Source organism: Neoarius graeffei, chromosome 17 (genome assembly GCF_027579695.1).
Source record: "Neoarius graeffei isolate fNeoGra1 chromosome 17, fNeoGra1.pri, whole genome shotgun sequence".
In the NCBI taxonomy this organism is placed as follows: Eukaryota; Metazoa; Chordata; class Actinopteri; order Siluriformes; family Ariidae; genus Neoarius; species Neoarius graeffei.
Window position 1 is genome coordinate 44,058,270 of NC_083585.1, and position 72,089 is coordinate 44,130,358.

A 72,089-nucleotide genomic window follows, 5' to 3' on the forward strand; every position below is an offset into this window, starting at 1 on the left:
AATTCAAAACAAAGCTGCGTAGTTTTGAAGCCACAGAGAAGCTAACTGCAACAGAGTTCAGCGATAATGTGATGAAGACTGTGGCGAGAGCTGGGCGGGAGCCCGCCAAGTCAAGAGCACAGTACAGGAGCAATGAGGATGCTGACATTGTATGTTTCAAGTGTGGCATGAAGGGTCACCAAGTGAAAGCATGTCGGCGAAAGGCATGGTGCAGTTATTGTAAAAGTGACACCCACAACGATGCTACTTGTAGACGTAAAGATAACATAAAGCTTTGACCACTTTTTCAGGAGTTGCTCCCAGCCACTGGTTCAGATATGTGGATGACACCTGGGTTAAAATCAAAACCCATGAAGTGGAAGCCTTCTCTAAGCACATCAATGCAGTGGATATCAACATCAATTTCACTCGGGAGGATGTCAGTGGGAATAATCTAGCCTTCTTGGATTGTGATGTACACATTAGACAAGACAGAAGCCTTAGCACCGAGGTCTACCGGCAACCCACACACACAGACCAGTACCTACTCTTCGACTCTCACCACCCACTGGAACACAAATTGGGGGTCATTAGGACCTTGCAACACAGGGCTCAGAACATCCCTACAACAGTTGAGGGAAAAGAGAAGGAGCAGAATCACATCAAGAAAGTACTTCAGAACTGCAGGTATCCCAACTGGTCTTTCTTCAAGAGCAGAAAAAGGAACATAATGGACAAGGAGGATAACAGGAACAAACACAAGAACATTGTCATTCCCTACATTTCTGGTCTATCTGAGAAACTCAGGAGGATCTTCTACAAACACAACATTCCAGTACATTTCAGACCCAGTAACACCCTGAAGCAGAAACTGGTCCACCCTAAGGACAGAATAGCCAGACACAAACAGGACAACGTAGTGTATGCAATTCAGTGCAGTGAGGAATGCACAGACTCATGTATTGTGGAAACAAAACAACCGCTTCACAGGTGTATGGCTCAACACAGGAGAGCCAGTTACTCAGTCCAGGACTCTGCTGTCTGCCTTCATCTTAACAACAAAGAACACTCATTTCAGGATTGCAATGTACGCATTTTAGTCAGAGAGGATCGTTGGTATGAGCGAGGAGTTAAAGAAGCCATTTTTGTCAACCTGGACTGTCCATCACTGAACAGAGGTGGGGGTCTAAGACATAATTTATCAGCCACCTACAATGCAGTCCTTGGCACACTTCCCAGACAACTGAATGCACACCAAAACCCAGTTGTTTTCAGTGACTCACAGGAGGACAGAGAGAATCAGCATTCCATTGATCACCTTAACGGGCAATCCATTGATCACCCTAAGGACTCTTGAGGCCGTTCACATCCAGCCCCCAGTGACCCACCCCAACAGGATGACTCAACGACACCTTAGATGAGCTTTTCATCCATGAGAGGATAAATACCTAATACTCCCTACCAGTCAGACAGAACTGAAGAAGCCTTTCGGATGAGAGGTGAAACGTCTTCAGGAATCTTCAAGCAAGTCCAGTTGCTCTCTTTTACCACCCACAGTTACTATGACCTGGATGACTGAGAATCTTCACAGACAAATCACATATCACATATTGTAACAACTGAGTACATTAAATAAAAGAATATCTCTTTACATGTTGGTGGGTTTCCTCACATGAACTGCTCGCTTCACGTCCTTCCACAACATTTTGATTGGATTAAGGTCAGGATTTTGACTTGGCCATTCCAAAACATTAACTTTATTCTTCTTTAACCATTCTTTGGTAGAACGACTTGTGTGCTTAGGGTTGTCGTCTTGCTGCATGACCCACTTTCTCTTGAGATTCAGTTCATGAACAGATGTCCTGACATTTTTCTTTAGAATTCACTGGTATAATTCAGAATTCATTGTTCCATCAATGATGGCAAGCCGTCTTGGCCCAGATGCAGCAAAACAGGCCCAAACCATGATACTACCACCACCATGTTTCACAGATGGGATAAGGTTCTTATGCTGGAATGCAGTGTTTTCCTTTCTCCAAACATAACGCTTATCATTTAAACCACAAAGTTCTGTTTTGGTCTCATCCATGTACAGAATTATTCCAATAGCCTTCTGGCTTGTCCATGTTATCTTTAGCAAACTGCATCCGAGCAGCAACGTTCTTTTTGGAGATCAGAGGCTTTCTCCTTGCAACCTTGCCATGCATACCATTGTTGTTCAGTGTTCTCCTGATGGTGGACTCATGAACATTAACATTAGCTAATGTGAGAGAGGCCTTCAGTTGCTTAGAAGTTACTCTGGGGTCCTTTGTGACCTCGCTGACTATTACATGCCTTGCTCTTGGAGTGATCTTTGTTGGTCGACCACTCCTGGGGAGGGTAACAATGGTCTTGAATTTCCTCCATTTGTACACAATCTGTCTGACTGTGGATTGGTAGAGTCCAAACTCTTTAGAGATGGTTTTGTAACCTTTTCCAGCCTGATGAGCATCAACAACGCTTTTTCTGAGGTCCTCAGAAATCTCCTTTGTTCATGCCATGATACACTTACACAAACATGTGTTGTGAAGCTCAGACTTTGATAGATCCCTGTTCTTTAAATAAAACAGGGTGCCCACTCACACCTGATTGTCATCCCATTGATTAAAACCACCTGACTCTAATTTCACCTTCAAATTAACTGCTAATCCTAGAGGTTCACATACTTTTGCCACTCACAGATACACTATATTGTCAAAAGTATTTGCTCACCTGCCTTGACTCACATATGAGCTTAAGTGACATCCCATTCCTAATCCATCGGGTTCAATATGACTTCGGTCCACCCTTTGCAGCTAGAACAGCTTCAACTCTTCTGGGAAGGCTGTCCACAAGGTTTAGGAGTGTGTTTATGGGAATTTTTAACCATTCTTCCAGAAGCGCATTTGTGAGGTCACACACTGATGTTGGACGAGAAGGCCTGGCTCTCAGTCTCCGCTCTAATTCATCCCAAAGGTGTTCTGTCGGGTTGGGGTCAGGACTCTGTGCAGGCCAGTCAAGTTCATCCACACCAGACTCTGTCATCCATGTCTTTATGGACCTTGCTTCGTGCACTGGTGCGCAGTCATGTTGGAAGAGGAAGGAGCCAGCTCCAAACTGTAAAAACAGTCTGCATGCCTAGGTGCTTGATTTTATACACCTGTGGCCATGGAAGTGATTGGAACACCTGATTCCGGTAATTTGGATGGGTGAGCAAATACTTTTGGCAATATAGTGTACATAATATTGGATCATTTTCCTCAATAAATAAATGACCAAGTATAATATTTTTGTATCATTTGTTTAACTGGGTTCTCTTTATCTACTTTTAGGACTTGTGTGAAAATCTGATGATGTTTTAGGTCATATTTATGCAGAAATATAGAAAATTCTAAAGGGTTCACAAACTTTCAAGCACCACTGTACACTTAAGCACAGTGAAATTCCTCTCTGCATTTAACCCATCTGAAGTAGTGAACACACACATGTGAGCAATGAGCACACACACATACCCAGAGCAGTGGGCAGCTACGCTACAGCGGTTGGGGGTGAGGTGCCATGCTCAAGGGCACTTTAGCCCAAGGCTGCCCCCATGTTAACCTAACCGCATGTCTTTGAACTGTGGGGAAACCCACGCAGACATAGGGAGAACATACAAACTACACACAGAAAGGCCCCCGTTGGCCACTGGGCTCGAACCCAGAACACTGGGACAGCGCTAACCATTACACCACCATGCCACCCATTGGAGGGTTGCAGCAGGAAGGGCATCTGGTATAAAACTATGTTCCAATTAATATGACATGTGGATCAGTAGGGTCCACATGGACCCCAACCTGGCAATAGTGCTGGGTAAGGAAGAAGAAGAAGATGCTATCTGTTATCACCTAAACGAAGATGGATTCCCTTTTGAGTCTGGTTCCTCTCAAGGTTTCTTCCTCATGTCATCTGAAGGAGTTTTTCCTTGCCACTGTCGCCACAGGATTACTCATCAGTGCTAAATAAATTTATTAGAAAAATTTTATTATTATTATTATCTGATCCGGTGCTGTGTAAACATTGAGATACGAGGAAACGCAGTGCTGAGCTCTAGCTGACGTCGTCATTGGACAACGTCACTGTGACATCCACCTTCCTGATTTGCTGGCATTGTTTATGCCACGTTGGTCATGTGACGCGACTGCTGAAAAACGGCGCGGACTTCACTTCCTGCTATTGTTTCCGTCTTGTATCACCTTTTCGTTTTTCATTAAAGAGTATAAAAGTATGAATATAATGCTTTGCTTTGTCATTCTTAATGTTGTTCATGGTAAGATGCAAATACTGCCCATTGTGTAGTTATGACTGTCTTTAGGCTTGCCATCCTTCCACTTGCAAGTGGTGAGTGAATTGCACATGCCCGATATGCACTGGGATCACACACACAGCGGCTCAGTCCCGAATCACTGCTCGTACGCTTCACTCGTGCGCTCTGTGAGCTGCGCAGGGCCGGAGTGCGCACCCTCCAGAGGGCACTCGCTGTTCAGGGCGGAGTGATTTGGAGCGCAGCCGCTGAGGAGGAAGCGCTGAGCCGCACTGACACATTTCAACTTACGTGCCGTCTAATTAGTCATGTGATTAGCGTATCCATGTATTGGCGTTGCTGTGTGCACGCGAATCATTTTAAAAACGTTAATCTGATGATCCGCTGATACGGTCTAATGTAAACACCACCTGAATGCACACCAAAACCCAGCTGTTTTCAGTGACTCACAGGAGGACAGAGAGAACCAACAATCCATTGATCACCCCAATGACTCTCTCGGCCGTTCACACCCAGCCCCCAGTGACCCACACCAACAGGATGACTCAACGACACCTTAGGATTGCTTTTCATCCATAAGAGGATAAATACCTGATACTCCCTATTATGGCCCTTTTCCACTACCCTTTTTCAGCTCACTTCAGCTCACTTCAGCCCGACACGGCTCGCGTTTCGACTACCTTAGAGCAGCACGACTCAGCTCGCTTCAGCCCTGCTTAGCACCCAAAACTCGCACGGTTTTGGAGTAGGGCTGAAGCGAGCCAAACCGAGCCGAGTGGGGCTAGGGGCGTGAGGAGACACTCCCCTGTGCACTGATTGGTGAGGAGGAGTGTCCTCACACGCCCCGCGAGCACGCTGGGATCTGTAAACACCGTAAACCCGGAAGAAGAAGAATTACGAGAATTTCTGAAGCCTTATGTGCCTCGCCTCATCTATACGCTCTTGCCAGTATCTGTTGGCGTTGTCGGTGACAACAAGCCACAGCACCAAGACCAGCAACACTAACGACTCCATGCCCTCCATGTTTATTGTTTACCATCCGGGTCGTGAGACTACCGCTTAAAAGGTCACTGATGTCACTGTTTGCACCGCCTAATGACATCACGTGACGTCCACCCACTTTCGCCAACTCCACCCAATGTGTCCACCCACTTCCAGCCAGCACGGTTCAGCGCGGTTGTAGTCGAAATGCAACTCCAACAGCCCCACTCAGCTCGACTCAGCCCAACTCAGCCGCGTTGGTAGTGGAAAAGCGGCATTAGTCAGACAGAACTGAAGAAGCCTTTCAGATGAGAGGTGAAACGTTTTCAAGAATCTTCAAGCAAGTCCAGTTGCCCTCTTTTACCACCCACTATTTACAATTAATTCATATGTTTAAAGTCTTTAATTTTCTGTAAAGCTGCTTTGCAACAATGTCTGTTGTTAAATGAGCTATACAAATAAACTTGACATGATACAGTGCCAGGATCCAGGTTATTACATCAGTATGAAGCCTGACATGAAGTGGATCAGGAGAACCCATGTATTTGTGTCGATTATAAGTGTGTCTTGATTTCTGATGGTTGCATCAACTCAGGAGTTGTGCCTCAGGTCACCAGCTGGGTTTGTGAAACACAAGCCAATTTATCAACTGTGCTGAAATCATCTGACAGAAAGTGTATTTAAAGTCGTTCCCTGTGCTTTTGTAATTATTTGTTCATGGTGGTCTTGTAAATATTTATGTAGTGGTTTTTACAGTAATTGGTGAGGATATCACAATGGCCCTAATGATTTCAGTTGCTATTAATGGTACTATATGAGTTTAATGGTCTCTGAAAATGATTCAAACAGGATCTGGTTTAATGGTGATTTAATGGACTTCATGTGAGATATTGCAAAGGAATAAGAAAGGATGATATTCAGTACTCTTGGTTATCCAGACTGAACTGGAGTTTTATTAAGGTACACAATTTAAATAATTACACAAATATTCTGGATAAAACAAGTAAACTATTGAAAATCATTAGAATCATGCTGGAATTTGAACAGTCTTTAATTCAGGACGCATCTCTAGCACATACTCCCTGAAGTAAGTGTCCCTCATAGACTGCTATAAATTTTTGAAGATCTTTTTCTTCATACTCTGCCAACTGATGGAAGAATAAATGATAAGTCTGCACAACCAGGTTATTTTCATAATCAAGACAATACAGTACTCATTCTGCAGTATACTGTGTTTTCTCTCGTTGTCATTGTTAGGATTATCCAGTGCTAACTGTATAGTGTTATGTGATGATAACTGTATAAAATTCATAAAGACATAAAATAAACACAAGTTATGAGGTCAAATAGCGTTCGATTATTTCAGAGAACTGAGATGAAATTAAACATACTTGATTCATAAATAAGATTAGTTACTACGCAAAAATACTAACAAAACAAATAAATGTTACTGTGAAAAAGGCACTGTACAAATACATCTTATTCTAATGTAACAGAAATTTTCATTTGTAGGACTGATCTGTAGTTCATAGTTACACATAAACTGACACATGACTAATAATAATAATAGTAATAATAAACTACACAAAGCTCCTGCTTGAGATGGTCACCCCAGTCCTCACCCATACTCTCACACAGCTGGCCATGTGACCAGTTTCCAAATATAGTTTACAAGAATGAGCAAATTATCTCACAGAAAAGATTGATCAGAATAGAAAGGCTTGAATTTCACATTTGGTTGTCATTCTGATACTAGGACGTGTGCATGAAGCCAGGAAGTATGTGTATACAGTTTACACAACATGCCACATCATGCCATCACTTTCTTCCGATCCTTTCAAGAAGCTTGTGGGAGGCCAGGTATGTGTCTTTGTATAATTTTTTTTTTTTTTGATGACTAGCTTTAGAACATCAGGCCCTCATGATGGAGCTTAACAAAGGAATGGAAAGCGTAACAGTGACTCAGCAGGTTGTCTTACACCGAGTACATGACACAACTATATTTATCATTAGTAACTTTTACAGAAAATGAACACTAGAGAGGATTTTAAACCAGGATGATGTATAACGTACACAAGTTTTGTCATACAAGCCTGATTAAACTGCCAGGAAGCACAGTGATGCAAAATAAATGACTTTTCGCTGTATGTTGTTAATAAGAGTTTTGCAATTTTTTCTGCCTTATGAGTAATATACACTTTTAATACACTAACATATACAGACATATGTATAATATACCTCATTTCTTTGCCTTATGAGTAATACACACTATTCCTTGGCCACAGAAGCTACACTATAAACACTTGGAAGAAAGGATTGGGACTCTTCTTAAAATGTGAATTTAAGTCGAAGTCAGTGGTGCACTAGGATGCATTCATAGGGGATTCTTACCCCGGTGCACTGTGGCATTTCACTGTGGGAGTGCAGTGACTTTGTTTTCAGACATCACTATGCATTCCTTCGTGAACTTTGTGTGGGTTTGGACAGTGTGGCACTGTATCCTGAGCAAATCCAGACTGTACTGACTGTTAGAGAATGTGTGGAGAATCCTCATGCAGTCAAGCCCATCCTAAAGATACAGATCTCTGCGTGTGTGTGTGCACACAGGCAACATAATCTTTCCCTTTGTTAAAAACAGCTGAAAGCTTTAAAGATGTGTGAAAAGGTGTACAGGATCGTGTAAACCAGATCATCACAAGCTGAAGGCGTTCACAGAACGTCTGTCACATACGGGCACCTTAACACAGTGTATCCAGTTCTGCTTGTTTTAACCAATTTGCATTTTAACCGATTGTCAAGCAAACTTTGATAATGACATCCAAACTCTCAGGAAGCTGAGACTGTGATTTATCCTTTTTGTCATATTTATCTGCTAGGCGTGTCCTTTTTTACGCTGCCAGTGCTGCGTTTCAGGAACTTCTTGTTTTCAACCTCACTGAGTGAAAGAGAGACATTGCAGCGCGACGGGTTCATCCGCCTCTGCAGAACGCTGTCTTTGATGGCGTCTTTTATAAGCTGCATAAAAATGTGAGAGAAAAAAACAGAGTGAGAGAGACAGAGAGAATATGTCAGAGGACCTGAAGTCAACCATTTCAAATCCTACAATGAGATTCTGGCCAAGATAATCTTGAAAAGTTTCATCCAGTTGGTTGATTACTAATCTTAAAAAAGTTCTTATTATACACAACTGAATTAATTTTCACTTATGACGTTTCGATGTCTTTCTTAGCTGACATCTTGATCACATCGAACGCTTGGCGTCTCTGGCCACCGCCGGATGAATTGGGACGTGGGGACATACAAACTCAGTCATACATGGAATCAACTGATTTCTAGGTCACGTGCACCATCCGGCGGTGGCCAGAGACGCCAAGCGTTAGATGTGATCAAGACATCAGCTAAGAAAGCATCAAAACATCATAAGTCAGTGAAAATTTCTTCAGCTGCGTTTAATAAGAACTTTTTTAAGGTTCTGGCCAAGATGTTTTGGATTCACTGGCGCTATGAGGCTCATGTAGTTAACAGCTACTGAAAGCTTATCTCATCTCATCTCATCTCATTATCTGTAGCCGCTTTATCCTGTTCTACAGGGTCGCAGGCAAGCTGGAGCCTATCCCAGCTGACTACGGGCGAAAGGCGGGGTACACCCTGGACAAGTCGCCAGGTCATCACAGGGCTGACACACAGACAACCATTCACACTCACATTCACACCTACGGTCAATTTAGAGTCACCAGTTAACCTAACCTGCATGTCTTTGGACTGTGGGGGAAACCGGAGCACCCGGAGGAAACCCACGCGGACACGGGGAGAACATGCAAACTCCACACAGAAAGGCCCTCGCCGGCCACGGGGCTCGAACCCAGGACCTTCTTGCTGTGAGGCGACAGCGCTAACCACTACACCACCGTGCCGCCCCTAATGAAAGCTTATAACTACCAAATTAACACTGCATAAACTGCAAGTCGGGCGGCACGGTGGTGTAGTGGTTAGCGCTGTCGCCTCACATCAAGAAGGTCCTGGGTTCGAGCCCCGTGGCCGGCGAGGGCCTTTCTGTGCGGAAGTTTGCATGTTCTCCCCGTGTCCGCGTGGGTTTCCTCCGGGTGCTCCGATTTCCCCCACAGTCCAAAGACATGCAGGTTAGGTTAACTGGTGGCTCTAAATTGACCGTAGGTGTGAATGTGAGTGTGAATGGTTGTCTGTGTCTATGTGTCAGCCCTGTGATGACCTGGCGACTTGTCCAGGGTGTACCCCGCCTTTCGCCCGTAGTCAGCTGGGATAGGCTCCAGCTTGCCTGCGACCCTGTAGAACAGGATAAAGCGGCTACAGATAATGAGATGAGATGAGAAACTGCAAGTCAAAATTGTCACACTCATCACACATTTGCCTCAAGTTGTTTAGTGTCTCAAACAGACTCTCCTTTTTGGTTGTAACACTTTTATGCACAGCAAAATATTAAGGATGAATTACTTTCTTCCTCAGCAAATAGTCTGCTTTTATTCTGTCCAAATAACAAGCTCAGGTAGGAAATGTGGTCCAAAGTATGTACAGTACATTAGAAGTCATTTAAGATAATATAATTATAATTCCACTGTTCATTTATTTATTTTTCCCAATTATTCTGACCTATAGCCTGTAAATCTGTTTATGTACTTATGATATCACTGAGACAATGCCATGATGTGTGAGGATCTAGACATGCATTTTACACAATAGTAAACTGGAGGCTATAATCTTTCTTTACTCATCAGCTACATTAGCCTTGCAGCTCCAGAACAGAACTAATAACTGACTCATATCATCATGTTTTGCTTCCTATAGTAAAGTCTGTATGAAGTTATTCCTCTCTGAATGTGGGAGAAAACGGACCTCGATGTTGTTCAGCGTGTTGAACTCCATGAGGTCATGCAGCTGTTTGAAAGCCTGATTCGAGTACTGGAAGTTGAATGTGGAATACGGCGTCTGAGGGTCGTCAAATATGTCAAAGTCACCAAACTCCTTCTCCTTATCCGTCTCTCTGGGAACTCCTTCAGAACAGTATCACAAAAGACACACATTTTATTGGCATTATTAAATAGCTCAAAGAATCTTTAATATAACTATAACAACAATTAATGAAAAAAAAACAAACAGAGGATACGGGTCAGGAACCGACAACGAACAAGCATCAGAGGTTATAGTTAGATCATACTCTCATGTGCAGTCAAGACTCAATCCTGTGCATTGACAGGTATGTTTTCAGGTGGTTTTTTTTTTTTAAATAGCCAGTGTTGGCAAACTAGCAGCTAACTGATGAAGGGAGCAGAGTGTGAGCTGATCTTAAGTTGAGCTTCCAGTTGAAGAGTAGGATGTATCAGATTATTTCATTTTAAATAATCCAGTAGCTTCCGAGTGATGAAATTGACACACAATCACCCTATTGTTCAGAGATCATGATTTCGGATCCCAACAACAGCACAGCCATCTGTTTCCAGGAGCCAAGGAAACAAAACCAGCCATTCTCTCTGGATGAGACGGATGGCATTACTGTCTCCTGTCAATCATAGTGACACTAGCTGTGGGTGTCTGTTAGCTTTGAATGCGCATACATGTCAACCTATACGGAATGTCCATATTTTATATGGATTTGATTCAATAAACGTAGTGTACGGGCGTACAAATAAAGTTATACGGATTCTTTAAAAAAACTTCAATATTTATTTAGAGCTATAATCAATTCCCACGATGATAAAAGAGCGCATAACATTTACAAACGTACTGTACACCACAGAAAGCACAAACAGCCAGTAAAGAGTCTTATGAAATCGCGCGTTATCTTGTGGCAGCGAGACCTCGTTCCACTTCTGATCATGCGCACACCACATTGCGAGAATCCCGGCAACCGGGAAGTAACATTTTGTTTGAAAAGCATATTTCCACCTGAGCGACTTTCACTAGCGACTGAAAAGATTCTGAATGGGCACTCCGTCAAGATCAACACAGACACTTGCTGTGATATGCAGCCTAGTGAGGTATTGGTGTGAGAGTGCTAAAAAAAGCTGTCATGGAGTACAATTCAGAACATTAGAGTGACACTTTGTGTTTTTGTCAAACATTGGAGCTTTGTATTCATTCTGAAGGTTTATTGTTATTAATATTGAATAAAAAGTAACTGGGATATATCATTGTTAATTGTCATTCAAATTTTAGATAAATTATTTTAATTTGCATCTTATAAGGATTTTATAAGGGAAATACGGATTTTGGAGGTTGGTTATACAGGTTTGATTGACCAAAGGTTGACATGTATGAATGCGGAACAGGGTAGATAGCGTTTTCCTCTGCGTGTCTAACATAGAATGAGTAGCAGTTCAAAAAGATGTGGCTGGCTGGCTTCATGTGTCTCAAAGGAAGCACGGTATTAGCCTTCATGGTAGATGTCACATGAGTGAGCTGCTTCGTGGGTTGGAATTGACAGGTGATTAAATTGGGGAGAAAATGGATGGGAAACAAAAATGCCTTTAAACCTATATCTTCAGTCTGTGTGTGGATACATAGCCTGCTAAGAAATTAAAAAAAAAAAAAACTTTACCTTTTACATTTACAGGACATTATTGTAAATACCAACCTACTTCTTTGACTTAGAAATATTCTATAAATGTAAGCATCAGAGCTACTGCAGTCTTAACAGAACAGCTTTATAACTAATGAATTATCAGTCTCCATACGCTATGTATTTGACTTGCTAGTCGCTGGATCTTTGTAGGTTTGTCCAAATGCTTTCAGCAATTGTAGCATGTATTAATAGTGCACTATAATGCTTAATTTCTCAGTGTGCACACATTAGAAGTTTGACATGTAGTGCCATAAAATTTTTTTTTTGTCCTCACCAGGAGCCTTGAACTCCCTGAAGTGGATGTTGGCCAAGACAAAGTGGATGACAGTGGGGCAGTGTTTGTCTTCTGGCCTGGGCTTGAACACATAACACTCCTGCAGACCCTCGCGATCGAACACCTTCACGTCAATCTTAGGGAAAGGCAACTTGTTCATGCGTGCCCATTTCTCGGCCAATAAAAGCTCCTGAGAGAAAAGATATGTCACAGTATCATATTAAAGGTTTGAAACAGTCATAAGATACAATTATATTAAATTATTTATAATATGCAGCTACACTATATGGCCAAAAGTCTGTGGACCATTGCACCTGTATGTGCTTTTTGAACATCCCACTCCAGATTTAGTTATAATAACCTCCACTATGCTGATATAATAACTGCCCCAATAGCATGTTCTCATTCACGTTACACATGACGCAAAAAAGAATCATGTTCTCTGCTCTGCACCAATCTGACTATTTCCCATACTAACCTTAAAGGGAGGACTGGAATCACTCGGCCTGGCTGAGAAATCGAAAGATATGATGAGATCCACGCCACGCTGGGGTCGCAGGATCAATGGGTAGGGCAGGTTAAAGGTCAGGCCGCTGTCTACCACATGAATCTTCTTACTCCTTACATCCAGAGGCTCATAGATGTGAACAAACTCATTGGGATCTACAAGAAAAGTGGATCTGTAAGGTCTCTAAAATGTGATGAATTATGACTGACACTTGACTCTTTGAGGAGCACAGCATGAATAATAAATCTTCAGCAAGTCTTCATTTGTTTCTGTCAGTCCCAGTAAATGAGGCGTGGCCTGAGCACCTGTCGATTCCACTAAAAGGGCCTCAATACATCTCAGTCCCAATAAAGGGGGTGTGGCTTAAATACTTGTTAGTTTCTGGTAAGGATTGCTTTAAATGTATCTTCCATTCATTTAATCATTGATTATGTATCCGAAACAAAAGATACACTTTCCTCCTTAAAATCTTCAAAACAATCATTTTCAAAAAACATTATCAACATGCATGGATTAAAGTTTTCCGTCGTGTGACGGATTTCCGTCAACTGAACTCTCCCAAGGCCAAATGTGAGGTCGGTGCTGATCCGAGGAGAATTAAAATGACGGGTGGTTGGGTAGAGATTGGGTTATAACACTGATGTGTTGCAACACCATCAACTATCAGCAGGGTTTATTTAACTTTTTTGTTTTTGAGCCATGCTTTGTGTCGTTCATTTCCTATGTTTGATCATGTTTAAACGTTCGCTGTCTACGGTGCGGCATTAAAAAAACATGCGCTGTCAAAATTGGCAAAATACATTCCCATGTGCTTGGCGTGCTTGTGTCTGACCATTTCTGTTTTGTATTAAATTAAATCTTGCCAAAATGACTTGGTTCAAACTTGGACATATAGAACTAGAGCATGTTAAAAATAAACCCCGGAAAGCCCGCTCCTCTGCTTCAGCCAGACTTGAAGACCCGACGGTGCAATGCTTGCAGACTGTCAGAAGTAATTAGACCTAAATTTATAGCTAACAAATCAGCAGACGCCCCAACAATTATTATTTTCGTTAGGCCAATGTGTAAGGTATGTTAGAACCGTGCCTTATAGCCTACGTTATATCACAATTTAAAGGACGTTTGAGGAGTTGGAGGCTGCGAGCGCAATGATGTTCCGACATGCGCTAAACTTTATTCCCTGAAAATCATACACCAGCGTTCAATGCCCCAAACAGTCAAAATGTCTAGAAGACTACGGTTAAATAATAATCATAGCCTACTAAGTTAAATTACGTCAAAACATCTGTTTCTGGCCTATGAAATGATGGAGGAAAATGAGAACGAACGCAAAGTAGATAGCCAACTTCACGCGATCTTTTAGGTAACTTAACACTCGTGTTGGCCACAATATTTCTCTTAATAAAATCTTGAATTGTTTTTGAAGTCGTATTCAACACAAAGTAAGGTCAAACCCCAATTTTAATTTAAGCGAAGATCCAAACTTTTTTCTATATTGACGTCGAGCACAGAGGAGCATGTCATTCTGCTTTCGGTTTCGGCAGCATGGATGCGCTTTACATGAAAGAACGCACTGATGTGTCTGCCATCGATAAAGGTGTAAAACAAGTGGAGGTGGGCTTGGCTGTACGAAATGGGTGAAAACGGAAAGCCATTTAGTTCATGGTGCAAAAAACTAAACATTCCAGGCGCTTGCATTTGTGTGGTTTGCCACAAAAAAATAATATACGGAAGCAATGGAAAGAAAGTGCAATAAATTGAATATATTAATCCATTAATTAATTGATAATAAAGTTATCAGTTCTAAGGCTACGTTCACACTGCAGGCTGAAGTGACTTAAATCCGATCTTTTCGCCCATATGTGACCTGTATCCGATCTTTTATTGACAATATGAACGACACAGATCCGATTTTTTCAAATCCGACCCAGGCCGTTTGGATATGTGGTCCTAATTCCGATTCCTATCCGCTCTTTTCATATGCGACTTCAGTCTGAACCGCCAGGTCGCATTCATCCGACTTACACGTCATCAACAAGCCACAAACATCACTATTCTGCGCTGAAGTAGGCGGCGGGTCTCTCAAAAAAAGTTACAACAACATGGCGCATAATCACGGACGCAGATAGAGGGTGGGATTCATCCCACCCAGATTTAAATTCACCTCGTTCGGTCCCCCCCCCCCACTTATAGGGAGGAAAAAACATCTATGCTGTCTTTCTTTGCATAAGGCAAACCTCACGGAAAAATCAAAAGACTAATTACCATTCGGTTTATTGAGGTGCACAGCAGTACATACATAGTTGCAACAACTCACATAAAACAAAGACTGATATTCGGTTGGTTGAGCTGCGCAGACTGCACAGGTTGCGAGCTCGAGCTTGGTTGCTATGGTAACCCACAAGTTTGACAGGCATATCGGGGTTGGGGTTGGTTTGCTGGCAGCTTTGTCCCCCCCAGTTTTTTGTCCCCCCCCAGTTCAAAAAAACATATCTGCGCCCCTGCGCATGACATCAATGCGAGGGACGCTTCGGGCTGTGAAGGTTCTGAATCTTCTCAATGGAAGGACGCAGAGGTTAGGGAGCTGATTTCCATTTGGGGGGATACAGCTATTCAAGCTAGATTGGATGGGTCATACCGCAACCGGGTGGTTTTACTTCCGTAAACACTGGCCATGCTCACTGCGTGTGACGTCGTCGTATCCTGCAATGCGCATGCGGAACACTTTTAGGTCGCTTTTCGTTCATACTGAGGATCACATACAAGTCGCATATATTTGTTAATGTGAACGACCTCACAAAAAAATCGGATTTCACAAAAAAATCGGAATTGAGCATTAAGCCTTGCAGTGTGAACGTAGCGTTAGTTAACCATCTCAGAATTTCATCGAAATCCACCCATAACCCCCCCCCGTAGAATTTAATCGAAATCCACCCATAACACCCCCCCCCGTAAATTTTCAGTCAAATAAATTTTTTTTGCTTTAATCCATGCAACATGAACTTAAAGCGGCTTCTTGTTGATCAAGAATCAAGTTGGGGAAACACATGCAGGATACTGGATGACAGTGTTACACATTATCATTAAATCTTGCTAAAGATCTGAAGTAGTCTGAAATTCCACACTAATGTTTTAGAATGAGTGCTGAACATGAACGGTGTTTTCTCCTCACTGCAGTGTGACTGGGAACTGACACTAAAGCTGACTCAGTGAAACAAGCCTTCATATAGAGGGCTACAGCGTGACGTCACCGTACCGCGAGATTTTGTTAGGGCGCCATATTGGAAGACCTCAAGTACATACATACTCACAATATAAAACAAACTACGAGCGAGAGTGAAGTGACACGATGGCTGATAATTCTGGTTATGTGAGTACATTACCAGCTGCAGAAAGGGCACGGTATGTGGAGAAACTGGCTGTGATTGATGGGTTTGACCCATATGATAAGACTCGGGGCAAGGGAGAATGAAAACATAAGGAGGACCTGACACCAATTCTGCCATCTGTTTGCTACCCAGACATTGTAAACTATTTGTTGTTTACACCCAGTGCCTACACTGCTGATGACTTGAAGGCCTACAGGCTTACAATTATGTTGTTAGTGGCTTGGTTCGTGATATTACAGCTGTTGTTAAGAATAACCTACACATAGTTATGGCCAAGGTAATCTTGTTGATATCTTTTAATAATATATCTTTTCAGTTGAAAAATTAATACTTTTTGTTACTATTAAGGTATCCATAATTTAGGTTAATTTATCCAAATTATACATATGTATTTATGATATATGCCTACACAACAACTATGCTTTATTTATATAATAGGAGGGAGAGCAAGCCCCAAACCATCTTAAATTATTATTATTATTATTATTATTATTATTATTAAATTGTAGAAGTCTGGGAGGCTTGCTCCTCATACAGTTATTAACTTGGGGCCAATTTAGCATGTTTTAAATCTGAATTTCTTGCGTTTGCTTACCTCAAAGTGTCCGCAGATCATGCACAGACTTATCCATTATATCCACAGTTTTTTGCCAAGTCTCACACAGGTTTCTTTCAAGTCTACTGTTGGGCCAATAAATCATAAATAAAACAGCTCAGATTTGTTTAAGTCGTTTGCCACTCCACTTTATTCTCGTGGGTTCACATACCGCTGCCGTTATTTCCCCCTAATCACGAGTTTGTTGGTCTTCCAATAAGGCGCAGGGTATGTTTACTTCCGGTTTCGGGTGACGTCAGTGAAATCCCTCTATAGTGCTGCTAACTGAAAGCACCACAGCTCAGTGCTGAGGGCCAAACCTGCAGTGGCATGCAGAAGAGCAAGTGTGCCTGCATAACACGATCGGTCATTTACCATGGAGGGCATAGATTTACAGGCATTCTCAGATTTACAGGAAACTAAAGAAGCCGATGTTGCACACTAAGAATTTTCATCTAGACAGCTAATGGATAAAGCATGTGTGCTTATGCACCTGTGACTGCGTCCACCTCATCCTCAATGGACAGCTGTGGCATGAAGGGATGGCGGGGTGTCAAAGGCACAGAGGTGTTTAGGTTCAGGCCCAGCATGAAATTGTGCACTTTTCCTGCGCGGCCTTCACGTGTGTTAAACAGCGCCGTGTCGCCCACCATGGAGGTGAACATCCGCTGCACCCAGCTGGCCTGAGCTTTACTCTGCCGCTCCTCCTCCACTTCCGCAGACTCTGTACCCACTGAGAGAGAGAGGCAGAGGAAAACAATATGTAAACAAGGAAAAACAGATGAAGGAAGAGTAAACATAATAATTGGAAAGAGTGTAAAAAACGGGAAAACAGGAAAGGAAAACTTGAGGAGATTAAAAGAGAAGAAAAAAGAAGCAAAGAAGATAGCAAGAAGACGACGGATGGGGGAAAGAACAGGGGATAAGACAAAGGAAGAAGAGAAACAGGGAAGGAGAGAAAAAAATATAGAGAAAAAGGAATACAATTAGAGGAAAAAGGGATAAAAACAGGATGAGAGAAGAGCAAGAGAAGGCAAAAAAGACAGAAAAAGAAAAGATAAATGACTTGTTTGATAACTGCAGCTCAGGAAAGTGAATGCGAATTCACTTTTGACTGAATTGAAAGTGTAATTGAGAGACATATAAAAATTTCTCACTCCTGCGCAATTCCTCTTCGTTATCTGTTGTTTCATTTCCGACTATGTGCTCTGGTTTAATTTGCTCTGCAAATAAAAAGTACAAAGAAATGAGACAGATTAAAGTAAACAGCTGTGTACAAAGTCTCCACTCTTACAACTTCGGCTCTTACGTTTGTTTAGTTTCCATTCTTTATTGTTTGCTGCATAAATACATGGAATAGAATATGAAATCTTGTCTTGTGTTTCAATACAATATCAAAATACATTTAAAACACACATAACACAATGTGTATAATATGATTCAGTAAATTGCATACATCTATGAATATTTCTTATCAGTTCTTCAGAAACCGGACAGGCCATACTCATTCATTATCTCTAGCCGCTTTATCCTTCTACAGGGTCGCAGGCAAGCTGGAGCCTATCCCAGCTGACTACAGGCGAGAGGCGGGGTACACCCTGGACAAGTCGCCAGGTCATCACAGGGCCGACACATAGACACAGACAACCATTCACACTCACATTCACACCTACGGTCAATTTAGAGTCACCAGTTAACCTAACCTGCATGTCTTTGGACTGTGGGGGAAACCGGAGCACCCGGAGGAAACCCACGCGGACACGGGGAGAACATGCAAACTCCACACAGAAAGGCCCTCGCCGGCCCCGGGGCTCGAACCCAGGACCTTCTTGCTGTGAGGCGACAGCGCTAACCACTACACCACCGTGCCGCCCCAGGCCATACTCACAAACACTAAAAGCAGGAATCACCAATGCAACAGTGACATCGGCAAATTTTTACTTGCTGATGTGTTGCAGGTTAACATCTTTACAGAACTTTACAGACACAGAGAAACTCACATCGATTCAGTAACAAGCTGTTCATTTTTACAGTCACAATTCCGATGGTTTGCTACATCACCATCTGCTTGGACATGCGCCTGTTATGGCCTAAAAGGAATTCATCTCCCATACTCTTTCCTTAGTTACAGTGAGAAAGGAAATCATAACTCTGACTGCACCCACTGTTTATAGAAAGAAAACAGAACCAGTATGACCAATTAAAACAGACAGAAAGCTGTAATTTACTGACTGACATTCTTTCAGAGGAGCTCATGTTTGGGTCTGTTTCAATCCCACTCCCACACACACACATTTGCCATGTTATTTTTGTGAGGACCTTCCATTGCCATGTTTTTATTCCATCTATCCATCCATTATCCGTAACCGCTTATCCTGTACAGGGTCGCAGGCAAGTTGGAGCCTATCCCAGCTGACTATGGGCGAGAGGCGGGGTACACCCTGGACAAGTCGCCAGGTCATCACAGGGCTGACACAGAGACAAACAACCATTCACACTCACATTCACACCTACGGTCGATTTAGAGCCACCAATTAACCTAACCTGCATGTCTTTGGACTGTGGGGGAACCGGAGCATCTGGAGGAAACCCACACACACGAAGAGAACATGCAGACTCCACACAGAAAGGCCCTCACCAGCCACTGGGCTTGAACCCAGAACCTTCTTGCTGTGAGGCGACAGTACTAACCACTACACCACCGTGCCGCCCCATGTTTTTATTAAGGGAGCTAATGAGTGCCATACCACACCTAAATCTAAGCTTAATCATAACCTCACTAACCAAAAGATAATCTTTTGGCTCTTATATTTGTTTATGTAAATGCTAGTTTTTGTAAAAAAAAAAAATCTGTTTTGAAAAATGAGAAGAATCCAGCCTTTAATGGAAATAAATGTATTCAGAGAAAAACAAATCCCTCATCAAGAAATAATTATTTTCATCACAAATACATGTGGCACTATTATTGACACCCCTGCATTTAATACTTTGTACAAACCTCCCTTCGCCAGTAAAACAGCACTGAGTCTCTCCTATAACATTTTATAAGGCTGGAGATACAGAGCAGGGCATCTGAGACCGTTTCTCTTTACACAGTCTCTCCAAATCATCCAGGGTCCTCTGCCCTCTCTTGTGCTCTCTCCTCTTCAACTCACCCCACAGCTTTTCACTGGGGTTCAGGTCAGGGGATTGAGATGGCCATGGCAGAAGTTTGATTCTGTGCTAAGCAAACCATTTTTGTGCTGATTTGGACATATGCCTACACCTACAATGCAGTCCTTGGCACACTTCCCAGACAACTGAATGCACACCAAAACGCAGCCGTTTTCAGTCAGTGCATTTACATGCACATCCAAATCGAGCTACTGTCGGTAATCGAGCTAAGGGTCCCAGCAGGGGTGCCAGAGAAATCCAATCCTACATGCACACAAGGAAATCGAGCTATTGTGTGAGGTACATTGTGCACCCGAGCCACAGGTGGCACTACATGCCCCATCGTGTTGGTACACTTCCGGTTGTCGTCATGAAGAAGAGTATAAACAAAGTTATCAGTTCCGTGTTCACAAGAAGAATGACGACGAGGACCGCAACATCGAGATATATATTTTATATATATATATATTCAACTCCTTAAGCTGAATGAGCATGAACTCTATCTCCTCATTGCTCCAGAAGTGCACGTTTCTACTACTGTTGTCATGCCGACCAAGGCTGTTGTGTTTCCCGCTTGTGGTCTCGTCACTCGTCACTTCCGGAAGGGGCAGTGCTGAAGTAAGTAGCTCGACTACGTAGCTCGATAGGGTTTACATGCACTAAGTAGCTCGGCTACAATCGCATAATCTAGGTCGCGTAGCTCGATTACGAGAAATCCAGTTCGGTTCGATTTCAGCCAAGCTATGGTGTTTCCATGCCATTTAGAACTTCGATTTCAGTCGAGCTACGGCAGAAATTCGATTTTCTCTATGTGCATGTAAACGCACTGACTGAAGGCCTCTGCATGCTCTTGCGACAAGGCTTTCGCAGATAGCTTTTCGCAGACAGTTGTAATTTATCGTTGAGCGGGGAGTAATAGGCGTGCGCGATGTTATTCACCGCCACAATGCAAGGGGGCGCGAAATCACTAGGAGTAGTTGGTGGGTGTGGTTAGTGGAGTGTTTATCCTCCGGTTACTTATAATGACTAGAACTGGAGTCGTATAGATGTACGTACTTCCTCACTTCCTCGATCAACCGCTCTTCGTGCTGCTCCATCTTCGCTCGTGTTTTTAAAAATGGTGGTCGTGAAAACAAACCAAACCGGGAAAGTAGGGAAGCGGAAGTGCGTGTACAGCGGATGTAGAGTGGACCAATCAGAGCCCTCTTGTCTGCGACGCTGTCTGCGAGGCTGTCTGCGGTGGTCACAATTTTTGGGAGGTGTGCGCAGAACGTCTGCGAAGGGGGGGGCTTTGCAGATGCCATCTGCGACGCCATCTGCGAGGACTGGATTGTCAGCATAAATTGGCCTTTACTCACAGGAGAACAGAGAGAATCAGCATTCCATTGATCACCCTAACGGGCAATCCATTGATCATCCTAACGACTCTCATGGCCGTTCACAACCAGCCCCCAGTGACCCACACCAACAGGATGACTCAATGACACCTTAAGGCTCGGTCCCACTGGCCGATGGACACAAAACGTATGCAAAAAGGACACAGCGGACGAGCAAAATTTCGGGGGTGGCTCTATCCGTTTTCATCCGCTCCAGAAATTGACAAAATTGGCGAAAATTTGCGAAAACAGAACGGAAAAGAACGGACGTGGGTAGTATATAGCGGGGATGTTAAACGCATGTTCATAGGAAGCCTAGCGGATGAAAGCGGACGGAAGTCGATGACAGCTCCGAAGGGGTTACCGGTGATAACTGAGAAGCGGACGCATAGCAGAAAGAGCGGATGCATAGCAGATGAAGGGAATGCATCACGTACGCCTAACAGAAACAAAGGGGATGTTGCGCGGATGTATATCGGATGCAGACCGTTCACTGCGCATGCGGGGGGTATGAATTGCGTCTGCTCCGCGGAAATAAAGGGATGCAGCACGCACGTCGTCAGCATAAAGCGGAAAGACGTGCTGGCGGCTACATCGATACATCTCTACTACTAGATGATTTTCTCCCCCTTTTTATACAAAATATCGATTGTCCGCTAGGTGTCCTTCTACATACTCTAGACATACTCCAGACATCCTAAATATACGAGATACATCCCAGATATAAACGCTTTGTCCGTTTTGAATACTTTATATACGAGATGCATACGCTTACATCCTTTCTATTTCCGTGCTACTAACGATGAATAGGCTAGACGTTTCATGTACCTTATCTTTCCTCCCTCTTTCCGTTTTCAGCTGCAGCGGATGTGAGTTGCGAGGATGCCCAGAGGATGCAGAGAGGATACAGCAGACGTTTAACGGATGATAACGGACATAGAACGTTTGTTGCTCGTATATGTCGCGGATTTACATCGTACACGGTGGAAAGTTCATCCGTTCTAAAAGTTTTGTGCAGCTCAAAACTTTTTGCGCGGATGAAATCACAGTGGACGGATGCTCGATGGATAGAGCGTATGAAGCACGTATGCAATGAGTACACAACGGATGCATAGCGTTTTCCAACGGATGGCAAAGATTTTTTTACGTTTTACATCCTCTTTGCATCCGTAAGTGCAGTGGGACCGGGCCTTTAGATGAGCTTTTCATCCATGAGAGGATAAACACCTGATGCTCCCTACCAGTCAGACAGAACTGAAGAAGCCTTTCAGATGAGAGGTGAAACGTCTTCAAGAATCTTCAAGCAAGTCCAGTTGCTCTCTTTTACCACCCACAGTTTACCATGATCTGGATGACTGAGAATCTTCACAGACATATTTGGACATATGCTTCGGATCATTGTGCTTCTGGAAGATCCAGTGACGACCCAGTTTTAGTTTCCTGGCAGAAGCAGCCAGATTTTGATTTAAAATGTCCTGGTATTTCATGGAGCCTGTGATGCCATATACCCTAACAAGGTTTCCAGGGCCTTTGGACATAAAACAGCCCCAAAACATCACAGAACCTCCACTATATTTTACAGTTGGGATCAGGTTCTTTTCATTACAGCCATCCTTCTTTTTACACCAAACACACCTTCAGTGTTTATTGCTAAAAAAAGCTCTATTTGTATTACCTCAGACCATAGAACACGGTTCCAGTCAAAGTTCTAGTCATGTTTCTCAAACTACAGCTGCTTATATTTGTGGTTAACTGAAAGAAAAGGGCTTTTTTTTTTCTTCAAACCTTCCAGTAATACAGTAACCTGTTGACATGGTGGTGGTGTCTGATGATGGTTTTGGAGACTTGGAAAACCCAAGATTTTGCTGTTCTTGTAATTCACCAACAGTCATCCTTGGGAATTTTTTTCATCTCTCTTACCCTCCATCTCACTGTATGTGGAAGCAAAATAAACTTGGGTCCTCTTCCAGGCAAGTTTGTAACAGTCCCAGTTGGTGTTCACTTTGTTATTATTGCCCTAAAAGTAGAAATGAGCATTTGCAGGTGAGTAGCTATTTTTTTTTTATCACTATTCCCTGATTTATGAAGGCCAACACACTTCTCCCTCATTTGATTTGTGTGTACTCTTATCTTTCCCATGCTGATGGATCACTAAGGGAATTTGGCCTCTGTGTCACCTCATATTTGTACCCCAGTTAATCAAGAAGTCATGGACTACAGCTTGAAAGTTCCTACACACTCCAATCAACTCATCTCATCATCTCTAGCCACTTTATCCTGTTCTACAGGGTCGCAGACGAGCTGGAACCTATCCCAGCTGACTACGGGCGAAAGGCGGGGTACACCCTGGACAAGTCGCCAGGTCATCACAGGGCTGACACATAGACACAGACAACCATTCACACTCACATTCACACCTACGGTCAATTTAGAGTCACCAGTTAACCTAACCTGCATGTCTTTGGACTGTGGGGGAAACCGGAGCACCCGGAGGAAACCCACGCGGACACGGGGAGAACATGCAAACTCCACACAGAAAGGCCCTCGCCAGCTACAGGGCTCAAACCCGGACCTTCTTGCTGTGAGGCGACAGCGCTAACCACTACACCACCGTGCCACCCCCAATCAACTCAGACATGTACAATTTCAATGGGAAACATGCTTCAGCTACCGGTACATTGTGCTCACTATCATTTCCAGGGGTGAGAATAATAGTGCAGGGCTCGAAATTCGCGGTGGTCCGGTTGCCCAAGGCGACTTAATTTTTCATTTGGCAGGTAATTCCTGTCACTAGCCAGCCCGGCTGGCTAGTTGAAAATAAAAAATATATATGAAGCGAAGATTCAGACACACCGTCAACTAAAGCCGCCACATATTAAGCATGTGCCGTGTCTGTGTTAATCGATGTGTTTATCGGCAGGACGGAAAATACCGAAGAATTCCGAATCATATCGTGTACGAGTCAGGCTGTCGTTTTTTTCACTACTGCGCATGCAGATAACGCATCTCGTTGAATATCGTGGTAATCACGTGTAGTATTGGACCAGGTGGTTGGAGCACAGAAGCACGGCAGACCAGAACTGAGTTCTCAATGAACTATTTATTGCTAGCTTTTCAGCCTTTTATCACTTCCCAGCTGCGTGCACACACACACACACACACACACACACACACACACACACACACACACACACACACACACACACACACACACAGTGTTCTGGTTGGGGAGAGAGAGCTCCCTTTCTCTGCTCTCCTCTCCTTTTAAAGGGCGCGGTCACTGGGGAAGATACACAAACACAGGTTAATCCCCATCAGGTGCAATGATTCCACCACTTACCTTCCCTGACTCCGCCTTCCATTCACAGAATGCCGCTTGGCCACGCCCCTGCTGCCACATCATGTTATCAAATTCAATAGATGTGGCCACATTATCGCCCATTTAAACACGTGTTTTTGTTGTTGTTTACATCTACATCTGCCAAAGCTACGTTGCGATGTGGAATTTTCTGAAAGGTGTACAGAACCCGCCAGAGACGGGGACAAAGTGACCTCGGTCTGAAGAGGAGAAACGACAAAGGACTTATAAGCAAACGTGGGAGCAGGGTAGGCCTTGCCTACGATACGATTTTTATGGAATAATTTTTTTTTTCAAGTTGATTCCTAGTCAATATGAAGCTCCTAATGCTTTCTCTCTCATGAATGGTTAAATACAGAAAGCATGTTGGACATATTTTGGGTGCTATAGTCATGATAGTAAGTATATTTGTTTTCAATACTCATACACCAAGTTGCCAAGTTTTCCAATATATTATTATTTGTTGATATTATATTATGGTGCTCTGTGTTGTTCTCATTTATGTATTTAACAACAGTATCAAAATACTCGGGTCTTGAAATAAATGCACGTTAGTCATGAACAATGGTAACTACTCTCTTTTGTGTTATTTTTGACAGAAGTAAAATTCATACATGAACAAATTTTGGCTAGTTGATTTTCTGTTTGGCTAGTTACTTTGGAAGGTAACTAGCCCAGCTGGCTGGTGAAAAAAAAAAAAAAAGAATTTCGAACCCTGTAGTGGCACATGTGTTTTTGTTAAAAAATAATTATTTCTTGATGAGGAATTTGTTTTTCTCTGAATGAATTTATTTAAATTGAAGGTTGGATTTTTCTCATTTTTTACAGGGGGTGCCAATACTCGTGGAGGGCACTATAAATGCCCCCACAAGGTTTGTTCAAACAAATCACAAGTATCACCATCACTTACAGATTACAGAGTTTCAATGCGAGTACAAAGCCAAATGTCTTCAAAGTCATGAGAAAAGAAAGTCTCACCGAGCTCCTCCTCCATAGTGCTGCTGCAGTCAGTCGTATCCTTCACGCCGATGACTCGATTAAACAGGATGGAGAAAGCACTACCCCATACACCTAACACACACACAAACACCAAAACGTTGTGCTGGAGGGGACATCCTGTATACTACACACTCATCCAGGGTTTTCTATCTCACTTTGTTCAGCCATCTATCTTCCAGGAGGTCTTTCCTACAAGTAAATGTTGTATAATACACTGGCTTAACCAGTGAATGAATCACTCTTTTCCAGAAAAACTTAGAAGACTTTCAATTCCTGTTCCTTCCCCCAATTACCATCAGAGCGTTACCTAATTTCTCAATTAGTTTTGCCATATAACAGTAATGATAAATGTAAATATTTCGGTTATCACGGGTTACAATGGGATACTTCATTATTACTGTGAATGCCGACCCTCTGTGATATTAGGTTTGTCTAACTAATTTTAAAACTTGACAACCCAAAGAATCAACAAAACTGTGATGTTTTGGTTCTTCTATGCCTCTTTCACATCTTACTGCTTTTTTTTTTTTTTTAATACCGATGCAGACTATCTTACCCATTAGGAAGTGTAGTGGGTTCTCTTCATACTTTTTCACAACGCTGCCCATGAAGAACTTGCTACCAAAGAGCTCAGGGGTCATGAAGGTGCCATATTTTGCCATGCCGATCTCATAAGGACTAAACTCCACCCAGTCTGTTGAGGGAGAAATATGTACAGAATTAACAGGAAGTTTCATCTGGTTCTCAAAAATCTTCAGTCAGTTTCACAGTTTGTTTACACCCTGAAATAAACCAACATTATCTCTCAAATTATCATGAGACACCTGCTATAAATTCTGTCTTCTGACAGTCTGCTTTGTTTAGTCAAAGTTGTCATGTGTGGCAAACTTTTCCCTTCCAGGACAGTTTCACTACAATAGATGAAAGAGTTGTTCCTGCCTCCATGACAGATCAGTAGTATGTCAGTACAGCAATGCTGATCAGGAGCATGCTTTGCATATCTGCCGCAAGCTATACAAATCTATGCAAATGTGTAGCTGGTTCATGTGCTACATCAGCTGGACCCAAGGTCAACTCCAACAGAATGAAATGCTGACTTTTTGACCTGCCTAGTTAGTCTTGAATTAATGGTGATGACGGAAATGAGGTGCATATGCTTGGAAACTGATGTGTAACTTATTAGCAGTATCATGAAAATGAATGGACAGTTAGAAAAGAAAGAGTATAAGCCTAGCTTTAACTGGTATAGAGCAATTCCAGCGTTATGGACGTGACACTTGAACTCAAAATGGCAACAAATGACCCAGTGCATGTTTTATTGTCTCCCAGTATTTAAACAGGTGTTGCATATTTTAAGGCTGTACCATACTGGAGAAGTGATAGAACAAGAACAATTCCCATAGTACATCTAGGGCATGCCAGAAAATGCCAATAAAAGATGCGTTATGGATGTGACAGAAAAAGTATCACTTTTCTTGGGTGACTGTACATTTTTATCAAACTCTGTGAAATTGTAAACCTAATGTCGAAATGGAGATATCCATTTGATAGAGGGGTCCAAGGTGAATATTAAAAAATCTTTGTTTAAAATATTTTGTATTTCATGCAGAGTTTCGGAAGGAAAAGTCAGCGTTATGGATGTGACGAAATTCCGTTATGGATGTGACGCGTCTGAAATAGACATGGCATATGTTTAGAAAATCAGCAATTTAACCACCATAACCCTTTGAAAAACTCTCTAAATATCAGCTAAAACTATCAAAGTTCTTAAATAATATTTAGGATGGCTATTGTTTTGCTGTTTTGTGGATTTTAGCATACATTTCTGTGGCTTGTGGCAATAATATAGAATTGTACATGATCAAAGTTGATTTTAGCTTGGGGTTTACATTATAAGAAAGAAAGACTGACAGGGACATATTAGGTTGGTTACAAATTGGTTCAACTTATTCACATCTGTAAAATACAGGTCTAGGTGATATCTCTGGGAGTGGTTTTGATGTATTACATGTTGCTTTATTTTTGCATGGTGAGGTTGACATTTACATGGAATTGCCCTATACAGAGTTTGTTCTGGCGGCACGGTGGAGTAGTGGTTAGCGCTGTCGCCTCACAGCAAGAAGGTCCTGGGTTCGAGCCCCGGGGCCGGCGAGGGCCTTTCTGTGTGGAGTTTGCATGTTCTCCCCGTGTCCGCGTGGGTTTCCTCCGGGTGCTCCGGTTTCCCCCACAGTCCAAAGACATGCAGGTTAGGTTAACTGGTGACTCTAAATTGACCGTAGGTGTGAATGCGAGTGTGAATGGTTGTCTGTGTCTATGTGTCAGCCCTGTGATGACCTGGCGACTTGTCCAGGGTGTACCCCGCCTTTCGCCCGTAGTCAGCTGGGATAGGCTCCAGCTTGCCTGCGACCCTGTAGAAGGATAAAGTGGCTAGAGATAATGAGATGAGATGAGATGAGAGTTTGTTCTGTGTGCATGGTACAGACAAAAAATGTAAAAAAAAACAAAACCAACAATTTATTTGAAACTAAATTTCACAAAAAAAAAAAAAAGTAAATAGCATGCTCTTACCGGCGAACATAAGCTCGGAGACGTTGGGTTTGACATGCAGGCAGGTGAACAAAGGCAGAGGACACTGACCTAGATTCACCTTCTCCTGCATGGAGCTCAGTGTTGTGTCCATTTGCTGTAATACATACAAAAAGAGAGAGAGAGAGAGAGAGAGAGAAGCAGAATAATGTTTCAGTGTTAAAAGATTAGAATTCTTTCCATAACACAGGTCCTCTTATCTGGCTTCTGGCTTATTTACTGGATCCGAGCCTTTGAAAGTACGTTGAGGAACAAATGATAACAGGACATTACATTTTTTTCTTTTGGAGATATGGGCTTGCTTCATTGTGCTTGGCACTGTAGTCAGGGTTGGTGTTTTAGTGATAAGACAATATAAACACTGTTGTCAGTAAAGTTCACCGTGTTAAAAATTTGACCCGTGCAAACTGCAAAATCATCACACACTGGTTTCAGACTATGTCCAGTAGTATTTATGTGGTTTCTTATACTGTATAACATTATTATCTAAGGACAACCTAAAGCTAAAACAGCAGCAGCAGTTACCCAGAAAAGTTACCCAGTATCTCCACAGATTACACTTGGGCATCACTTCAGGTGAGCGCCAGACTCAAGTAGGTATGGCACGAAGTTGGATGTTTAAATTCTTTGAATAATTTAACTCCAATTTGATTTGTACACTACCGTTCAAAAGTTTGGGGTCACCCAGACAATTTTGTGTTTTCCATGAAAAGTCACACTTTTATTTACCACCATAAGTTGTAAAATGAATAGAAAATATAGTCAAGACATTTTTCTGCCATTTTGAGCATTTAATCGACCCCACAAATGTGATGCTCCAGAAACTCAATCTGCTCAAAGGAAGGTCAGTTTTATAGCTTCTCTAAAGAGCTCAACTGTTTTCAGCTGTGCTAACATGATTGTACAAGGGTTTTCTAATCATCCATTAGCCTTCTGAGGCAATGAGCAACACATTGTACCATTAAGGCCAATTTATGCTGACAACCCAGTCCTCGCAGATGGCGTCGCAGACAGTGTCTGCGTAGCCCCCCCACCTTCGCAGACGCTCTGCGCGCACCTCCCAAAAATTGTGACCACCGCAGACAGCCTCGCAGACAGCATCGCAGACAAGAGGGCTCTGATTGGTCCACTCTACATCCGCTGTACACGCACTTCCGCTTCCCTACTTTCCCGGTTTGTTTTGTTTTCACGACCGCCATTTTTAAAAACACGAGCGAAGATGGAGCAGCACGACGAGCGGTTGATCGAGGAAGTGAGGAAGTACGTACATCTATACGACTCCAGTTCTAGTCATTATAAGTAACCGGAGGATAAACACTCCACTAACCACACCCACCAACTACTCCTAGCGATTTCGCGACTTCGCGCCCCCTTGCGTTGTGGCAGTGAATAACATCGCGCACGCCTATTACTCCCCGCTCAACGATAAATTACAACTGTCTGCGAAAAGCTATCTGCGAAAGCCTTGTCGCAAGAGCATGCAGAGGCCTTTAGAACACTGGAGTGAGAGTTGCTGGAAATGGGCCTCTATACACCTATGGAGATATTGCACCAAAAACCAGACATTTGCAGCTAGAATAGTCATTTACCACATTAGCAATGTATAGAGTGGATTTCTGATTAGTTTAAAGTGATCTTCATTGAAAAGAACAGTGCTTTTCTTTCAAAAATAAGGACATTTCAAAGTGACCCCAAACTTTTGAACGGTAGTGTATATTAACTGTTTCATACACAATTATTCTGCAAGGACTGAGCCAAATTCTGTCTTTTTAAATATATGCTTGATGCTATAGACTTGCAGACTTAAAAGAAGTCTAGTTTCCTTCAAGTTAATACACTGATTAATAAAGATTCTATTTTTGTGTGTGCATACTGTGTGTGTAGCCTTCTCACCCTGGGTATAAGCGTCTCTCCGATGAGCATGCCGAAGATGTCAGTGAAAGTGACGGGCTGGCCACTTGCTTTCTTCTTCCACAGAGCTTTAATGTAGCGTTTGATGTGCTGCGGCATCAGCAGTTTGAGTGGACTGCTGCTCACACTCTTCATCAGCTCCTGATTGATGTCACGGGGTCCTTTCTCAGGAAACTCTGGGTGCGAGTATAGCGTGGACATGTACCTGTGCAAACATGTCCGTTAATGATTGGAGAGTGTCATGGCCAGTACAACGCTCTCATTGATTGGGGTTATGGCATGTAATACTGTATGTGTGCATCAATTTGTATTTATAGTTGACAGCAGTACAACTGTATCAGACTGAGAGTGTATATTATGTTATATGTTACATTACACTTATTCGGTACAATTATTAATTATATGATGGATGTAAATGCGCATTTCCTGAAGCAAATACTGTGCTTGCAAAGTGGTAAAAGTGATAGAGGAGCTACAGTGGATATAAAAAGTGTATACACTCTTAAAATGATCGGTTTTTCTGATGGAAAAAAATGAGACCATGATAAATTATTTCAAAACTTTTCCCACCTTTAATGTGACCTATAACCTGTACAATTCAATTGAAAAAGCAAACAAATCTGTTAGGGGGGAAAACATTAAAAATAAAAAAAACGTACAATAAGCTGGTTGCGTAAGTGTGCACACCCTTAAACTTTGTTGAAGCACCTTTTGATTTAATTACAGCATCCAGTCTTTTTGGGTTCACATCTGCCATCAATTAAAATGACTCTGATTAACCCCAGGGCGGCACAGTGGTGTAGTGGTTAGTGCTGTCGCCTCACAGCAAGAAGGTCCGGGTTCGAGCCCCGTGGCCGGCGAGGGCCTTTCTGTGCGGAGTTTGCATGTTCTCCCCGTGTCTGCGTGGGTTTCCTCCGGGTGCTCCGTTTTCCCCCACAGTCCAAAGACATGCAGGTTAGGTTAACTGGTGACTCTAAATTGACCGCAGGTGTGAATGTGAGTGTGAATGGTTGTCTATGTGTCAGCCCTGTGATGACCTGGCGACTTGTCCAGGGTGTACCCCGCCTCTCGCCCGTAGTCAGCTGGGACTCCAGCTTGCCTGCGACCCTGTAGAACAGGATAAAGCAGCTAGAGATAATGAGATGATTAACCCCAAATAAAGTTCCGACATTTACTCAGTTGCATCCTCCAGCAAAAGCCAGGGTCCACAGAGAGCTTACAAAGCATCAAAGGGATCTCATTGTTGAAAGGTATCAGTCAGGAGAAGGGTACAAAAACATTTCCACGGCATTAGATATACCATGGAGCACAGTGAAGACAGTCATCAAGAAGTGGAGAAAATATGGGACAACATTAGCGAGAACTGGACGTCCCTCCAAAATTGATGAAAAGATAAGACGAAAACTGGTCAGGGACGCTGCCAAGAGGCCTACAGCAACACTGAAGGAGCTGCAGGAATTTCTGGCAAGTACTGGCTGTGGCTACATCCACACAACAATGGCAACAAGATTTTTTTTTAGCGGGTAAAAAAAATATCACGTCCACATGGGCAACGGATCAGTAAAATATCAGGTACGTATGGCAACTAAACGCTTGCTGAAAACGATGCAATACACATGCCACACCTCTACGTGCGCTGTAAGACGGTCCCATCGGAGACACCAGAACAATAGAAGAAGTAGGACGCATGCGCATAAACCCCTTCTTCTACCCGGCGTGAATGAGTGAGTGCTGCTTGTTCTAGTCATGTGGTTGTGACGTCATCGTAAACAAATCCGTTCTATTCATCCAGACAACTTCGCAATGGCGCCATTGCCAGATTTTTCCACTCTGGAAACCGTTCTCAAAAAATATCGGTTTGGGGCACCCAAAACGCCGATGCCGTGTGGACGCCAGGCTGAAATGATAAAAAATTTTATCGGATTCACCTGAATCTGTTGCCATGTGGACAGGGCCTGTGTACTACATGTGACAACAATCTCCCGTATTCTCTATATGTCTGGACTATGGGGTAGGGTCAAAGAAATACATTCAGGCCTGGCTAAATTTTGCAAAAAAAAACAAAAAAAAAAACATCAACTCTCCCAAAAGCATGTGGGAAAATGTGTTATGTTCTGATGAAACCAAGGTTGAACTTTTTGGCCACAATTCCAAAAGGTATGTTTGGCGCAAAAACAACACTGCATACCACCAAAAAAAACACCATACCCACGGTGAAGCATGGTGGTGGCAGCATCATGTTTTGGGGTTGTTTTTCTTCAACTGAAACAGGGGCTTTAGTCAAGGTGGAGGGAATTATGAACAGTTCTAAATACCAGTCAATTTTGGCCCAAAACCTTCAGGTGTCTGCTAGAAAGCTGAAGATGAAGAGGAATTTCATCTTTCAGCATGACAATGACCCCAAAAAAGTTTTGGAATGGCCCAGCCAGAGCCCAGACCTAAATCCAATTGAAAATCTGTGGGGTGACCCAAAGAGGGCTGTCCACAAGAGATGCCCTCGCAATCTGACAGATTTGGAGCGTTTTTGCAAGGAAGAGTGGGCAAATATTGCCAAGTCTAGATGTGGCAGGCTGATAGACTCCGACCCAAAAAGACTGAATGCTGTAATTAAATCAAAAGGTGCTTCAACAAAGTATTAGTTTAAGGGTGTGCACACTTACGCAACCAGCTTATTGCATGTTTTTTAAGTTTTTCCCCCTAACAGATTTGTTTGTTTTTCAATTGAACTGTACAGGTTATAGGTCACATTAAAGGTGGGAAAAGTTTTGAAATTATTTGTCATGATCTTATTTATTTTTACATTAGAAAAACCTATCATTTTAATGGGGTGTGTACACTTTTTATATTCACTGTATAGATGGTGAAATTTGTAGAGAAATTCAAAAGCTAAACAGTGTTAGTTATTTCAGGTTTTGAGGAGGAAGGAATGATGGGTGGATGAATGGATGCATGAGTGGAAGGAAGGAGGGGAATGTGAATGAAAAAAAAAAAATCAGATACAGATTCATATACAGACCATGTTGAGCCAGAAAGTCCTGCTACGTAAGTAGCACAGTCCAGCACTCCAGACTCATAGAGAGCCTTCATCACCCCAGAGAAACCCACCATGGCTCGAAAACCTCCTCCTGATCCCACTACAGCGATGGTGGGAACCTGGACACAGCCAAGGCATGGTAATTCATACAAAATTACACTTAGACATTGGGCAATGTATCCAATGCGTAATATATTTTGTATGCGAATATACTGTATACATACAGTGCTGAGCGTAAATGAGTACACCCCCTTTGAAAAGTAAAATTTTAAACAATATCTCAATGAACACAAACAATTTCCAAAATGTTGACAAGACAAAGTTTAATATAACATCTGTTTAACTTATAACGGGAAAAGCTAAGGTTAATAATATAACTTAGATTACACATTTTTCAGTTTTACTCAAATTAGGGTGGTGCAAAACTGAGTACACCCTACAACAAAAACTACTACATCTAGTACTTTGTATGGCCTCCATGGTTTTTAATGACAGCACCAAGTCTTCTAGGCATGGAATGAACAAGTTGGCGACATTTTGCATCCAGTCACTAAAAGAGGTCATTGTTGAAGAATGGAAAAAGATTGATGTTGCAAAATGTCGCCAACTTGTTCATTCCATGCCTAGAAGACTTGGTGCTGTCATTAAAAATCATGGAGGCCATACAAAGTACTAGATGTAGTAGTTTTTGTTGTGGGGTGTACTCATTTTTGCATCACCCTAATTTGAGTAAAACTGAAAAATGTGTAATCTACAACCTCAATTCCAAAAAAGTTGGGACAAAGTACAAATTGTAAATAAAAACGGAATGCAATAATTTACAAATCTCAAAAACTGATATTGTATTCACAATAGAACATAGACAACGTATCAAATGTCGAAAGTGAGACATTTTGAAATTTCATGCCAAATATTGGCTCATTTGAAATTTCATGACAGCAGCACATCTCAAAGAAGTTGGGACAGGGGCAATAAGAGGCTGGAAAAGTTAAAGGTACAAAAAAGGAGCAGCTGGAGGACCAAATTGCAACTCATTAGGTCAATTGGCAATAGGTCATTAACATGACTGGGTATAAAAAGAGCATCTTGGAGTGGCAGCGGCTCTCCGAAGTAAAGATGGGAAGAGGATCACCAATCCCCCTAATTCTGCACTGACAAATAGCGGAGCAATATCAGAAAGGAGTTCGGCAGTGTAAAATTGCAATGAGTTTGAACATATCATCTACAGTGCATAATATCATGAAAAGATTCAGAGAATCTGGAAGAATCTCTGTGCGTAAGGGTCAAGGCCGGAAAACCATACTGGGTGTCCGTGATCTTCGGGCCCTTAGACGGCACTGCATCACATACAGGCATGCTTCTGTATTGGAAATCACAAAATGGGCTCAGGAATATTTCCAGAGAACATTATCTGTGAACACAATTCACCGTGCCATCCGCCGTTGCCAGCTAAAACTCTATAGTTCAAAGAAGAAGCCGTATCTAAACATGATCCAGAAGCGCAGACATCTTCTCTGGGCCAAGGCTCATTTAAAATGGACTGTGGCAAAGTGGAAAACTGTTCTGTGGTCAGATGAATCAAAATTTGAAGTTCTTTATGGAAATCAGGGACGCCATGTCATTCGGACTAAAGAGGAGAAGGACGACCCAAGTTGTTATCAGCACTCAGTTCAGAAGCCTGCATCTCTGATGGTATGGGGTTGCATTAGTGCGTGTGGCATGGGCAGCTTACACATCTGGAAAGACACCATCAATGCTGAAAGGTATATCCAGGTTCTAGAGCAACATATGCTCCCATCCAGACGACGTCTCTTTCAGGGAAGACCTTGCATTTTCCAACATGACAATGCCAAACCACATACTGCATCAATTACAGCATCATGGCTGCGTAGAAGAAGGGTCTGGGTACTCAACTGGCCAGCCTGCAGTCCAGATCTTTCACCCATAGAAAACATTTGGTGCATCATAAAACGGAAGATACGACAAAAAAGACCTAAGACAGTTGAGCAACTAGAATCCTACATTAGACAAGAATGGGTTAACATTCCTATCCCTAAACTTGAGCAACTTGTCTCCTCAGTCCCCAGACGTTTACAGACTGTTGTAAAGAGAAAAGGGGATGTCTCACAGTGGTAAACATGGCCTTGTCCCAACTTTGAGATGTGTTGTTGTCATGAATTTTAAAATCACCTAATTTTTCTCTTTAAATGATACATTTTCTCAGTTTAAACATTTGATATGTCATCTATGTTCTATTCTGAATAAAGTATGGAATTTTGAAACTTCCACATCATTGCATTCCGTTTTTATTTACAATTTGTACTTTGTCCCAACTTTTTTGGAATCGGGGTTGTAAGTTATATTATTAACCTTACTTTTTCCCATTATAAGTTAAACAGATGTTATATTAAACTTTGTCTTGTCAATATTTTGGAAATTGTGTTCATTGAGATATTGTTTAAAATGTTACTTTTCAAAGGGGGTGTACTCATTTATGCTGAGCACTGTATATGTACAGACAGAATGTACATACATCTATTGTGTGTGTGTGTATATATGTGAATTCTTTGGATAGGAAAAATAATTCTTAAACTCCTCACAATCCCTCATGAAAAATTCTGCAATTCTGCATAATGTGCTTCCTTGCTATGAACACTTTTCACGGTCTACAATTTGTAGTACATATCACCCACTTGGAGAGGCACAGTTAGAAGTGACTAGAGTTCACCTCATTCTGTGAGGTGGGCAGGAAGCGTGGGTTTTCCATGTCAAGGAATTTTTTGATGCCCAGCATGACTCTGTCCCTACGCGTCTCCCTGAACAGCTTCTCCTTATCACACAACGCCATGCTGAAGCGCAGGTCCGTGGACGAACTACAGCCAGAAAAGCGCTTGTTAATAACACTGATGCAGCAAGCTCACCCAGAATTTTATACAAAGCCTCACTTTTCTGAGAAGACTGATGTACTTACCAGACTTCCAATAACATTTCCAGGTGCACCTTTGTTGTCTGGTGATATAAAATAATATTCATTTATTATTTCGCTGACTGCCTTCTGGATTTGAATGCATTACTGGCAGTAACAAAAACATGGCATATTAATTATTCCTCCTTTACAGGTCACAGAGACAAGTAGAAAAACAGCAGTACATTTAAAAGAATTCAGTCTGCTCTGGGTAAATCCCCCCCATTGAAGTCATTAACATCGATTATGATTCCCTTCCTTAACTTATCTCCATGACCTGTGTTATCCTCATAGCTCTAGTGGAAAACTAATGAAGCAAATATCAGACACAACAACAAGACTAGCTACACTTATAATACGTGGAAAATGTTGTATATTTAATTTTGCCCAAACTATCGCTTAATGAAATTTTTAACTGGATCACACCTACCAGAAGAAAGAAAAGTTCTGATAAACCACCAGTTTGGCCCCAAAACTACAGACTCATACTTCATACTGTAGAATGTGTTATTACTCTACATTCTTGCCATTTCCAATGTTTCGCAACACTCTTATTTCATCCACCTCAAAATATCACTGAACACTTCCCAGGATCATTGTGCTATTTAATCACTCAGCACAGTGAAGAAGCTACATTCGGATATGCCCATGTGCAGACACAAGCTATTAGCCATGATTTAGACCCGAACCAGAAATGTACGAATTTGACATTTTGCAAGCTACGTTGTTTCTGTAAGGTCTGACACATATTCTTATGGAAACCATGCTTATGGAAATACAGCTCTATCTATTTGTAATGAAATTGCAAGAGATTAAATGGAGGCATTCAATATTTCATGCTCCTTTTTTATGCTTCTTCAAAGCAAACTGACATTTCTTCTCCACCCTGAATGAACAGTTCAAGGGAAAAATATTTCAACAAGTCTCTACAAAACATTCTGTCTCTAATATGGATACTGTAGCTCTGGGATATCCTTTTGTACAATTTTATAGATAACATTTTGATATACAGTGGGGCAAAAAAGTATTTAGTCAGCCACCAATTGTGCAAGTTCTCCCACTTAAAAAGATGAGAGAGGCCTGTAATTTTCATCATAGGTACACTTCAACTATGAGAGACAGAATGGGGGGAAAGAATCCAGGAAATCACATTGTAGGATTTTTAATGAATTAATTGGTAAATTCCTCGGTAAAATAAGTATTTGGTCACCTACAAACAAGCAAGATTTCTGGCTCTCACAGACCTGTAACAACTTCTTTAAGAGGCTCCTCTGTCCTCCACTCGTTACCTGTATTAATGGCACCCGTTTGAACTCGTTATCAGTATAAAAGACACCTGTCCACAACCTCAAACAGTCACACTCCAAACTCCACTATGGCCAAGACCAAAGAGCTGTCAAAGGACACCAGAAACAAAATTGTAGACCTGCACCAGGCTGGGAAGACTGAATCTGCAATAGGTAAGCAGCTTGGTGTGAAGAAATCAACTGTGGGAGCAATTATTAGAAAATGGAAGACATACAAGACCACTGATAATCTCCCTCGATCTGGGGCTCCATGCAAGATCTCACCCCGTGGGGTCAAAATGATCACAAGAACAATGAGCAAAAATCCTAGAACCACATGGGGGGACCTAGTGAATGACCTGCAGAGAGCTGGGACCAAAGTAACAAAGGCTACCATCAGTAACACACTACGCCGCCAGGGACTCAAATCCTGCAGTGCCAGACGTGTCCCCCTGCTTAAGCCAGTACATGTCCAGGCCCATCTGAAGTTTGCTAGAGAGCATTTGGATGATCCAGAAGAGGACTGGGAGAATGTCATATGGTCAGATGAAACCAAAATAGAACTTTTTGGTAAAAACTCAACTTGTCGTGTTTGGAGGAGAAAGAATGCTGAGTTACATCCAAAGAACACCATACCTACTGTGAAGCATGGGGGTGGAAACATCATGCTTTGGGGCTGTTTTTCTGCAAAGGGACCAGGACGACTGATCCGTGTAAAGGAAAGAATGAATGGGGCCATGTATCGTGAGATTTTGAGTGAAAACCTCCTTCCATCAGCAAGGGCATTGAAGATGAAACGTGGCTGGGTCTTTCAGCATGACAAGGATCCCAAGCACACCGCCTGGGCAACGAAGGAGTGGCTTCGTAAGAAGCATTTCAAGGTCCTGGAGTGGCCTAGCCAGTCTCCAGATCTCAACCCCATAGAAAATCTTTGGAGGGAGTTGAAAGTCCGTGTTGCCCAGCGACAGCCCCAAAACATCACTGCTCTAGAGGAGATCTGCATGGAGGAATGGGCCAAAATACCAGCAACAGTGTGTGAAAACCTTGTAAAGACTTACAGAAAACATTTGACCTCTGTCATTGCCAACAAAGGGTATATAACAAAGTATTGAGATGAACTTTTGTTATTGACTAAATACTTATTTTCCACCATAATTTGCAAATAAATTCTTTAAAAATCAGACAATGTGATTTTCTGGATTTTTTTTCTCATTCTGTCTCTCATAGTTGAGGTATACCTATGATGAAAATTACAGGCCTCTATCATCTTTTTAAGTGGGAGAACTTGCACAACTGGTGACTGACTAAATACTTTTTTGCCCCACTGTAAAGTCAGAAGGCACATAAGCAAATCTGTTTGAGATGATGGAATTTGAGGCAGATGTGTCATGATTTACAACCCCAATTCCAAAGAAGTTGGGAAACTGTGTGAAACATAAATAAAATAATGTGAAGATTTGCAAATCATGGAAACTCTATGGGATGAAAATTGCATGGCTCCGTAGTAAAAGTCTGGGTGCTAAACTGGCCTGCTTGCAGTCCAGACCTGTCTCCCATTTCAAACATTTGAAGCATTATGAAGTGCAAAATATGACAAAAGAGACCCCGGACTGTTGAGCAACTGAAACTGTATATCAGGCAAAAATGGGACAACTTTTCTCTTTCAAAACTACAGCAATCGGTCTCCTCAGTTCCTAAACGTTTACAGAGTGTTGTTAAAAGTAGAGGTGATGCAACACAATGGTAAACATGCCTCTGTCCCAACTTTTTTGAAACGTGTTACTGACATCAAATTCAAAATAAGCATATATTTTTCATAAAACAATAACATTTCTCAGTTTCATCATTTGATATGTTGTCTTTGTACTATTTTCAATTAAATATAGGGTTTCCATGATTTGCAAATTATCGCATTCATTTTATTTACAGTTTACACAGTGTCCCAATTTTTTTAGAACTGGGGTTGTATTAGTCATCCATCTCAGTTATAGATTCAGTGCTAACACGAAGAGGCAATGTTTCAGACACCAACCATATTTGTTAACTGACTACATTTGGGGAAATTGCAGAATAATCACCCTTATTCACTCCCCATGCAGGACTGCAATATCAGTTTAAACATTACAACCTGACCCATTAATACTTGTTAGCCTACCTTGCCGATAGACAGAGTCACCATCTCTGGCTGTCCTACATTCAGGCTGTTGACGGAATATGTAGCTGTGCCCAGAGTCTCATCCATGACATAGTTGGCGTCCATTAAAGTCATCTAAAAGGTGAGAAAGGAGAGTGTGATGACAAAGGAAGATCAGTGCTAGTCACTTAAATCATTGCTAACCCATTCTGTGACTGGAAGATATCAGGAAAGGAGTAAACCACAACAGGGTATGCTGTTATATGAAAATAATAAATCCTGGGATGGTGTGATGAAGCCCAGGCTGAACCTGAAAAGTGCCATTACAAGAACAAAGAGTTTTATATCTCTTACAGCATAGCAATTTTCTAATAATTACACATTTTTATTTATTAAAGAACAAAGTCATATTGTGTATCCACTTAATAACATTTAATGTTATATGTTTTAGTTAGGCGGCACGGTGGTGTAGTGGTTAGCGCTGTTGCCTCACAGCAAGAAGGTCCTGGGTTCGAGCCCCGGGGCCGGCGAGGGCCCTTCTGTGCGGAGTTTGCATGTTCTCCCCGTGTCCGCGTGGGTTTCCTCCGGGTGCTCCGGTTTCCCCCACAGTCCAAAGACATGCAGGTTAGGTTAACTGGTGACTCTAAATTGACCGTAGGTGTGAGTGTGAATGGTTGTCTGTGTCTATGTGTCAGCCCTGTGATGACCTGGCGACTTGTCCAGGGTGTACCCCGCCTTTCGCCCGTAGTCAGCTGGGATAGGCTCCAGCTTTCCTGCGACCCTGTAGAAGGATAAAGCGGCTAGAGATAATGAGATGAGATGAGATGTTTTAGTTATTCAGTCAAAATCTGTTGATTATTAGTCTTTAATTATGCGAGTGTCTGCCCTACAGGTCCCTGTAAATTATCTGTTACTAACCAGAACTGAGAATTCAGGTGCTGTGGTATATAGCTGGATACTAATAGATCTGGCCTGAGTTTCCCAAAAGCATTGCAGCACAAAGATCATCATTAAATGGTCAAGCGAGCAACACAATGAATGCTCTCTCTCCTAGTTGAGACGCTCTTAGCGTTAAGAGGCTTTTGGGAAGCCCACTACTGATTATTAAAATCTGGTGATATTTTCAGTAATGAATTTTTCACCTCCAGCACATTGTCTTGTTGGGGGTCCAGAAGGAACTCAAATGTTTCGTTCCACTTTGGATTGATGTCATTGTCTATGTGACGTGTTCTTTTTCTCGATTCAGGAGCAGTTGGGATTGACAGCTCCACATACGGGTCCGGCGTATCCACTGTTCACAAACAGATACACAATGTATGCTTCATCATACGCAACATTTGCTGTAACCACTGAAGCTAACAAAACAAAGTCTACACTCACACAAGTCCCCAAGTGCACCTTTAGTGACATTTTCCGCTCTCACCACAGTCACTCGGAACCTGTGAGAATATTGATGTTCAACCTAACAACACAAAAACACTCATATCAGTAACTAAGAAGTGACACAAGGGACAATCAGACAGGAGCAACCACCCAAGAGAAACAGCTGATGCCATTTCTGTTTTCATGCAGTTGAGAAAAGAAATTAACTGGATTCTTATAGAAATAAACTGGATGGGATTTTTATATACATATCGGCAGCTGGGTTTTGTAGACTTTAACCAATCCCATATGTTCTCCAATAACATAAGCAGATACAGTAATGTTAATGCTGTCTGGAGAAACTAGTGCATGATGTGTAATGCAGATATGAGTCACATCTCAGCCCATCCAGTGAAACAGGGTAAGAATCATTTTAGTTCTTTGATCTGGTATGAACATCACATTTCCTGTAACATATATATATATAAAAAAACAAACACTGCTTCCAAAATACAAGGCTAAACTTACTATAATGTACTGATAGGGATCTATGGAGGCCATCCTGCCAGCAATATAAGTTTCACTGTGGGAAAATGTCAGGAAAGGCTTCTGTTTGTCTTGGGCGGCATCTGTTAACTAAAGAGAAACATGTGATAACAAACAGTCAAAGACGAACGTCACAATCAGTAAAATTGTAATAAATAGGTAATAAAAGTATAAAAGTATAACTTCTGCATCTAACATCACACGGCACACAGATGTGTTTGTCTCTAACTACATTTCCAGAAGTCAAAGTGTGATGTACCGGTACCACTGGCCTCCAGCTCTTTATCTCATGATGTTTTCCTGAGATACATTTCTCAAGACTTCAACACTTATTAGTAAACTAATAAGTGTTGAAGTCTTGAGAAATGTATCTCAGGAAAACATCATGGGTTTGTGATAATGGCTTGGATAAAGATCACAAAATCTTATTACAGGAAGTACAGCAAATAAGATATGTGGAGTGAGTGAAGTGAGTAAACTATATAAAAATCAAGAAGGTTTCTCTATCTATCTATCTATCTATCTATCTATCTATCTATCTATCTATCTATCTATCTATCTATCTATCTGATTATTATTAGACCAACAGGAAGTCAAAAAGTCCTGCATAACCGTGTTTGTTGGAGGAAAATACCATTCTTTTCATTTATTATCTTTATTTCTTTGAGTGGTTTGTAGGTGCTGCTGCAGTGCTACAATTGACGCCTTTCATGAAGTCGGCTGCTCAATAAAAACATTACATTATCGCGCATGCGTGTTTCTACCAACATCAGGAACTGGTCAGTTAATCTTCTGGATTTTTAACTTTTATGTTAAATGAAATGTTCAAACAGTGCAAAACCGACACCTCTGGGATACCAAATAAACTTCCAACTAAAAAAGTTGTTCTCTAACTTTATTTTAATTAACATCAAAGCTGACAATGTCCAACTTGGTAAAGTTTTTCTACTGCTGAAAATAAGTTACATGAAAATGAATAGAGAGCTTTCCGTTTAGTTTACCTTTACCGCAGAGTAAAAGCATATCCTAAAACTGAGCCGTCTCTCTCTCTCGCTCTCTCTCTCTCAGAGCACAAGAGAGAAAGACGAGATATTGTGCGTGGGCCAACCTTCCGAAGCCCCGCCCACTATGGAAAGCCAATGGGCCAACCAGCACACTGACTTTATTATTACCATTTGTGTATATATATAAAAAAAAGTTTTGATGAGTTTATAGTATTAGAATTATGAAGAAAATTTCCTTAGAAGTGAGTCAGTCTTTAGTTATGTCAAATTCTCTGTATGTCAACTGCACTTCCGGTATCACTCAGTCACCTTACTTTAATAATATAATATAATATAATATAACATAATATAATATAATATAATATAATATAATATAATATAATATAATATAATATAATATAATATAATATAATCATTCATCTCATTATCTCTAGCCGCTTTATCCTGTTCTACAGGGTCGCAGGCACGCTGGAACCTATCCCAGCTGACTACAGAAGAAAGGCGGGGTACACCCTGGACAAGTCGCCAGGTCATCACAGGGCTATAATATAATATAATATAATATAATATAATATAATATAATATAATATAATATAATATAATTATGAAGAAATTATGGCCCTGTGATGACCTGGCGACTTGTCCAGGGTGTACCCCGCCTTTCGCCCGTAGTCAGCTGGGATAGGTTCCAGCGTGCCTGTGACCCTGTAGAAGGATAAAGCGGCTAGAGATAATGAGATGAGATGAGATGAGATAATATAATATAATATAATATAATATAATATAATATAATATAATATAATATAATATAATATAATATAGTTATGAAGAAATTATGGCCCTGTGATGACTTGGCAACTTGTCCAGGGTGTACCCCGCCTTTCGCCCGTAGTCAGCTGGGATAGGCTCCAGCTTGCCTGCGACCCTGTAGAACAGGATAAAGCGGCTACAGATAATAATATAATATAATATAATATAATATAATATAATATAATATAATATAATATATAAATACTTTATCTTGTTTATACTAGGAGGATTTGGATCACTGCAAAAGGCAAGCTGTGCAATGAGTTGAGGCAATAATCCTAAAAGGATTATTATAGACTATAATCGATTATAAATCATTTATTAGCAATAATGCTTGACTATTATTAAAAAGGATAAATGATAGATATGTAAAAACATATTTTTTAATCTGACGTGTTAATATGCTAACAACGTGATTTGTCCATGACTCTAATACTTAAAATAGGTAGAATGTTAGGAGTTTTCCCCGTGTCTGCGTGGGTTTCCTCCGGGTGCTCCGGTTTCCCTCACAGTCCAAAGACATGCAGGTTAGGCTAACTGGTGGCTCTAAATTGACCGTAGGTGTGACTGTGAGTGTGAATGGTTGCCTATGTCAGCCCTGCGATGATCTGGCGACTTGTCCAGGGTGTACCCTGTCTCTCACCCATAGTCAGCTGGGATAGGCTCCAGCTCACCTGCGACCCTGTAGGACAGGATAAGCAGCTACAGATAATGGATGGATGGATATTTTAATCTGATGTGTTAATATGCTAACAAGGTGATCTGTCCATGACTCTAATGCTTAAAATAGGTAGTAATGTTAGGAGTTTTCCCCGTGTCTGCATGGGTTTCCTCCGGGTGCTCTGGTTTCTCTCACAGTCCAAAGACATGTACGGTAGTTAGGTTAATATGGGACGGCCTTGGGCTGAGGTGCCCCTGAGTGAGGCACCTAACTCCCAACTGCTCCCCAGGCACTGTTAGCATGGCTGCCCACTGCTCTGGGTATGTGTGTGTGCTCATTGCTCACGCGTGTGTTCACTGCTTCAGATGGGTTAAATGCAGAGAGGAATTTCACAAGCATGTGATGAATTAAGTTCTTCTTCTCGTCTTCTTCTTCTTAATAGTAGGCCTACTCCAGATCCTGGCCACATACCAATCAGTGGCTAGTAAATTGAATCATATTGTACTGTATCATAGTAAATTCAAGGGTATAGTCAAATATTGAATTGTTGCCTTAAGAATTAAAAATGCATCATATCATGTGGAAGACTGCAATTTACAGCCCTAGTTTATACTACTCATATTCCATGTTCATATTTCTACTTACTTATATTATATATATATATATATATATATATATATATATATATATAGTATTTTGCATATTGTATCCTTGTTGTACTTATCTTAATCTATTGTGTGTGTGTGTGTGTGTGTGTTGTTATTCTGTGCCTATGCAAGACATATGTACATTAAATGCTTTTTGTGAGGCTCAGGTAAATTATACATACACAATTTACCTGATCCTCATGAAAAGCATTTTATTGTAGATAAATTGCTAAATAAACTTGACTGACATTTTTTGGTCCATTTTAAACACTAAATGTAATCATATATTTTAGTGTGATTAAACTTTAAGTAATACTTACTTATCCAATATTGCTGCACAAAATAAAATCAATTTTATTTTTGCTTTACCTTATACACTGAATCACATAAATCCCAATATTATCAGATACATATGTGAATCTGGCCCGTAGCCAGGGGGGATCGGAGGGTTCGTTCGATCCCCCCGCGCAACACCGCCCCCCGACACACACGCCCCTCAAGATTACTTCATTTGTTCATCTCATCTCATTATCTCTAGCCGCTTTATCCTTCTACAGGGTCGCAGGCAAGCTGGAGCCTATCCCAGCTGACTACGGGCGAAAGGCGGGGTACACCCTGGACAAGTCGCCAGGTCATCACAGGGCTGACACAGACACAGACAACCATTCACACTCACATTCACACCTACGGTCAATTTAGAGTCACCAGTTAACCTAACCTGCATGTCTTTGGACTGTGGGGGAAACCGGAGCACCCGGAGGAAACCCACGCGGACACGGGGAGAACATGCAAACTCCACACAGAAGGGCCCTCGCCGGCCACGGGGCTCGAACCCAGGACCTTCTTGCTGTGAGGCGACAGCGCTAACCACTACACCACCGTGCCACCCTCATTTGTTCATGTCCGATGAATATACATTGATTCTCATTTAAATTTACAATATCAAATCCAGACTAATCAAAAAAGAAAAGTAGACTAAGTGAGGACGAGTTAGAAAAACGGGTTCATTTCTCCTTTGTTTATGTTTACACGTTTTGTTCAGACTGCTTTACACCCCAATCCGGTGGGTGGCGGTAATGCCCCCATTAGACCCCTTTCACTGACGTCACCCGAAACCGGAAGTAAACAAACCCTGCGCCATATTGGAAGACCAACAAACTCGTGATTAGGAGGAAATAACGGCAACGCGCAGTATGTGAACCCACGAGGCACTTGGGTCATCAAAAACCTACAATGGTAAACTTTTGTGCTGTGTTAGGGTGTTCTAACAAAGGTGATGGGAAAGGTGAAAAGAAGTCTTTCTACAGAATACCAGCTGTGATTGAGACACAAGCAAACCAAGGAGCTTTCTGCCAGGAGACAGAGAGAGGATTTAGCTGCTTTATGCAGAGCGGATCTGAATACTTCAAGTCTATTTTGTTACTGGTAAGTCACTAGGCTAGAGTGTTGTAGAACATTTTTTTAAATGTTTACTGAATAAAAACATCCTTAATTTTATCAAATATACTCTACTCTATATTTCATTTCTTTCTTTTGTTTTAATTTTCCTCCCTCCATTCCTCTTTGGATTTTAAATATAGTTTTTCCCCATGTCCAAATAATTCAAATATATATAAATAAAAACAGATAAGTAGTAAATTAAAAATAAATTATGAAATAAAAAAATCCATTCTCCCTTGCCTCGAGTCTTATCATATGGGTCAAACCCATCAATCACAGCCAGTTTCTCCACATACCGTGCCCTTTCTGCAGCTGGTAATGTACTCACATAACCAGAATTATCAGCCATCGTGTCACTTTACTCTCGCTCGTAGTTTGTTTTATATTGTATGTATGTATGCATGTACTTGGTCTTCCAATATGGTGCCCTAGCACAATCTCTCGGTACGGTGACGTCACGCAGTAGCCCTCTATAAAAGAAGATAAAGACAGAAAACGCAGGAAATCTGCTGCTACTTTGTCCCAAAATATTGGCGCCATGTTCCAAAAAAGGGCCAAAATGGGTAAGGTGCTGAGTGCAGGACTTTATTTTTCTTTTGTTTACAACAGTAGTGGTAGATCGATCTGTCAGAGTGATCAGTGGGGGTGGGGGGTAGCGTCAGCCCGTCCGTCAGTCTATGTGTGTCAGTGACACGCACACACAGAGATGAGTTAGGTGGCTCGATGGCTAGGTACTAGTAGCGTCGGACCTGGGGCTGCTTTTATTTTTTTTTCTTTTAAGATATCTTTTGGGCTTTTTTTTCACCTTTATTGGATAGGACAGTGTAGAGACAGGACAGGAAATGAGTGGGAGAGAGAGACGGGGAGGGATCGGGAAACGACCCCGGGCCGGAATCGAACCCGGGTCCCCGGATCCACAGCATGGCGCCTTAGCCACCCGAGCCACGACGCCCCCCGCTTTTATTTTTTTTTTCAGCTTGGGAAATCGGAGCTGTGGTGTGGTGTGAAGACAGTAAAATGCGAGACTTTAAGAGCACGTGTTTTTCAGTCGTCATGGTAACATGGCCTCATGGTAACATGACGCCCTGTCAGTGGTTTGGCATTTGGATCAGAGTGAAAAGAAACGTGTGCACTAGCTGAAAAATGAAAATGTTCAGACCAGTGTGTGTGAAAACACCCACTGTTGCTGCATTTGGGCATTTTCAAATCAATTGTCCTTATAGGGCTGTGCGACATTATTTCAATCTCAGGATTACTTGAAACATTTATCTCAATTAGAAATTGTTTTTTATGCTAAAGCATGGGCAGATCAGGAGTGTTCTGATGCCATAAACAACAACTGAAGTGAGCAACAGAGACAGACAACAGACAGACAATGAAGGAGAGCAACAACAGACAGACAATGAAGGAGAGCAACAACAGACAGACAGAGGAGGGGAAAGCAACAACAGACAGACAATGAAGGAGAGCAACAACAGAGACAGACAATGAAGGAGAGCAACAACAGACAACTGAGGTGAGCAACAGAGACAGACAATGAAGTCACAGCACAGTTGTAGGAAGATAACAATAATAAGTTAGACAACAGAGAACTTATAACGAATAAAAAAAAATGTCTAAATTAGAAGATTTGAAGTGTGCTCGTGTATTTGGGGGGTACGGGAGTAGGGGGCCAGATGAAGTCCACTTTTGGGGAAAAAAGATCCCCCCCCTCCCTCCACAATGCTGGCTACGGGCCTGTGAATAATTAGTGTTTCCTCAGTATAGGAGCTGACTAATAAAACAAATTGTGAGCTGGACTCTAGAGTTCACATCATTTAAAAAAAAAGGGAAAATTAAAGACTGCTAAAAGCTGTGACAAATGATTTTGAACTGTTTGGTGTGACGTGTAGTTTATTTTGAAAATGAAGCAAGTAGATCAAAATGTTCAAATTAGCGGTTAACTTTCCATAACCACAATTTTTCAAAATTAATTTATTAATTGACAAATTAATATTGGCTGAGATGAGAGACTCAATAATAATAATAATAATGCATATTAATACAACATATTCACAAAATTTCCACAGAGTGGCGCAGCTTGTCCAGTTCAATACAGTGATAGATATCAAAGTGGAAAGTTTCATGACGCTGAATCGATGCTGTTGAAATAAGAGAATTTTGGGGCTGACCTCATCTGTTTACGCAAGCACTTTCTCCGCCGCACATACCGTACGTATTTAAGGGGGACAGGAGCACTGGGAAGATCAGAAAGCTCGAAATACTCAGAGCATACACGCACAGCGACGCACATTCACACAGGCACAAGCGTACAGACACACACGTCTAAAATTGAGAAGGATAGACTCAACCATCAAATAGTTTCAAACAGTCAATTGGAAATTTCTGGAATGAATAAGAAAGTGATTTGCCTGGTCTTGTTGGGAAGCCTGAGCTTTTTCTGCAGTGAAGGTAAGTTTAACTTGAATTTAGTACATTATATAGGGTACACTAGTAGATACTAAAGATTGAGTTCTTCTTTTTCTCCTCTCCCCTCTCCTACTTTTTTCCTGAAACCATTAATTGCAGAAGTGAAATAAAAACTCTGTTGTCTCTGTGCAGGTGTTACAGCAGATCCCTGCTGCTCACAGCCCTGTCAGAACCGGGGTGTGTGTGTATCTAAAGGTTTAGATGCCTATGAGTGTGACTGCACCAGAACTGGATACTATGGAGAGAACTGCACCACACGTAAGTCATGTAACACCAAGTGTCCAATCAAAAATCCATTACAATGCTGTGATGCTCATGATTCTAAAGTTCTCTCTTTTTTTTTTTGTGCTTAGCGGAACTTTCCACGTGGATCAAGTCCAATCTGAAGCCAAGCCCAAACACAGTACACTATCTGCTGACACACTATAAATGGATCTGGGACCTCATTAATAACATCTCGTTTCTGAGGAACACTTTGATGCGCTACGTCCTTACATGTATGCCAAATTACATTTTTTGAGTAAATGAATATAATAAATTCTGCATATTTTCAAATAAGTGTAACATGTTACAGATAAAGTTTTTAGAAAAAGATGGCCTGTTATGTCAGCTTTTTAAAAAAGTATGCAGTATTATATTGCATTCAGTGCCATTCTGTGGTTTACAGTTATTATTTTGTCAAGCTACCCTTTATTTCCATTTAAATCTTTCATTTTGCTAACAATTTTCTTTTTTTTTTATTTACAGCGAGGTCGTATTTGGTGGACAGTCCACCAACTTACAATGCTGATTATGAATACAAAAGTTGGGAGGCGTACTCCAACATATCCTACTACACTCGTACACTGCCCCCATTGCCCAAACACTGTCCATCAACGGGCACCAGGGCTCTTCCTGATGCCAAGCAGGTGGTGGAAAAAGTCCTTCTGAGACAGAAGTTCATTCCTGACCCACAGGGCACGAGTCTGATGTTTGCATTCTTCGCTCAGCATTTCACCCACCAGTTCTTCAAGTCTGACTTTAAGAAAGGACCAGGCTTCACCAAAGCTCTAGGCCATGGAGTAAGTGCCATTTACATTGCCACATTTCTATTCATTCATTTAGTGAAAGCTTGTAACCAAAGTGACATTATTAATAGTTAGTATATTTTTCTAAAGTAATTTTCTAATTATTGTGTGGTGTTTCAGGTGGATTTAAGTCACATCTATGGAGACAGTCTGGAGACACAGCACAAACTGAGACTTTTCAAAGATGGAAAGCTGAAATATCAGGTATGTCTTTGATTGAAGTCATTTTGAACATCAACAGTCAATAAATCAAAGTGAATGGACTTGTTTTATAATTCAGGGTTCTCATTGAAAATGAGTTAGTCTTTCACATTTCTGTGTGAAACAATCTATCTGACCTTATGTGTGTTGTGATCTCAGATATTGGATGGTGAGGTGTACCCTCCTTTGGTTAAAGACGTTCAGGTCAAGATGCACTACCCACCCCACATTCGTGAGGAGTTCCAATTCGCAGTAGGCCATGAAGCATTCGGCCTGGTCCCTGGCCTTATGATGTATGCCACTATCTGGCTCAGGGAACACAACCGTGTGTGTGACATTCTGAAGCAGGAGCACCCCGACTGGGATGATGAGCGTCTTTTCCAAACAACACGCCTTATTTTGATTGGTGAGCAAAACTCCAGACTGCATGCTGAAACTTCTAGACTGGGATTTTTTTCCAGCTACTTACATAACTCTTGGCAATCTAATTTTAAGGAAGACATCAGAAAAAAAAATGTATCCAGTATTATTGGCTCTATCCCCTCTATTCCTATTCCTGTTTAAATCCCCGAGCATGTAAATAGTGTTTGGACCTCCATTTTCATTAATTTTGCTGATATAGTATCTAAAAATCAAGATGAAGGAAACACATAATGGAATTTAAAACAAAATACAAAAAACATGGCACTGCTGTAAAAAAGGTAGAGACCATGAGAGTTAAAGCACATAATATTTGATCTCCTTTAGGTGAGACTATCAAAATCGTGATTGAGGACTATGTTCAGCACCTGAGCGGCTACCACCTCAAGCTTAAGTTTGACCCTGAGCTCCTCTTCAGTGAGAGGTTCCAGTATCAGAACCGCATCGCGTCTGAGTTCAACATGCTGTACCACTGGCACCCACTGATGCCTGACACATTTCAAATCCAGCGCCAGGTCTATACATACCCCCAGTTTCTCTTCAACAACTCCATAGTGGCACAGTATGGGATCAGCAACCTGGTGGAGTCTTTCAGCAAGCAACAGGCTGGCAGGGTCAGTATCCATCATATTAATCCCTCTTCATTTATTATAGTCATAGAAAATAAAAACAACTGTACTTGTATAATACTTTTAAAACAAACACTGGAACTCACTAGAGTTCTCGTTGACGCTTAAAGCGTTCCTTGCAATCATCATTACTACAAGGTAGTAGGGGTCTCAAAATTACAAACTGCACTTTAAATAAATGACAGTATTATTAAATTCATATGCATTTGAGATGTCAAGTAGAATTTGTTGAAACACAATCTATCAAGAAATCCATTGATATGTTAAGCTTCCACAGTGATTAAGAGCAAAAACAATTCCAAAATAAACAGGCAACTTATTGGCTCAATTCAAATTCTTATCTGACTTTATCTTATGTCTCTTCAGGTCTCTGGTGGAAGGAATCTGCCTGCTGCAGTGCAGGTAATGGCTACTAAAATCCTGGAGCAGAGCCGCGAGATGCGTTACCAGTCTTTTAATGCTTACAGGAAGCGTTTCAACATGCAGCCATACAGTTCCTTCGAAGAACTGACAGGTGAGGCATTCGGTTTTTTAAACAAACAAAAAATATATTATTTAGATATTGAATTATAAATTCTAAATCAAATTAACACTACACTGAATTAACACTTAGCTATTTCAGAGGGGTTTTGTAAACACTGGTATACATCCAGATTGTAACTGACTTATATAAATATGTTTAATCATAAGCATTGATAAACTGTGAGCTAGCTAGCTTGCATTGGCTTGTTAGCTTAATAAAGTGTCTCTATTATTGTACCTATCATAGTGAAGAACTGTCTTGGGGTAGTTAATTACAAATAGCTATATTAAGACTTAGTTATTGTCACACTAGAAAATGAAGCATAAAATAAAATATAAAATAAGCTATGTCTAAAAGTTATGGACTATAGGTGTCTCTGTGGCTAAACTAGAATTTGGACTTCTTGTCACTAGCACAAAACTTATACCACTGAGGGAACACGAAATTTTAACTCTAAAACCAAACTGAAGTCCACATCTCTCTCTGTTGGGTTTCAGGAGATAAAGAACTTGCAGCAGAACTGAAGAGCCTGTATGGAGATGTGAACTCTGTGGAACTCTACACTGGCCTAATAGTGGAGAAACCAAGGCACAATGCTGTGTTCGGAGAGACCATGGTTGAGATGGGTGCCCCCTATTCCCTCAAAGGGCTTATGGGAAATCCTATCTGTTCCCCCGAGTACTGGATGCCCAGCACGTTTGGTGGCAAAGTGGGATTTGAGATTGTAAACACGGCCTCTCTGAGGAAGCTTGTCTGCCTCAATGTGAAAGGACCATGCCCGATTGTGTCCTTCAAAGTGCCTGAGGACAAAGTGCACAATTTAGAAAACATTAACTTGAATTCAACTCCTTCTGGAGACAGCAACATCAATCCCACTGTCTTACTGAAAGAACGGACTTCAGAGCTTTAAAAATGACAACGTGCACCACTGTATGATGACATTTTTTTCCAAAAGTATTTTCATACATTTTTAGTCATTTGTTATTTATGACATTATTTATTTACATCCATCCATTATCTGTAGCTGCTTATCCTGTTCTGCAGGGTTGCAGGCAAGCTGGAGCCTATCCCAGCTGACTATGGGTGAGAGGTGGGGGTACACCCTGGACAAGTCGCCAGGTCATTGCAGGGCTGACATATTTATTTACATATTTATTTATTTATTCATTCGTTCATTCATTGCTGCTGAAATGGAAAATAATTTAAAATATGTGTTTTTCAGAAATGATTGATTAAATGACTGGATTTCTATTTGTAATAATTTTAAATAAAAGTTCTATCATTTTCATAAAAAATAGCCATTTTGTTGCCAGTTATTCTATTATTTTCTATTCCATATCTATTTTATTATTTTTTATTCTATCAATGCTTATGCATGTCCATCCATCAAATTCTAATCCAGGGATGCACTATACTTTCATAACAATAAGCAAAATATTTACAAGTCTCTCCAATATGAGTGGTGTGGGGTTAAAATTCTGTTTACTCACAAAGAGGAGGTGATGTTATTAATTAAAGACCTTTGCTGATGCAGCTCTATAAACTGACCTATGAGTTGCAATAATTCCTCACTAGAGCTTATGAGTAACATTGAAGGGCTTCTTTTTATGATGCAAAGCTAAGATTGCAAAGTCATTGCATCGAATGACTAAAACCATTAACAAAATAGAAGTGGTTGCTGGGTTTAGTGAAACTGAAAAATAGATGTGGTCACAAAAAAAACCCCCACCAATCCTCCAATATTTTTAGTCTTATCTCTGTCTATTGCATCTGTTCCTTATGTGTGATTACCACAAGCAAAACAACACAGAAAACATTTCCTTGGAATTTAGTTATAACTGAAGTTTGAGGGCAGCTGTTCAATACCATCAATAAACATTTAAAATATTTGACTATGTAACATTTCAAAACTACAAATTGAGACAGACATGAGAAAAAGTATTGCCATGGCTGCTCTTACGATTTTTTCCAACCTCGAACACTGAAGAAATACAGTAAAATGTCATTCTGATCACTTATACTTCCCTTATGTTGGATAAGCATACTCACAATTTCTTCATCTCACCTCTAAAAGTAGGACAAATGCCTTTAACTGAGGAATTGATTCCAAAAATTATACACAGTGGTGCTTGAAAGTTTGTGAACCCTTTAGAATTTTCTATATTTCTCCATAAAGATGACCTAAAACATCATCAGATTTTTTACACAAGTCCTAAAAGTAGATAAAGAGAACCCAGTTAAACAAATGAGGCAAATAAATTACACTTGGTCATTTATTTATTGAGGAAAATGATCCAATATTACATATCTGTGAGTGGCAAAAGTATGTGAACCTCTAGGATTAGCAGTTAATTTGAAGGTGAAATTACAGTCAGGTGTATTCAATCAATGGGATGCCAATCAGGTGTGAGTGGGCACCCTGTTTTATTTAAAGAACAGGGATCTATCAAAGTCTGATCTTCACAACACATGTTTGTGGAAGTGTATCATGGCATGAACAAAGGAGATTTCTCAGGACCTCAGACAAAGCATTGTTGGTGCTCATCAGGCTGGAAAAGGTTACAAAACCATCTCTAAAGAGTTTGGACTCCACCAATCCACAGTCAGACAGATTGTGTACAAATGGAGGAAATTCAAGACCATTGTTACCCTCCCCAGGAGTGGTCGACCAACAAAGATCACTCCAAGAGCAAGGCATGAAATAGTCGGCGAGGTCACAAAGGACCCCAGGATAACTTCTTAGCAGCTGAAGGCCTCTCTCACATTAGCTAATGTTCATGAGTCCACCATCAGGAGAACACTGAACAACAATGGTGTGCATGGCAGGGTTGCAAGGAGAAAGTCACTGCTCTCCAAAAAGAACATTGCTACTGGTCTGCAGTTTGCTAAAGACCATGTGGACAAGACAGAAGGCTATTGGAAAAATGTTTTGTGGACAGATGAGACCAAAATAGAACTTTTTGGTTTAAATGAGAAGCGTTATGTTTGGAGAAAGGAAAACACTGCATTCCAGGATAAGAACCTTATCCCATCTGTGAAACATGGTGGTGGTAGTATCATGGTTTGGGCCTGTTTTGCTGCATCTGGGCCAGGACGACTTGCCATCATTGATGGAACAATGAATTCTGAATTATACCAATGAATTCTAAAGGAAAATGTCAGGACATCTGTCCATGAACTTAATCTCAAGAGAAGGTGGGTCATGCAATAAGACAATGACCCTAAGCACACAAGTCGTTCTACCAAAGAATGGTTACAGAAGAATAAGTTAATGTTTTGGAATGGCCAAGTCAAAGTCCTGACCTTAATCCAATCGAAATGTTGTGGAAGGACCGGAAGCGAGCAGTTCATGTGGGGAAACCCACCAACATCCCAGAGTTGAAGCTGTTCTGTACGGAGGAATGGGCTAAAATTCCTTCAAGCTGGTGTGCAGGACTGATCAACAGTTACCGCAAACGTTTAGTTGCAGTTATTGCTGCACAAGGGGGTCACACCAGATACTGAAAGCAAAGGTTCACATACTTTTGCCACTCACAGATATGTAATTGTAGAATCAGACCAGGTGGGTGGAGCACAGAAGCACGGCAGGCCAGAACTGAGTTCTCAAAAACCTCTTTTATTGTAGCTTTTCAGCTTTTACATTCACTCTTCCAGGCACGCATGCATGCACGCGCGCGCGCGCACACACACACACACACACACACACACACACACAAGTGTTCTGGTTGGGGGAGAGCTCCCTTTCCCTGCTCTCTCTCTCCTTTTAAAGGGCGCGGTCACTGGGGAAGACACACAAACAGGTTAATTCCCATCAGGTGCAATGATTCCACCACTTACCTTCCCTGACTCCACCTTCCATTAACAGACCGACGCTTGGCCACGCCCCCGCTGCCACAGTAATATTGGATCATTTTCCTCAATAAATAAATGACCAAGCATAATATTTTTGTCTCATTTGCTTAACTGGGTTCTCTTTATCTATTTTAGGACTTGTGTGAAAATCTGATGATATTTATGCAGAAATATAGAAAATTCTAAAGGGTTCACAAACTTTCAACCACCACTATATATATATATATATATATATATATATATATATATATATATATATATATATATAAAACAAATGATTACCTCTCCTAGAACTGTCACCTTATTGTGGTGGAGGGGTTTGTGTGCTTGAATGATCCTAGGAGCTATGTTGTCGGGGGCATTATGCCCCTGTCAGGGTTTCCCAAGGCAGACAGGTCCTAGGTGACAGGCCAGACCAAGAGCAGTTCACCAAAAACCCCTATGGAGAAAAAAATCAAGGACCGTGACGTCGCCCGGTATGATGCAACCGGGGCCCCACCCTGGAGCCAGGCCTGGGGTTGGGGCTCGTATGCGAGCGCTTGGTGGCCGGGCCTTTGCCCATGGGGCCCGGCCGGGCTCAGCCCGAAGAGGTGATGTAGGCCCGACCTCCTGTGGGTTCACCACCCACAGAGGTAGCAGTAGGGGATTGGTGCAGTGTGGATTGGGTGGCAGTTGAAGGCAGGGGCCTCGACGATCTGATCCCCGGACACAGCGGCTGGCTGTTGGGACATGGAATGTCACTTCGCTGGGGGGGAAAGAGCCTGATTTTGTGCGGGAGGTTGAGAGGTATCGGCTAGAGATAGTCGGGCTCACCTCCACGCACAGCTTGGGCTCTGGAACCCAGCTCCTCAAGAGGGGCTGGACTTTCCACTTCTCTGGAGTCGCCCGTGGTGAGCGGCGGCGGGCTGGTGTGGGCTTGCTTATAGCTCCCCAGCTCAGCCGCCATGTGTTGGAGTTTACCCCAGTGAACGAGAGGGTCACCTCTCTGCGCCTTCAGATTGGGGAGAGGGCTCTTGCTGTTGTTTGTGCCTACGGGCCAAATAGCAGTATAGAGTATCCGGCCTTCTTGGAGTCCCTGGGAGAGGTACTGAGGGGTGCTCAGACTGGGGACTCCATTGTGCTACTGGGGGACTTCAATGCTCACGTGGGCGATGACAGTGACACCTGGAGGGGCGTGGTTGGGAGGAACGGCCTCCCCGATCTGAACCCGAGTGGTGTTTTGTTATTGGACTTCTGTGCTAGTCACAGTTTGTCCATAACGAACACCATGTTAGAGCATAGGGGTGTCCATAAGTGCACGTGGCACCAGGACACCTTAGGTCGGAGATCGATGATCGACTTTGTAGTCGTTTCATTTGATCTCCGGCCCTATGTCTTGGACACTCGGGTGAAGAGAGGGGCTGAGCTGTCAACTGATCACCACCTGGTGGTGAGTTGGATCCGCTGGCGGAGGAGGAAGCTGGACAGACCTGGCAGGCCCAAACGTATGGTGAGGGTCTGCTGGGAACGTCTGGCCGAGCACTCTGTTGGGGAGGTCTTTAACTCCCACCTCCGGGAGAGCTTTTCCCAGCTTCCGAGGGAGGCGGGGGACATTGAGTCTGAGTGGACCATGTTCTCTACCTCCATTGTGGACGCAGCTGTTCGGAGCTGTGGCCACAAGGTCTCCGGTGCCTGTCGTGGCGGCAATCCCCGAACCCGGTGGTGGACACCGGAAGTAAGGGATGCCGTCAAGCTGAAGAAGGAGTCCTATCAGGCCATGTTGACCTCCGGGACTCCTGAGGCAGCTGACGGGTATCGGCAGGCCAGGCGTGCTGCAGCTCGGGCAGTTGCGGAGGCAAAAACTCGGAACTGGGAGGAGTTCGGGGAGGCCATGGAGAAGGACTATTGGTCAGCCTCGAAGAAATTCTGGCAAACCGTCTGGTGCCTCAGGAGGGGGAAGCAGTACTCTGCCAACACTGTTTACAGTGCGGGTGGGGAGCTGTTGACCTCGACTGGGGACATTGTCAGGCGGTGGAAGGAATACTTTGAGGATCTCCTCAATCCCACCATCATGTCTTCCACTGAGGAGACTGAGGCTGATGACTCAGAGGTGGACTCGTCCATTACCCAAGCTGAAGTCACTGAGGTGGTTTGCAAGCTCCTCGGTGGCAAGGCACCGGGGGTGGATGAGATCCGCCCTGAGTATCTCAAGTCTCTGGATGTTGTGGGGCTGTCTTGGTTGACACGCCTCTGCAACATCGCGTGGTGGTCGGGGACAGTGCCTCTGGAGTGGCAGACTGGGGTGGTGGTCCCTCTTTTTAAGAAAGGGGACCGGAGAGTGTGCTCCAATTATAGGGGAATCACACTTCTCAGCCTCCCAGGGAAGGTTTACTCCAGGGTACTGGAGAGGAGAATTCGACCAATAGTCGAACCTCAGATCCAGGAGGAACAATGCGGTTTTCGTCCTGGTCGCGGAACACTGGACCAGCTCTATACCCTTCATAGGGTGCTCGAGGGTTCATGGGAGTTTGCCCAACCAGTCCACATGTGCTTTGTGGATCTGGAGAAGGCATTCGACTGTGTCCCCCGTGGTATTCTGTGGGGGGTGCTTCGGGAGTATGGGGTTCGGGGCTCTTTGCTAAGGGCTGTCCGGTCCCTGTACGAACGGAGCAGGAGTCTGGTTCGCATTGCCGGCAGTAAGTCAGACCTGTTCCCAGTGCATGTTGGACTCCGGCAGGGCTGCCCTTTGTCACCGGTTCTGTTCATAATTTTTATGGACAGAATTTCTAGGCGCAGCCAGGGGCTGGAAGGAATCCTGTTTGGGAACCACAGGATTCCATCTCTGCTTTTTGCGGATGATGTTGTCCTGTTGGCTTCTTCAAACCAGGACCTTCAGCATGCACTGGGGTGGTTTGCAGTCAAGTGTGAAGCGGCTGGGATGAGAATCAGCACCTCCAAGTCCGAGGCCATGGTTCTCGACTGGAAAAGGGTGGCTTGCCCTCTCCAGGTTGGTGGAGAAGTCCTGCCTTAAGTGGAGGAGTTTAAGTATCTCGGGATCTTGTTCATGAGTGAGGGAAGGATGGAGCATGAGATCGACAGGCAGATCGGTGCAGCCTCCGCAGTGATGCGGTCGCTTTACCGGTCCGTCGTGGTGAAGAAGGAGCTGAGCCAAAAGGCGAAGCTCTCAATTTACCAGTCGATCTACGTTCCGACTCTCACCTATGGTCATGAGCTTTGGGTAATGACCGAAAGAACAAGATCGCGGATACAAGCGGCCGAAATGAGTTTCCTTCGCAGGGTGGCTGGGCACTCCCTTAGAGATAGGGTGAGAAGCACAGTCACTCGGGAGGAGCTCGGAGTAGAGCCGCTGCTCCTCCACATCGAGAGGAATCAGCTGAGGTGGCTCGGGCATCTTTTTCGGATGCCTCCTGGACGCCTCCCTGGGGAGGTGTTCCAGGCATGTCTTCCCGGGAAGAGGCCCCGGGGAAGACCCAGGACACGCTGGAGGGACTATGTCTCTCGGCTGGCCTGGGAACGCCTCGGTGTTCTTCCTGAGGAGCCGGCCGAGGTGTCTGGGGAAAGGGAAGTTTTGGCTTCCATGCTTAGACTGCTGCCTCCGCGACCCGGTCCCGGATAAGCGGAAGAAGACGAGACGAGACAAGACAAATGATTATTTTAATTTCACAGCAGCCCAAGGAAAGCTGGTAGGAGAACAACAACAGTAGTCTCTGGATGAACTGGACGCTAAGTTAAACATGTCACAAATGCGATCTCCTCCGTCTTTGTTTCACACAGAGCCCCAGCTGTAAACCCCAGTTTGCTCATCTCCAGTCCCAAAAATATTCAGGAGAAGCATCGCATTGTCAAGGTTTCTTGTTACAGTGCTCCCTGCATTTCTCTAACCAAGAGGGTGTCTTGGACCAAGAGAAAATTGCACAATTCCTCAGGTTGCTCAAGGGAAAAGCTCTCAGTTAGGCTACAGTGATGTGGTATCAAGGAGGGGAACCACTATTGTCAAACAATTGCTTCATGGAACTTTTCAGTTGAGTTTTTGACCATATCCCTGAAGGCAAGGAAATCAGAGAGCAGCTGCTAATAATCATGGAAGGGAAAAGAAATGTGGCTGAATATGCCCTGGAGTTCCAGACACTGGCTGCAGGAATTGGATGGAACAAGCCTGTGCTCAAAGCTGCCTTTTGTCTGGGTCTTAACCCAGAGGTGATCACAGAACTGGCCTGCCGATGAGATAAACGTCCCCTTGACTTCTTGATTGACTTCAAGAAGTCTTAATCTGTCTGGATCAACTCATCTGTAAATGTCAAGGTTACAAGGGGATAGCAAGCCACAACCAACTGCTCAGAGCCCATGCAGCTAAGTCAGACCAGGCTGATTCTTGCAGAGCGTAAGAAATTGAGAAAGGAAAGGTTTTGTTTGTACTGTGGTCAGTCACTTTCTGGCACTGTGCCTTTTTTGCAAGAAAACTCTGGTCCACCCCAGTCCCACTGCAATAACATAACAAAAGCTCACAGGTCATCAATGTGCACTGCCATCTTGTGAGGACTGTTTACTCCTGTTGTGCATTGTGCAAAACCCTCTGTTCTTGACGCATCTTTGATTACAACAGTTCTGCTCAAGACTAGTGAAAACATGGGCTGGTTCACTAGTTGACGCCAAGGTTCAAACAATCCTGAATGGAACCAGTTCAAGTACCTGTTCCCTGTTGGTTGAAAAGGGGTATGCGAGAACCACCACTTTCACAAGTACCCTCATGGCAAATCTATCTCAGTTTTTGTCTTGTGAATCCATTACCCTGAATGTGCAGATAAAACACTCAGACCACATCTCTATTCTCTCAGTGCTGATCAGTTCAGGAGTGGGTGGAAATTTCATGGACTACAATACCGTCACAAAGTTCAGCATACCCACACAACCATTACAGCACCCCTTAAATATTCATGTCATGAATGGCGGACCCATATAAAATGGAAAAGTCACACTTTGTCCAGAACCCCGAGTGTTCTCCACCAGGAGTCAATTTCCTTTCTTGTCAGTATCACTTTGAAACATCCTATTTTCCTCTGATATCCCTGGACGTACATCTTCGACCCTCAGATATCATGATACAACAAGGAAATCACAAAATGGTTGTCTCACTGCATCAATCATTGTCTGCACCTCCTCCACCTCATCATTGCTTCAAACATAGTGGAGAGTCCCAAAGCCCAGTCCTCTGTAAACATTCCTGCAGTGTATCACAATTTCCAAGAGGTCTTTAGCAAGGCTAAAGCCAGTGGCCTGCCCCTCACACAGAATCTATGACTGTGGAATAGAGCTTCAACCAAGCACCACACAACCACACAATTGTATCTAACCACTTTCTTTAGCCAAGCAGCAAGCCATGGATGATTATGTCAAGGAAGTACTTCAACAAGATTACATCTACCCTTCCATCATTTCAGCATCTGCTGGATTTTTCTTTGTTTCCTTGCATTGTTTATTGAGGGCTCAACCAGACTACAATTAAATATGAGTTAAATATACTTCTGGTCCCCTCAGCCTTGGAACAACTCCATTCAGCAAGGATATTCATTAAGCTTAGCCCATGCAGTGCATACAATTATGCACATCAGAGAAGGTGACAATTGGAAGATGATATTTAACACCACCTCTGGCCACTTCAAGTACTGTGCCACATCATATGGGATCTCATCCCTTCGGTACATCACTGGCTCTGAGGAAGTGGCAGACCAGACCAGAAATAGGTGGCAGCTGTTACAAAATGGCCCACTCCCAAGACCATCAAAGAGTTTCAAAGATTCCCAGGGTTTGCCAACTTCTATTGAAGGTTAATCTGGGGCTTTAGCAACATTGCCATTCCCATTATGCCCCTCTTGAATATGGTATCCAAGCATCTGGCATGGGACATAGCAATCGATGAAGCCTTCAATACACTCAAAACCGTATTCACTACCATTCCCATCCTAAAACGCCCAGACCTGTCTAAACCCTCCATTGTAGAAGTGGATGCCTTAGAATCTGAAATAGGAGCAGTTCTCTCACAAAGGTTTGGAGAAAAACCTATACTCCATCTGATGGCCTTCTACTGAAGGAAGCGTTCACCAGCTGAGCAGAGTTAAGACATAGTGAATCGAGAGTTACTGACAGTGAAGCTTGCCTTAGAGGAATGGCATCACTGGTTGGAAGGAGTGGCCCATTTTTTCACAATCTTTACAAACCATAAAACTTAAGGACCTGAAAACAGCCTGAACCCTTGTCAAGCCCAGTAGGCCCAGTTATTTGCCCTGTTTGATTTCATGCTCTCATACTGACCCAACTCCAAGAACATCAAAGCAGACTCTCTGTCCCACATCTATCCTACTGAAAACAAGGACCAAAGACCTGAACCCATACTACCCAACTCCGCTTTGTAAGGGCAATAACCTAGGACACTGACAAAGAGATAATCCAAACACTGGTGCACCAAGTTCCCCCTGAATGTCTACCGGATTGAACCTTTGTGCCAGCCACACAACCTGAGAGGTAAACTCATCACATGGGTACACTGTAGGTGCTAAAGAAGGCAACTGGACTTGCTTGAAATTCTTGAAGACATTTCACCTCTCATCCGAAAGGCTTCTTCAGTTCTCACCTGTCGGATGTGAAGTGAAACGTCTTCAAGAATTTCAAGCAAATCCACTTGCCTTCTTTAGCACCTACAGTTTACTATGACTGGATGACTGAGAACCTTCACAGACATATCACATGGGTACACACACATGACCCCAGCCACAGGACATCCTAGCACACAGAGGACATATCACCTTTTGAAGGTTAAGTATTGGTAGTCTAATATGATAACTAACATCTAGAGATTGATCTTGTCATGCACTACTTGTACTCAGACTAAAGTACAATGCACTCTCCCAGTTGGCAAACTCCTGCCTCTACCTACACCACCATGTCCCTGGTTCCACATTGCCATAGAGTTCATCACTGACTTCCCTGAATCTATAGGTAACACCATAATTATGGTTGCCATTGACTGATTCTCCAAATCCTTATGTCTTGCCCCTCTGCCTGGCCTATCCACCACCTTTGAAACCATGAAGCTCATCTTTACATGTGTTTCATTATTTTGGAGTATCTGAAGACATTGTGAGTGATTGAGGCATGGTCTTGGTAAGCCTCACTTCTGGGTATTATCCACAGGCTAATGCACATGTGGAATGGGCTAAACAGGAGGTCGGCTGTTTTCTTAGGACTTTTTGCTCAGAAAACCAGGAAGATTTGCCTCAGTTACTCCCATGGGCCAAATATGCCCAAAATTCACTACACCATGCAGCCATGCACTTGACACCCTTCCAGTGTGTGCTTAGTTACCAGCCACCCCAATTTCCCTGGAACATTAACCCCACACACTAACATGAAGTAGATGAATGGTGTAGTGAACAAGTGTGGAAGAATGCACACAAGTGATTGGAACAAATGGCTCAGCTAAACAAGCAATTTGCTGACCGGCACAGAGGACAAACCCCACTGTTTCAACCTGGTAATTGTGTATCAGTGTTTCCCCCAGCACTTTCCAGGCAAGGTGGCCGCCCTGGGTAACTCGACCGCCCGCCCTAGCAAGGTTCCAAGAAAAAAAAAATGCGTCCAAAAAAAAAACAAACCGAAGTGGTAATGCATTTCAGCGCAGGGACTGACAGCTAGACTAAACTGCGGCACCTAGTGGTTGGATATATTACTACGCCATATGTCCTCGAGGCCATATTTACAAACATTTTAATTTTAAATTCAACGGTTCAGCGGGAAAGTCGAGACGTTGCCATTATCGTCGGTGGAATAAGAAGGTAAGTTGTATTTGTAACTGCTCATCTAAACGGTGCATTTGCACTGTTACAGTGAAATTTAATTTTCATGTACTAATATAAGTAAGATAATATAATAATATAATTATATAGCCTAATGCTATATAATGTTCATGTGCTAATATAAGTAGGCCTAATATAAATGTATTAAGGTAGGCAATATAAATTATGGCTGTAGGCTACATTCGTGGGACCCTTCCGTTATTTTTGTTGGTCCACCCAGCGAGATTACTCTCGTTGGGTCCACCGGAGGAAAACAGGGAATGGTCACGCAACTTTTTTTGTGGAAGGAAGGGGCAGCTATTTAGTCTGGATGTTATGAGAGAGGGTCATGCATTTTCCTCCTCAACAAAAGGGGAGGGTAATCATAGGCTAGATGGCAAAGCCATACATTTTTCGCCGTTGCACACCAACATTCCTCTGATGGGCCGTAAATAAATTATAATAGTTAAAAAAAAAAACGATCTGTCCCAATGATTGCATGATTGACGCTAACTTGTTGCTTCCTTTCTTGCGTGCAGTAAATGGCAGGGAAACAACAAAAAATATCGGGCTTCTTTCAGCCGAGGAGTCGCTCGACTTCACCCACTCAATCGGACTGTGCTCAGTCACCACTGGAGTCCCAGCCCCAAGCATCAAAGCACCAGGGTAGTGGGTGGAACCCAGAGTGGGCTGTGGACAGGAGATATTCCGGATGGCTTTATCACACTGACCATGTGTAGATCAAAACAGACCTGCGAAGTAGGCTGCAGGGTGACAGCCTCACAGCCTGCATGACAATTAGCATAAATGGCCCACCAGTAGGGCAGTTCAATTACAGCAGAGCACTGGAGCTGTTTTTTGAAAAACCCAGAAGGATGGCCTGCAAGGACAAGACTTGCAAGATGTGCCATAAGTAGCCTAGTAAATGTTGCACTCTATGTTGTTTCTAACCGTTTTTCCCTTATGTAAATGACCTGCACTTTTTGTTACTTTTTTCTTGCTGCTGTACTGAGAGCACTTTTATTGGCCAGGAAACCATTTTACCTCAGTTTTTGTAAGTAGTTGTGACATTTAATTTCAATAAATACCTATTTTACAGTTCTACACAGCTTTGTTATTATTGTAGTACTACTACCCCCCCGGACTATCTGTGCAACGTGTGACGCGTTACGGCCCGACAACACCCCCCCCCGGACCACTATCCGTGCCGCGTGTGATGCCCACCGAAGACTCACCACCTTGACTAAGCAATTTTCTGCGGGAAACACTGTGTATGGTTATCTGTGAAGGGCTTTAGAAACACTCAAGGTTACAAGACACTCAATGCATATGCTGCATATCAGCCCATACAAGAGTCTATGCTGCATCAACTAAGTAACGTGTAAACTGGACCTGCCACACCATAGTCAACTAGCACCCTCCACTCATGTATCACGTCTCTGTCACACCAGTGCTGGAATCCACTCAAAACCCCACTTCCCAGAGCACACTGCAGCCAACAAAATGGCTGCCATTGACTACAATCCCCAGCACAACACTCCACCAACACATTCATTTGAATTCTAACCATGCACATCTGTTCCTAATTACACACATCCTATAACCCTATATATACACACAGAATCTCACTAATGCCGCTTTTCCACTACAAACGCGGCTGAGTCGTGCCGTGCCGAGTCGAGCTGAGTCGGGCTGAGCGGGGCTGTTGGAGTTGCATTTCGACTACAACCGCGCTGAACCGTGCTGGCTGGAAGTGGGTGGACACATTGGGTGGAGTTAGCGAAAGTGGGTGGACGTCATGTGATGTCGTTAAGCAGCGCAAACAGTGACATCAGTGACAGTGGCGGAACAAGTCAGAGCCGGGCCGGGGGCGGGGCAAATGACCGGGCCCTTTATTAAAGCTTATCATAACATCATTTTAGGCTACAAAATGTCCGCAACTGCGGTGTTTACCAATTTCAACACTACCGGGTGCAACTATGTTATTTAGTACATCAAGTCCTTCAAACGAACATGTAACTCAGAAACAAAAAACATTAGGATACTGTACATGGCTCATAATAAAACATCAATAGCCTATACTGCGCACATTATTTGAAGGGCATACGAATGAGCGCTCAGAGGTTGCAGCAGTGACAGGAAGAGTCAGAAATAAAAGGAGGGCGGTGCAAACCTCACTGAATGCACTGTGTTTACCAATTTCAACACTACGGGGTGCAACTATGTTATTTTGTACATTAAGTCCTTCAAACGAACATGTAACTCAGAAACAAAAAAAACATTAGGCGACATACTGTACATGGCTCATAATAAAACATCAATAGCCTACTGCGCGCATTATTTGAAGGGCATACGACGAGCCTTGCGCTCCGCGAACTCGTCCACGATGCTCTGTATGTCACTGATTCAGTGATCTTTTAAGCGGTAGTCTCACGACCCGAATAGTAAACAATAAACATGGAGGACATGGAGTCGTTAGTGTTGCTGGTCTTGGTGCTGTGGCTTGTTGTCACCGACAACGCCAACAGATACTGGCAAGAGCGTATAGATGAGGCGAGGCGCATAAGGCTTCAGAAATTCTCGTAATTCGTAATTCTTCTTCTTCCGGGTTTGCGGTGTTTACAGATCCCAGCGCGCTCGCGGGGCGTGTGTGGGCATGTGAGGACACTCCTCCTCACCAATCAGTGCACAGGGGAGTGTCTGCTCACGCCTCCAGCCTCAGTCAGCACGGTTTGGCTCGCTTCAGCCCTACCCCAAAACGGTGCGAGTTTTAGGGGCTAAGCAGGGCTGAAACGAGCTGAGTCGTGCTGGTTTTTGGTAGTCGAAACGCGAGCCGTGTCGGGCTGAAGTGAGCTGAAGCGAGCTGAAGTGAGCTGAAAAAGGGTAGTGGAAAAGGGCCATAAGACTCTTTGCAAAGTCATGCTCAGTGTACATTTACCTGACTTACCATCCATATATCATCCATAACTGCTTATCCTGTGCAGGGTTGCAGACAAACTGGAGCCTATCCCAACTGACTATGGGTGAGAGGTGGGGTACACCCTGGACAAGTTGCCAGATCATCACAGGGCTGACACATAGAGACAAACAACCATTCACACTCAGATCCATGGTCAATTTAGAGCCATCAATTAGCTTAACCTGCATGTCTTTGGACCGTGGGGGAAACCGGAGCACCCGGAGGAAACCCATGCAGACACAGGGAGAACATGCAAACTCCACACAGAAAGGTCCCCGTCAGCCACTAGGCTTGAACCCAGAACCTTCTTGCCGTGAGCCGACAGTGCTAACCACTACACCACAATGCCTGACTTACCAAGCCTTGCATATTGTGACTTGCTACTCTGGTTATGATTTTGCCTTGTTGCTATGTTTTTGGATTTTGAATCCGCACACATTATTCTTTTTGCTGATCACCTGACTTTCTGCTTGCCCCTGTTTATGATTATTGCTTCATTATTTGGAATTGTTTAACTGTGTCTTTCTAATGTCAGTAATCCCGGTGTGAAGGAGCAGACTACAAACACTCAGGACTACAACTCCCATGACAAACAGCGCCCTCTGTCCCCAGCCTACTGAACTACAGCTGTCATGCATTTCCTTAATCACCGCTTCTGCTATTTAAGCCGCTCATTCACACCACTCCAATGCGAAGGATCATCCTGCCATTTTAGTACATACCGAGCCTTGTATCTTTTCTGTCTCTAGCATTTCCTGACCTTTTGCTATTTCCTCTCCATTTTCGCTCTTTGTCTTTTCCACATCACGTTGTTCGCCGATTGCCTGACCCTTGCTAGTTTACTGACACCGATTTTAGTCACATGTTTTGGCTTCGTTGACAGTCTGCTGATCTGCTTCCTCCACACATACATCAGTAAGTGCCTGCACTCTCACAGGATGCTTCACCATAATAGATGTAGCAGAGAGTCCTAAACAGTCTACTCTAAATGCGCAGGGGCATTTGCTAGGAGAACATCAACAGATGCTCGCCGACCTCAATGCTCGGATGCCGCAGCTCACATCTGTGATATCGTAGGCCCTCCTAGCACGCTCAGAGCTTCCTCCTAGCCCAGCGCTTCAACTCCCCACTCTAGAGAAGTTTGCTGGAGACATCATCGCATGTAAGAGTTTTTTACTGCAATGTTCTATGTATTTTTCCACCATGCCGCATTTATCGGAGGAGAACAAGATTGCAAAATTTATATCTTTTCTCTCAGGCAAAGCACTTTGCTGGGCCACCACAGTTTGGAATAAGGGGCACGAGCAAACCAAGTTCTCACCATGTTTAAAAGGGTGTTTGATCATGAACCATAAGGGATAGAGGTTGGAGAGAGTCTTCTCACCAATTCCCAAGGCTCCAGAAGTGTTGCTGAATATGCCTTGGAATTCAGGACACTAGCAGCTGCCAGTGGGTGGAATGATCCAGCGCTGAAAGCGGTCTTTCACCAAGGCCTACGTCCAGAGATCGTTAGTGAGCTGGCTTGTAGAGATGAGAACCTCACTCTGGACTCCCTCATTGACTTCGCTATTCGACTTGACCAATTGTTAAAGCACTGACCATTTTTCCACTTCAACACCAAATCTGCCCAGTCTATGGAGGATGGCTCACCCATAAAGGTCTCACGCACCCATCTAGCCTGCACTGAACGTGCTAGGCGATGCAAGGAGAGGTTATGTTTCTACTGTGGGAGCCCTGAGCATAGCATCCGGCAATGTCCTGTACGACCAGCCCGAGAGACCCCAACAGAGAGGCCTGTATGCTCCACAAGTCCAGTGAGAAAATTCAGTTTGAAATCCTTTACCATTCCAGTCCTACTCAGGATAGGGTCCTCTCATGTCTTATCTGCTTTTGTTGATTCAGGGGCAGAGGAGAACTTTATCAGTAGTGCCATCATGCAGAACCTCGACCTGCCTGCCATCCCCCTTCACAGCGCACTCGGTATCAAGACCATCGATGGAGGACCCATAGACGATGGACTGGTCACCACTCACACACAACCAGTACAGATTCAAATAGGGGCTTTACACAAAGAATTCATATCACTCTATGTAACCACCATCGTCGATCATGACATCATCCTTGACTATCCCTGGCTGCAGCTACATGATCCATTGATTTCATGGCAAAACAAAGAAATTCTTCAATGGTCACCCACATGCTTCCAGAACTGCCTCTCTCTCCTTCAGATCAGGGTAGCTTCTACCTCCGTAGAGAGCCGCCAATCCGACTCCATAGACAATATTCTGGATTGTTACTTAGACCTTGCAGAAGTCTTCAGCAAGGGGAAGGCCTGTGGGTTACCTCCTCACAGGCCGTACGATTGTTTGATCGACTTACTGCCAGGTATGTCTCCTCCATGTGGTCGTATTTATTCCTTGTCCCAAAAGGAACAGACAGCCATGGAGGAATATATTCAGGAGGCTCTCAAACAGGGATACATCCACATTGGCTGGTTTCTTTTTTGTTGAGAAACAAAGAGGTGGACTGAGGCCTTGCATTGACTACAGAGGCTTAAACCAGGTCACCGTAAAATATCCTTATCGTCTTCCCCTGGTTCCAGCAGCTCTTGAACAGATTCGATCCGCTAGGATATTTTCAAAGCTCAATCTATGAAGTGCATCCAACCTGATCCGAATAAGGAGGGGTGACGAATGGAAGACGGCCTTCAGCATGATCACGGGGCACTTCGAGTACTGGGTCATGCCATATGGCCTTTCTTCGGCACCCAGCGTGTTCCAGTGCTTCATCAACAACATGCTACGGGACATGCTGGGCAAATATGTCATCGCCTATATCAACGATATCCTGATTTACTCTTCAGATGTCCAGAGTCACCAGGAACACACCAGAACCATTCTCAAGTGACTGTTTGAGAACAACCTCTATGTAAAGGCTGAGAAGTGTGAGTTTCATCTTAAGATTTCCTTCCTTGGCTATATCATTAGCGCCGAAGGAGTGTGCATGGACTCCTCCAAGGTAGCAGCCGTCACATCCTGGCCTGCACCCAAGTCTGTAAAGTAGCTCCAATGATTCCTAGGCTTCGCGAACTTTTATCACCGGTTCATTTGAGATTTCAGCTCTCTAGCAGCTCCCCTAACCACACTGTTGAAGAAGGGCCCCAAGCGCCTACAGTGAAACTCTGCAGCCTAGGAAGCCTTCGGTTGACTTAAGCTTGCATTCATCTCGGCCCCCATACTCCAACACTCTGCCCCACTAAGCCTTTCATCGTGGAAGTAGGCACATCCAACACCGGGGTAGGGGCCATCCTGTCACAACGCTTTGAGGAGAAACCAAAGCTACACGCTGTAGCTTTTTTTTCTAAAAAATTAACTTCAGCAGAAAGGAATTATGATGTGGGGAACAGAGAGCTCCTCGCTATTAAATTAGCCCTCGAAGAATGGCGGCACTGGTTAGAGGGAGCCACGCACCCCTTCATCATTCTCATGGACCACAAGAACATACCAGTACATACCAAGCCTTGTATTGTTTCTGACTGTCTCTAGCGTTTCCTGACCTTTTGCTATTTCCTCTCCATTTTCGCTCTTTGTCTTTTCCATGTCACCCTCGCTAATTTACCGACACCTATTTCAGTCACACGTTTTGGCTTTGTTGACAGTTTGCTGATCTGCTTCCTCCGCGCATACATCAGTAAGTGCCTGCACTCTCACATCTAATAAAAAGCTAAAAGGCACTTGTATCATTCTGACTTCATCTCATGAGAAGTATACACATGATTCATTTATTTTCACATGTGAAAAACACTCACTGTCCACTTTAATAGGAACACCTGTACACCTGCTTCTTTATGCTGTTACCCAATCAGTCAATCATGTGGCAGCAGCACAATGCATAAAATCATGCAGATACATGTCAAGAGCTTCAGTTAATGTTCACATCAGACATCAGAAGAGACAAAATGTGTGATCTCTGTGACTTGGCATGGTTGTTGGTGCTGCATGGCCTGGTTAGAGTATTTCAGAAACTGCTTATCTCCTGGGATTTTCATACACAATAGTCTCTAGAGTTTACACAGAATAATGCAAAAAAAAAAAAAAAGTAGGAGAAAGAAAATAAAATCAATCATATGAATGGGTTTCTGCAAGGATGATTGAAGGGGGATTTTACAATACCCCTATATAATATAACTTTTGGTTTCTTAGTAATATTGGTAGCAGTTCCTTACTGGTTAAACATTAGATGTTGCTGAATTATAAATGATTCTCTGAATTAAACCTGTTAATGGACATAAAACAAAATATGACCATGTGTTCATAGGAAATATGAGATAGAACCCAATGGTCTTGCGTTAAGTGCCATCCTGGTGTGAAAGTTTTATCACAAAGGAGATGTGTAAAAATGTCACTACAGATGTCATCCAGAGAAACTAATTCCATCCTGAAAGCTCTTTAGGGTTTCTTAACAGCTGGCTGTAAGATAGTTAACAGGAGCAAGTTTAACTCTGTTTACATACAAAGAGTGCAGATGTGTACACTTTAGCGGAGGCGTTGTAAACACTTACATGTCTTGATTTATGCAACACTGCAGAATGACCTATGAGCTGTACAAACATGGAGTAACACGTGAGGGCTGGCTATGGGACTCTACCAAGATATGCACTATTTATCAAACATTTGTGAACATGAAGGGTTTTTTTTTTACTACTGGCAAGTAAATAAGGAAAAGCGATAAAATGTCTGTAAACATGCATTAAACAAGTCTCTATCAATTACTTAAATATTTGTATTTATTCAGGGTTGGGTACTTATTTATTGTTCACTCTCAGAATCTAATGAGACTTGAAATTGCATTAACTATAAAACTATGGAAACGAAACATTTGGAAAAAATTTGGACTTCAGAGTGACTATGTAGCATTTTTTAGGAGGAATCCCAAGACTGCAACACAAGTTTTTATTTTTATTTTTTTAATGAATTTTCGCTTACTCTGACCCATAGTATTATATGGTTCCCCCTAGTGTTAAATGGTATCTCGTATTAAATCCTAATAATAATAATAATAATAATAATAAACTCACAGTCTGTGTTTTCTGCAGAAAAAAAACAAACTCCAGTGTTTCTTACACAGCTTGAACACAAGAAGTGATCCAAGCCAAGAATCTAATCTCAAAAGACAATAAAGTCTGTTTTTTGTTAGAAGCCTGACATGCAAAATGACCCACTTTCTGGGAAAATTTTTCTCATGCATGGACTTACTGGAAGAGAAAAAGAAGAGGGCAGAGACATAGTTCTGTGCCAAAACAGCAAGCTATAGTGAATGAAAACATAGCCATGGCCTTGGTGGAAATGCCTGGGAGGTTTTGCTTAGTCACGCTATACTTACCTGAAGATGGATTTAAACCTGCAGTTAATTTTTAAATTTCAAAGTGAAGTTTTAAAACAGCTAGTTTTTGACTGTGAAAAACTGAAATAAACCCAAGTGTTATATGTTCTTTTGTGTTAATAATAATAATAATAATAATAATAATAATAATAATTGTAACTATGTCAAATTAACATCAAACTATATCAAAAGGTCATACATGTCAATGGGTCAAATGAGTTCTCTCTCTCTCATTATCTCTAGCCGCTTTATCCTGTTCTACAGGGTCGCAGGCAAGCTGGAGCCTATCCCAGCTGACTACGGGCGAAAGGCGGGGTACACCCTGGACAAGTCGCCAGGTCATCACAGGGCTGACACATAGACACAGACAACCATTCACACTCACATTCACACCTACGGTCAATTTAGAGTCACCAGTTAACCTAACCTGCATGTCTTTGGACTGTGGGGGAAACCGGAGCACCCGGAGAAAACCCACGCGGACACGGGGAGAACATGCAAACTCCGCACAGAAAGGCCCTCGCCGGCCACAGGGCTCGAACCCGGACCTTCTTGCTGTGAGGCGACAGCGCTAACCACTACACCACCGTGCCACCCGTCAAATGAGTTATTGTCAAAAAATTATTCAAATTTGATCAGCTTACACAGTTATAAATTTAACTACCCATGCATGAAATAAAATTATTAAATAAAATTCTTTTTGCACTTTAAGTGCCTCATCATTAGCATTTCAACCTTACAGCTCCAGGGTCTGCGGTTTGACCCTGAGCTTGGATTACTTTTTATTTGGAGTTTCTTTTCGTCCATGTGTGTTTCCTCCGGTTTCCTGATTGGTGATAGATAC

At 42.7% G+C, this 72,089-nt stretch overlaps 2 protein-coding genes across 2 annotated transcripts; one reads left to right on the forward strand and one right to left on the reverse strand.

The window, feature by feature from the left end:
• Window positions 1-6,205: 6,205 nt before the first annotated feature.
• Window positions 6,206-42,442, reverse strand: pla2g4aa (phospholipase A2, group IVAa (cytosolic, calcium-dependent)). Its single transcript, XM_060944283.1, has 18 exons — window positions 42,354-42,442; window positions 41,335-41,442; window positions 40,825-40,906; window positions 40,587-40,735; window positions 39,466-39,579; window positions 36,031-36,068; window positions 35,788-35,932; window positions 33,042-33,178; window positions 30,008-30,230; window positions 28,097-28,211; window positions 26,085-26,222; window positions 25,508-25,600; window positions 17,800-17,865; window positions 17,136-17,375; window positions 12,629-12,813; window positions 12,151-12,340; window positions 10,151-10,308; window positions 6,206-8,296 (listed from the first exon to the last, which is right to left on the reverse strand). The coding sequence occupies exons 2-18, from the start codon at window positions 41,365-41,367 to the stop codon at window positions 8,147-8,149; spliced, it is 2,256 nt and encodes a 751-aa protein (XP_060800266.1). The 5' UTR covers window positions 41,368-41,442; window positions 42,354-42,442; the 3' UTR covers window positions 6,206-8,146.
• Window positions 42,443-48,130: 5,688 nt separating this feature from the next.
• ptgs2a (prostaglandin-endoperoxide synthase 2a) lies at window positions 48,131-52,520 on the forward strand. Its single transcript, XM_060944284.1, has 9 exons — window positions 48,131-48,365; window positions 48,516-48,641; window positions 48,737-48,880; window positions 49,131-49,444; window positions 49,571-49,654; window positions 49,811-50,057; window positions 50,399-50,685; window positions 51,067-51,214; window positions 51,721-52,520. The coding sequence occupies exons 1-9, from the start codon at window positions 48,305-48,307 to the stop codon at window positions 52,131-52,133; spliced, it is 1,824 nt and encodes a 607-aa protein (XP_060800267.1). The 5' UTR covers window positions 48,131-48,304; the 3' UTR covers window positions 52,134-52,520.
• The last annotated feature ends 19,569 nt before the right edge of the window (window positions 52,521-72,089 follow it).

What these genes read in the sequence shown, in the direction of transcription:
- pla2g4aa (XM_060944283.1), bottom strand. Translation starts at nt 41,367, where the DNA reads ATGGCCTCCATAGATCCCTATCAGTACATTATA. An exon ending in AACAAGACAATGTGCTGGAG is followed by an intron (nt 39,580 to 40,586) that starts GTGAAAAATTCA and finishes CTCACCTTTTAG; the next exon opens with ATGACTTTAATGGACGCCAA. An exon ending in TGCCCACCTCACAGAATGAG is followed by an intron (nt 33,179 to 35,787) that starts GTGAACTCTAGT and finishes GGCTGTGTCCAG; the next exon opens with GTTCCCACCATCGCTGTAGT.
- ptgs2a (XM_060944284.1), top strand. Translation starts at nt 48,305, where the DNA reads ATGAATAAGAAAGTGATTTGCCTGGTCTTGTTGGGAAGCCTGAGCTTT. An exon ending in ATGGAAAGCTGAAATATCAG is followed by an intron (nt 49,655 to 49,810) that starts GTATGTCTTTGA and finishes TTGTGATCTCAG; the next exon opens with ATATTGGATGGTGAGGTGTA. An exon ending in TTCCTTCGAAGAACTGACAG is followed by an intron (nt 51,215 to 51,720) that starts GTGAGGCATTCG and finishes GTTGGGTTTCAG; the next exon opens with GAGATAAAGAACTTGCAGCA.